The sequence below is a fragment of the Camelus ferus genome, unplaced genomic scaffold (assembly GCF_009834535.1).
Source record: "Camelus ferus isolate YT-003-E unplaced genomic scaffold, BCGSAC_Cfer_1.0 contig299, whole genome shotgun sequence".
NCBI lineage: Eukaryota > Metazoa > Chordata > Mammalia > Artiodactyla > Camelidae > Camelus > Camelus ferus.
This window is the reverse complement of record NW_022588424.1, coordinates 352,301-424,389: the sequence shown is the minus strand read 5'-3', so window position 1 is coordinate 424,389 and position 72,089 is coordinate 352,301.

The window sequence follows — 72,089 nt, the reverse complement described above, 5'->3', positions numbered from 1 at the left end:
TGGAATTGACAAACCATGGAGCCAGTTGTATGGTAAACACTGTTGTGATTTAAAAGGGTCTCAGTCTAATCAGTAGATGTTGTAAAGAGTATAGTCTCCGCTGCTCCTCAAACTTCTTGTTGTAATAAAGACAACCTAGATAACGTTGGTTGGGGTAGGAATATATTGAGAGAGATGAAAGATGGTTCAAAGATTCTGTCCAATGCTGAGTTTCTATGACTACATGCTCTCTTTGTGTGCTGTGAAGGAGTAGCAGTTAAATGCTGTAAGGGAGTAGCCGAGAAAGTACCATGGAAACCTGGAGGAAACATTGATAAACTGGCACTAAGATCACTACGAGCTATGAAATAGTATCTGAGGAAGAGGAGATTACCATGATAAGGGAAAACTTCACACAGTAGATGGCACATGGAGAATCTTTATTTTATCCATTGAATTAGAAAATCATTAAGTGGGTGAAAATCATTAAGTGGGTGCTGGTGAATCTTCCTGAGTTAAAGCAAAGCCTGTGGAATTTTAGCCGTTCCATATAGAGCAGTGCAACTTCAGGACCTGACTTACCTGTAGGAGTTAACATGTGTACAATGCCAAATGTCCCCACGTAGTCTCTGTGGAGACCTCGTGTCCACTTTAGGATATCTAGGGTCACCACTTTTTCTGCTAGAGCACACACTTCTGCTGCCTCTAGATTTCCCATATGATCCCCTCTGCCTCTCATCTCTCATGACACTGGATTTCCCAAAACTAGCAAGACAGCTCAAAGACTTCTTTGCTGATAATGACTGAGACTCTTCTAGAAGTGAATTTGAATATTTAAGAGAGCCTCACTGTGTTGTTCAGGAAGAGAGGGCAATAACGTGCTGGATAGGGACTCCTGGAGATAGAACTTGGGTAACTGCTAATTAAGTTGCTGTTTTTGAAATTTTATTGAACAACTACTGCTTCTTGGGCACAATGGTGACCAAGCCCTCAAGGAACTTAAGTCTAGTAAAAGAAAGAAAAAACTAAGAATAGTATTTTAGTCCAATGTTGTAAGCATTGCAATATAGTACTGCATATGCCTGGATTATGGTGGGAACCCAGAGAGCCCACATAACTCAACTGGTAGGTGGGTGGGCTAGGAAGGAGTCAGAAAAAGCTTCCTATATGAGACAACGCATGAGCTCAGTCAGAAGTGATGAACCAGAGTTACATGAATAGGGAAGGGAAGGATGCGCACACCAGTGAGAATAGGATGACTGAAGCCTTTGAAGTATACAATAGCAACAGATGTGTTTGAATTGTGTGTCTATGTGTGTGTCGTGTGAACAGAGTGGCTTGGTGTATTAAATAAATAAATACACAAAATACAAAATAAAATTGGAGTACCACATTAAGGGTTAATTTGGCCTTAGTGGTCTATCCTGGGGACATAACCACCCAAGATAGTCAAGTAAGTCTGGGAAAGGTATCTAATGTCCATCAAGTCAATTTATGAAGGAGATTGTGAGTGTATCAGGTGGATAAGTTGGGGCTCCCTGTGCAGCGTTATTTCCCACACATCTCCTGGCAAGGGGCCCTGGCAAATAGCAACAATAAAAGCTTCACATCTTTCAGTCAATATGTAATGGAATAATGTAATTCCGTCCGTGAATGACTTGGGAATCATACCGTCTTGCCAAAGATGGGGAGACTGATGCCCCCAGCCGAACTAAAGTCTGTGTGTCAAGGAAGGCTTGGTGACCTGCTCTTGCGGTTTTCTCTGGGTTGTGGAATTATTCCTGTTTTTCTCCCCTCTTGGTTTTAACAGGTGCCTGAGAAATACTCTGACTCTCAGGGCTTTGTAGGAAGAAAAAAAACCAAACAAATTTAATGTTATTCTAAGTCTTTAGACACATTTACACATCCTCCATCTGCTTGGGAGGGAAAAAATTCAGATTTCAATAACAAAAATTGTACAGGTCTTCCTTGAGGCAACAGAAAATGCATGTGATAAGGGAATAGCCATGAAGTGCAAAGGCGCATTTAGGTCTTAGCGCTTATTGACTGGAGCTGCGAAGAAGATGTGAAGGATGTGTGAAAAATCCCAAATAAAAGAGCTCGAGTAACATACAATATGGATAAGAAAATGTGCTTTAAAGGAAATGCAACTGTCACAAATGAACATGGTGGGGGTGGAAAAGAAGGGGGCTGAGGGAGGAGAAGAGTATGACAAGAATGAAGATAAGCAACAGTCTCTTCTAGGAAGCTTGGCTCAGAGAAACAGTATTCTGTTCTGCAATTATTGGTGTGCGTTTCATTTATTCAAAATACGATTTAAAATGCAAGCAACCTGAATTAGATCTGCTCTACCCCTCCACCTTACCATCAGTGAGGCAGATTTCAATCTTATAAGAACTGAAAGCTGTAATCAATGTGAAGGCTGATCAGAACAGCTGCGACATGCTGTCCTGAGAGGAGGCTGGGGACCACGAAACCCTGCAGTTCCCTGTCAGGCTGGGGCACGGCATGTTGCGCCACAGTCACATCCAGGGTAGAGATTTGATGAGAAGTATATTAAATGTGTGTTGCTGCTCATGAAGACCTTCTGGGATGAAGTACTGGATGTGTTTTGGCTTGGTTTACAGCCAGTCTGGTGGACTTGTGCGGCACATTGTGAAATGTCACTTTTCTATTTAAACTCTGAAAGGGCATTGGTTTCACATGTTTACCAGTTGTCAGTTTCATGCTATTCTACAGCATAAGCCCATCTGACTCGTAGCATGTACCTTGTGTACCAGCTATATATAACAGCCCTTAGAGGAGTGCCTGCCCAAGTGTCTGCAGTGATCTTAAAGACATTTTGAAGTTCCTCTCTCCCTCTTCCCGTCCACGGTATTTAAACCATAGGCCTAGAAGATGTAAGGAATGGCTGATTATGTGTTCCATCATTTTAGGGTGTGTATTTTTATGAGATTTCAGCAACTGGGATTCGTGTCAAATCAGAGAAATTTCCATCAACCTACACACTTGGCTTTGGGAAACACAGTCTGGGCAAAAGGACTATCTTGGCCAACAATAAGCCTCCACAGACATAGGCCACATCTCACCTCCTCACATGATAGACACCTTTTGATACTAGGGCTCCCTTGCTCAAGACTCCCACCTGCTCCCTGGCACCCATCCCGCTAGCACCCCCGGCATGACTCAGCCACTTTGTCACCTCCAGCACTGAGCACTGACATGGTCACTCTTCTTGTCTCTTACACAACTTGGTGATCCCACTAGCCTCAACTACAGACTTCTGTGATACTCTCTGCCTGGAATGATGTCCCCATATGGGGACACACATCTCAGTTTACTTGGAGTCTAGGAACTCCTGCAACTGGACACTGTCTACACTGGAAGCTTAGTACTACATTTCTTTCTGCTGTGTGCACAGGACTAAAGGAAGTTTCCTGACCTTGAATATATGTTCTTAGTACAGACATTAGGAGTTTTTTTAGTAGCACTTAATTCACAAATATTTATTGTACTCTTATATGCACCAGACACTGTTAGGGTTATAGACTGTAACTGAGGCATGACTGCTATTCCTGCAGTGTAGTAGAGAAGAAGAAGGGTACAATTCAAAGAGTGTTGCTGTCAGTTTACTATCCTAAGAGATAAACCTCTAAGGGAAAAGGACCATAGAAAAGGGAGCCATCATTCCCAGCAAAGAGTATCACAGAAGTCTCTAGAAGAGGCAGTTTTAAGATAGGCCTTGGAGGATGGATGGAAATTCCAGAGGAGAAACAGAAAATTGCATTAAGGTTTAAAAAATGCATTAAATGTGCATTAAGGTGGAAGAAACAGGGCAGACAAGAGCATGAATACAGGACATATTTAAGTAATAACAATTGGGATAATTTTGCTGGAGCAAGGGCTACACACGGAGGAGATGAGATAGGAAAGATAAATTTGGAACATGTGTCCTGAAACACATTGAGCCAGACAGAAACACTATCAAAGCATGAGTGCTTAACTATTAGTGGTGAAAGGATGGATCAGTGGTTCTTAACTGCTGGTGATTTTACCCCCCAGAGACATTTGTTAAGGTCTCTAGACAGCTTTGGTTGTCACAACTGGGTGGAAAGAGGGAGTAGAATCTGGTGGGTAGAGTCCAGGCTGTTGCTAAAATCCTACAGTGCCTTCTACAACAAAGAATTATCTGTCCCTGCCTGTCAATGGTGCTGAGGTTGAGGAGCGCTGAGATGAGATGAAGGGGGATTTGACTGCTGAAAGGGGAAACACGGGTTAAGGCACTATTGAAAGGAAGGAGGATCTCAACGGGGTAGTGGCAATAAAAATAGAAAAGGAGAGACAGCTGTACCAAATATTTAAAAGTAGAATCAGCAAAAAGTTGGCAACAAATTGCCTGTGGTGAGGAAGAAGGAAAGAATAAAAAGAGAATCCAAGACTTTGAACTGGTTTCTTTTTTTTTTTTTTTTTTTTTTTTGGAGAAAGTTTAGGATCTTCACAGAAATGAAGAAGTCAATGAGAACTGTCTGGTAGGAAAAAGCAATATATCCTTTTGTCTAACAACATAGAATTAGAGTGATATAAATCTCAGTTCAAATCCCAACTTTTCCATTTACTAGTCGTATGGTTTGCACACATTTCTTTAGCTCCCTGGGGCTATTTTCTCATTAATATAATAACAATACCATCTCCCTCACAGGTCACCATGAAAATAAATCAGATAATGTTCGTAGAACACACTGCCAAACTTACAGTTTTGCTCCACAGATATAGCTGTTGTTCTGCTACTGCTGCTTTTGTTAAGTATTGTCCAGCCTGGAGAGATGTCAAATGCTATTTGAGAAAAACTGTAACTACATAGCTACCTTTGATTAACACTGATTTCCAGAAAAGCCAAAGCCACTGGTTTCAGTGATTTGGAAGACATTTCAGCAGGTAACTTGGCTTACATGAAATCTACCATGTCCTTGGACTGGAGAAACAACATAGAAGTGGCCTTTAGTGGTATGTCTATGGTTTCTGATGTAACTCTTGACAACGACAGCTCTACTTGAAGAAATGAAGATCAGGGGGTGTTGTAGAGACTTTAAACTCCACTTGCATGGCCTAATGATGCCAGAAGACTCATCAGATTAGTGTATATTAAGTACCTGCTCTAAACAAACACACTGGGAGAAGCATAGCACTCACTACATTGTTTGTACCATGAATAACAAGAAGTAACAATTTAATCATAAATATTTCGTTGTGGTCAATGAGAAGCAAAGACGGCACTTAAAATCATATGAAAAGTAATTGGACTTGACTTCAGTCTTTGACAATGTGGTAGACTTGAAAGTTTTTCTTTGATGTAAAAATATTGCTATATTAAAATCATTTGTTATTTGAAATGTATAATATATACCATTTTTGGTTTTGCTAGTTGACTTATTATTTCTTAAGAAAAATGTGCTCTCATTTTCTGTCAGTCATACATACATGTGTCGCCGTGAGTTTAAGAGGAAGAGTACATCTCATGAAAGGAAACTTCTGCAATACGCCTTTGAGGGTTTTACAGTGCCCCCTCACAATGACCTGGAAATAGTGAAAGTGTTTTCAGCAGCTATAATGATCAGGGTAACATACGGACTTCTAAGAGTGTTTGGATTAGGTGGCCCTTTTTCAAAATCTGCATTTGTTTTCTTCTTTTAATGTCTTTCTTCTGCCACTGTTGCCCAAGATTTTATGCATGTGTTGGTTGTATTATAAAGTGTCTTTATATTAAGATTTTTAGGTGCTATGCAGGAAATGGATCTTTAGTATAATAAAACAGAGGAATTATCAAACCAGAAAAAAACAGAAGAGAAGAAATAGGTGGAAAAGGGTAACAAGGGGAAAAAGAAGTACTAGGTAAATGGAAAGAGTAGGTAAGAGGAAAACAAATAGCTAAGTGGTTGGGTGCAAGTGCCTTTTATCTCCAAGACAAACTAAATTGTTCTGAAGGTGTTGAGGACACGCCACAGATCCTTTCAGTTCTTCTAAGAACAGTGTTCCCTCTTCATTTTCATCATCTCTTATTAGTTATTGTGATATACGTGTGTGTGCAACTGTTTACGGGTACCCACTGCTTTCCCAAAGTTCACTTTACGGCACTTTGCTATGACCAAGGACCTACATTAGTACCTGTTTTTGCTAACCAAAAGGAATCCAAAGAGGATTTCTCTTTTATTGAAATAGGCTAAAAATGAAAAAAGCATTCAGTGTTTGTTTTGCAGCTAGTTGATATAGAGGCAGTGCGCACCCCGAGCTCCTTCCCTGGAAACTACGTTCGGCATCTCAGCCTCAAGCTGCCATAGCTTTGAACTGTGTCTGTGAGCATCTGTGCTTTATCTCAGTTTATTTGGTGCATCTGTTAGCAAGATGGATCCTCAGGTAACTGATTCTTTGCTTTACACCATTTTGGCTTATGAAAGGATTCATAAGAAAACTCTACTTTTGGATTGTAGGGGAAACCTATAATTCTTTAAGGCTTAATTGAGTACAGAGAGTACTTGGAAAGGTATGGTTTGAAATCATAACTAAATTAGGAGGAGTTTTTTCATCTTTTTCACAGTTACATAAAAATGAGTAAACAGATACTTTTTTTTCCATTAACAATCCTTAACCATGGAACTAACATTTGCCAAAGAAAACTCTTACTGAGAATTTGGGAAATATTGTTCAGCTATTTCTTCCTAAAAATCTTCTACAGAAGGTGACACATTCTTTTTGTTACAAAACATCATCTCCTTTGCAGCTCCAGTGCACTGGACATTGTGTGCAATGTGGCATGTAATAGATAGTCAATAATTTTTTTGAATAAATAAATGAATTAATTCAAAATTAGGCTTTTATACTTGTCAAGGCAGGCATCTCCCAATATTTTAAGCCCCTCATGAAAACAATTCTTGGTTGTATATTCAGACATCTGAGACTCTATATATGCATATGTATGCACATTTATGCATATGTATTCCTATAATTATATGCATGCACACATATTCTGGACTTCTTTTGAAAGCTTTATGTGTGATGATACACTGTATATAAAGTGTGTCTTTATGTTGCTACCATTCAAGGCATGTATATCAACTGTACATATGTTGCGCCATATGGCAGAACTTCAATACCCATCTCTCAGCTTTATTCTTAGAGTCACTAAGAGATGCCTCCTGAGATAAGACAGCCTTAAAATAGGTCAGAGACCTCAGGAGTCATTTTTTCAATGGTAAATCACATCGTGGGGGAAAAGGCTGAAAGTGGGAAATACCCTTGCTAATAATAAGCTAGCTTTCATAAGCAAAATTCAAGTGAGATTCTCTTCCCTGACATACTGCCTTTACAAATACCTTTCCTACAGCCTCTTACTTGTTGATATGACCCAAGGATTGATACTTTTAAATCTCCTAGAATCAGGGTGGGTGTAAATTTGAAGGGTCCACAGATCCCTAGTTTTATTAACTATGTAACATTAGGCAAATAGATTGAATATTTTGTCTTTAATACAAGCATATATAGAGGAAAGTGCATTTATGGCTATCTTAATATTACTTTAGTTCATACTTCAAGAAAACTAAGTTTAAAGAAAACCATGCTAAGTGGCCACTTACTGATTCATTTCTTAAACTAATCATTTAGCATTATAATATATTCACCACTGATAGTTTGCTGCAAGTTTTGTTTCATTCCATTTCAAAACCACCTTACTATGTAGATATTACTATTCTGATTTCACAGATGAGTAAACTAAAGTGAGGGACATTAGAAATTAACTAAGCTTACTCAGCTAGTAAGAAGCAGAGATGGTGTTCAACAAATATTTTTTAATGAGTAAATGAATTAAATAATAAGGTTGCTTGGAAAGCATCTTCCAACTTACCTTATTCTTAAGACTAATGTCTGTCTTGTACATTGTAGTGATAAAGCAAGGAAAATATGGGATTTGGGAGGAAAAGACTTCAATCTATGAGATAGGTACAGGGGGATGTCAGGATGATGCCTGTGCAACAGATGTAGAAAGAATCAAGTCCAGACTGAAGCAAGAGGATCAAAATATCTAGAAGGAATATCTTTAAGAAAACAAAAGGAACTTATCACCTGATGTAAGGCCAGGAGTCAGCAAACTATGGCCTAGGTCAAATCTGGCTCCTTACTTATTTTTTTAAATAAAGTTTTATTGGACTAGCCCCATGTCCACTCACTTAAGTTGCTACAATGTTAGAGTTGAGTAGTTGCAACAGAGACCATGTGGCCCACAAAGCCTAAACTGTTTACTCTGGCCCTTTATAGGAAAAAAATTCCCTATTGCTGTATTAGATTATTGAAAAAAGTTTTGCACTCTTGGAATGTATTAAAGATAGATATTTGGAAAACACAGAACAATTATTAACACTAGAGAAATTAAAAGTTGAACAAGAGAGATACTAACTATGATATTCATTTAAAATTGTGATATATTTATAATAAAAATTTGGTGTGTGTGTATATCTTGGAGTGGTTATGGAAAGAAGCTGATGAAATAATTATTTTCCCACAGTAGGAAATTGAAAGATAGTGTTTAAAATAGAAAAAAAAAAGGAAGTAATGACATTATTTAGAAATATAGAAGTACATTTCAGGAGAAAATGCTGAAAATGTTCCTTTAAAACCAAGAATAGGGGATAAGAATTGGTAGGTCAGCAAACAGCTGTTTTGTAATATTATTTAATTATGTAAATTACTCACCACTTTGCTTAAAATAAAAATCAAATTAAATGTATGGCAAATGGTTTTAGAGAATAATTAAAATGCACTGAACCTCAATAGTGGTGAATTATTTGAATCTTGGTATGCAGTTTGTTTTAGCAAACATTTATATTGGAAGGGCCTGTCTCATAAAAAGAAAACAAAGGACACACAAAGCATTGCTGAGGGCTTAAGGTGTGGCTGAAATGACACAATTAAGCTGAAGAATCGCCGAATTGACAGCATTCAGTCCAAGGCGAGCTCCCCATACACTTGTTCTAACATATGGTAAACTTTCAATCTCTTATCTCTCAGCACTGTTTTTCATCATCAGAGTCATCAAGGGGCTGTTTTATATAAGAAGGATCTACTAAAATGGGCCACGGATTTGGTGGCTAGGAATCAATCCATTTTTTTTTTAACATGGAAAAAGCATATGATTCAGTATTCTGTAAACAAACAAAACAAACACAGTTCCCATACTCTGAATATTTGAAACAATTATTTAAGTAACGTGTCACTTTTTATATTTTGAGAATATTACATCTGTATTTTCTTCTGTATCTTTCTGTATTTTTGGTTTATGTAGCCAATATTCTTGATCAGGGAACAGGATCATTCATTTTAGTTTATCTGGTTTTAAAAAATAAAAATGGCTAAATTAAAGCATAGTCTCATCACAGGTGAAAATTAGTCACCATTATCTGCCAGGTTTATGATTTTTCACAGTGAGCCTGGTCAAAAGGAAATCATATATAAAGAGCTGTGAATCTTCCTGTGTGAAGAATGTACATTTGGAAATAAGTGTGTGTGTGTAAATCTACATGCATGTATATACATATATATGCATATACAAGTGGACATATGGACATACACACACACACACACATATATATATACAGTGTGGGGGGATCTAAGAAAAACATTTGAATAAATGGCTTCTTTTACTGACATATGATGCCAACCTTAATTTAATATTTCTATTAAAAATGTTTTCAGCAATAAATCAATGTGGAGAAAAAAATAACAAATAAGTGAAATTGGAATTTCCTTTTCTAAACCCCACATGAAGTTGGTCTAATGTTGTAAGCTTACTGGTAGAAAAGGAATCTGAATTGGAGTCCCCAGAGGACTTTCAAAAGGTCAGAATAACACCTGACTTTTCATATGTGTTGTGCCTGGACTTTGTTACTCTGGTGAAATGTCTTTGTAGCACAACAAACTCCAGTAGTTCATCTTGAAATCTGCAGAGTGGATCACAATGCTGTTCACCAGAGTGAATGATGGTCTTGCTTCTTATCTTGCTCGACACTACCAAAGGACTCATCCAAACATTCATTTCTAGGGATGATTTGCTCCATGTTGCCTTTTTTTTTTTCTTTTCTGAAAGAGTGAACCAAAAGAGAGCCCCATATGTAATATCATATACCCACCTCCTCAGCTTGGGGAGAGTCCGCCATTCATTAATTGGACCACTGTGAGGGCCTGCATCTGTCTTCCATGCACAGATATGTATAGCAAGCTGCAAAACATTCTCTTTTTACTCACAATCAACTGCAAAGAACAGATTTTCTTTTTGGCAAAATGTCCTTACGTTTTATGCGTGCTTTGCTGTCATTGTTCAGGTGCTAAAAAGAAGTAAATGTGTCACCTAATAACTGCTTGTGTAAAGGTGTCAGGAACTCAGAAACTAGCAATGAACAGTCAGGCAGGATGGATGTTTTGCCTTGTCATAGGGAGACTAGTTCAAAAGTGGGAGGAATGTATTTGCCAATATAATCTACACTTTCAAATACCCATTGTTTACCTAAACTTTGTAGGCATATGCTCAGTGGAGGGCATAAAAAAGACATTTACAGAGCTCATTGAAAGCTGGCTTTCGGCAGCTCTTGCCACGGCAAAAGGAACATATTAATCACATTGGTGATCATAATGCTTTCTGCACAGGGACAGTGGATGGGTTTGACTGAACTCCAGGGTAAATAGCAGAAAATATTAAGCTTGCTGAAGACTTAGCTGCAAGCCTGTTCTCTGCTCCAGTGTAGAGGGAGTTTCCAAGTCCTACCCGAAGCTTTGTTTACCTGGGGTATATAATGGAAAATTCTAGTTCTATAACTTGTTGATTCAGTGAAGCAATGGACCTGACATTCTAATCAACCATTTGTTTATTGGGTATTCATAGCATGTGAGAATGGATGATTGTACAGTAGATCAAAACAGACCCCTGTTCCAACTTTTTAAGTCCTTTGTACCTTGTAGCATTCAAGGTACAAGACAATTGCCAAAATAGTAGTTGTGTCCACCCAAGGCAGGTGTTCCACCTTAACAATATATGTAGTTTTTAATTCGGAAATTTAGGAGAGCATCAAAAGGCTGCTTGGAGAATTAAACCCACATTGTGAAATGATCTAGTTACACTTTACTAACAAGAAACTTAAATGTAAATATTTGCCATAAATATCAGATTATGCACAATGTGGTTCATGTTAACTAAGCATCCTCCATGTTAAGGAGCTGGAGAAGCTCTGACACCAGGATGATGAGAGAATGTGTGATCCTGGTTCCTAACCCAGTCTGGTCTAAATCCACCTTTCAAGCCATCCTAGTTCTCCATGACTCTGCATTTAACCACTTTACCTGCTTCTGTGTCACATTCTGGACGATGTTGGATGGTAACATCAGAGAAGTTAGTAAGACACCTACTCCCTCTGTCAGCAGCTGCTTAGGGTAAAGAGCTTTTCTGCCTCATTTACACCAAGCTTCACAGTTATATTTCTGTTGCAATCACTAGTTTTGTTCCTAAGAATCCATATAAAATTGAAAGCGCAAAGGAAGAGTGACTTATGAATACCTTCAAATGCCAGGAACTCTTACTGCTCTTAGAATGAAATATTATCTATTTTCTTGTGGTATTGGGTGACTCCAGCTCGTTACACATGCTCGTTAAGTCTTCGGTCAATGAGTGAATGAATGAATGTTTCTTAGCAGATTATTCATTTCCCTTTTGGCTGTGTTCTCTTTCACTTCAGGTATTTCCAATGCTCTGTAATACTGAGATAAAAGACTTTGTACTTGTCTATTCCTCTAAGGCCTCTACTATTTATGCACTCTATGCTCACTTCCTTTTATTACACAAAAGCATTGTGCTGGATAATTTGAGGGGTATGATGAAAACATCTAAACCATGATCTTGTCAGTATTCAAGATATTTAAAATGTGTCAGGAAAGCAAACCTCATATGACAAAGGCAATGAAAATAAAATGAGAAGCGTCACTCTTCCTGATTTCAAATTGTATTACAAAGCTATAGTAATCAAAGCAGTATGGTACTCTGCAGTTCTGGCATAAAAATAGGCATATAGACTAATGGAACAGATATAAACCCATGCATATATGGTCAACTAATCTTTGACAAGAGTTTCAAAAACACATGATGGGGGAAGGATAGTCTCTTTGGTGTTAGGAAAACTGGATATCTGCATGCAAAAGAATGAAACTGGACCCCTATCTTATACCACTCGCACAAACTAACTCAAACTGGATTATGACTTAAATGTAAGACCTGAAATTGTAAAACTCCTAGAAGAAAACAGAAACATCCTTGATACTGATTGGTTGTGGCAATAATTTTTTGGATATGGCACCAAAAGCATAGGCAATAAAAGTAAAAATAAATAAGAGGGATATATCAAACTAAAAAGTGTCTGGACAACAAAAGAAACAATCAGTAAAATGAAAAAGCAACCTATGGAAAGGGAGAAGATATTTGCAAACCATGTATCTGACAAGAGGTTGGTATCTGAAATATATAAGGAAATCAATAGCAAAAAACAAGATTAAAAAACAAATGATTTTGATTAAAAAACATTTAATCTGATCAAAAAATGAACAAGGGAGCTGAACAGGCATTTTTGCAAAGAAGACATATAGATAGCCAATAGGTACATGAAAATGTACTCAACAAAGGGCTTATAATGAGATAAAAATACAGAGATTAAATTTCATGAATTCAAAGCTGGTAGTAACTTCCCATCTGTACAGAATAAAACAGAAAGGACTTACTATCAGCTGCAAGCGTTACAGAAGTCTAATACAGGCTCCTTCTCTAAACTCGCTCACTACCACTCTACCTGGTGCTCACTCCTGGATGTCTTTAGCACTCACCAGGCATCCTTCCCTCCCGGCACGTTTATATTTCTGGTTTCCTCTACCTAGAATGCTCTTCTCCCAGTTATCTGCATGGCTTGCACCTCACTTAATTCAGTACTGCTCAAGTGTCCCCTCACCAAAGAGCCTTGGTCTGACCATCCTATCTGAAATAACAGCTGCTAGCCACCTTGTTCTTTTGCCATGCGTTATGTTTTCCCCTGATTTGTCTGCTTATTGTCTGTCTCCTCTCCCTAAAATGTAACTCCTATGACAGCAGACTTAGTGCCTAGCACATAACAGGCACTCAAAAAAAAATTTACTGAATGAAAAAGTAGAATGTTAAAAAATAAGCAGAGCTAGATCTGAAAGGTGAATTCTGAAGTATGAAAGCATTTTAATGAAAAGTCGTAGTTTATAAAGGTTTGTCTTGCAGTGGCATGCAGAATGGATGGAATGGGAGATATCCAAAAAGCAGGACGGCTAATTAGGTAGCCTAGGTTGAGTGAGCCTGGCCTGGGAGAGAAGCTTTGGAGCAAAGAGGAATGTTCATTACAATCAGGCCTAGTAATCACCAGGTAACCACTAGTAGGTCTGAGTCTCTTGGCATTTTCCCTGGATATTCCGTGTCAGCTTTTTCCCTTATAAAAGATTAGTGACCTTTCAACAATCCCAGGTTATCTGAAGGTATTCCCCTCTCCTCCAATGTTTTTATGCACCATACAGCTACAGAATTGTTCCATTAAATGCCTATCTTTAATCATGAAATTTGCATGCAGAATGCACTCAGCTCATCTGGAATGAACTCCGAAGGCTAGAGTGAGCACTTAGCAAGTTAGGCAATCATAAGCTTTAAGAATTATGTTGAGTTGCACTATGCATATTTGAGTTCACTTCTGGAATACAATTTAAATCTTCACCCGCAGACTAAGATATACCCTCTTCAGACCTTGTGCCTAGCAAGCAGTCTCAGATCTGAGCTTCCCTGGATGACAATATACCAAAGTTCCTAGCAGGTAATCAGAGGATGTGGAAAGTGGTGCTGAAAATGCTCTCTTTGTATCTCCGGTACCTTGAGCTAGCTCAACATGCAGCCATTTTCACCACTAGGCCTAAAGAAGGATTGTGAGTTTGTTATACCGTAATTCCAGCTTCGCCTTATAAAATACTTTGTTTTAAGCTTGCTTGAAAGCAGCACAGTGCAAGCAGATTATTCATTTGCTATCTGTACCTCACTGAATTTTCTTTTTAACAGAGTGTTAGTTTGGCCTTCTGTGAGGTGTTTCTTTTTTCATAAATAAAAGGCACAAGGAAAGAAATATGACTACCTGACAATGTGAAAAGCACCCCAAGTGGATTCTGCAGATGAGCTAGAAATGACAGGTGAACACTGTCTTAAAGTCACCCCAGGGGATTCTCTCTCTGATGTGAAGGAAACAGCAGGGTCCATCCTTTCTGATTTAGTCTTTGACAGGCTGCTTTTCTGACAGTGGCTGCAACGTACTAAGTGCTGGATTGGGAAAAGGATAATGGCTGAAGGGCGCCATTTGCCAATGGCAAGGGAAAGAAGGGAGTCTGAGGAGCTAACAAAATGAAATATGTGAGAGGTTAAATTAGGAAAATCTCTCTAAAAGCAGACTTGCACTTACCTTTGCAACATCAGAAATTTCACCCTGGTGATAATGTTTTGGGAATGAATGAAAAGACTGAATTATCATGCATCTCTTTGTAGATATAGTTTTAGTTAAGAACTAACACCCTCTGACAGATATGAACTTTGGGGATTTAACAGTGGGAGTTAACACACCTTTAGTAGGTTGGCAAACAATAAAAACAGTTATTTACCTATGAGTGTCTTTGTTTTTAAACTTTTTAATTCTGCCTGTGGAGAAGTAAGAATATAAGAATCAAGATTTTCCCCAAATGCTCAGGAAAAATGATGTTTCACACCAAGGAAGTGTAGGAACAGAATTTAACACAGTTGTTAGAAATGCATATACACTGACTACTTACCTCAAAAACAAAAATTCTCAGGACAGAAATATAGACATCAAAGTGGCAATGGAAAGATGGCTATAATTCTAATTTGTATCTAATGTCTTTTCAAGGGCAATCTAGAGACAGCAAAAGAATAGATTTGCCCCTTTGATTATCTTAGGTCAAGATTTTGAGACACAGCTCCCATTCTATTTCTTTTCTATAGATACAAAACTCAAAGTTACCTTGATACCTTGAGTGAATTTATTTAACCCAGGGCACACAATTTATTCTTAGAAAACAATGTACTTAGGTTTCTTCAACATAGCTGTTAGTTAACTTACTATTTTATTGGTTATATCTTTTTTTACCCCATAGTTTTCCTTCAAATGAGAATCAGTGAACTAGATGATATATTTAAGTGCACAGCCAGCAGATGGTCAGGCTGAGATGAGAACATATGGTTGAATATATTGTTTGGTTCAATCTTGCATTGGCACAGAAAGCGTATTTGTCTTAATATTCCCCTTTAGCACCTGGATAAAGAGGGTAAAAGATTTCCCTTGATTCTAGGAAATATCTAGGACCATCAGTAGAAGAACTTTACTACTCCACATCTAAAAAAACACTGGCATTGGACATTTAAAAAAACTAACCACTAAGAAAGCCTAGCATAAAGACTTTCCTCTCCTTTTAAAAGTCAAATTTATTGAGGTATACATGACATGTAATAAAATTTACTAATTTTAAGTACTTCAGTTTCAAAGAATTTTGACAAATGTATAGTCATGTAACCACCTCTTAAGTCAAGATATGAAACAGTTCTATTATCCCAAGAAGTTTTTTTATTCCCCTTTTCAGTCAATTCCTTCCCATTATTTAACCTCTGTCAGCCTATGAAGTGCTTTCTGTCATTATAGTTTTGCCTTTTCTGAAATTATATATAAACAGAAATCGTACCATATGTAGTCTTTTGAATCTGGCTTCTTTCACAAAACAGAATGTTTTTGAGATCCATCCATGCTGTTATCTCTTTTTATTGCTAGATAATTTTCCATTGTATGGATATACAACAGTTTGTTTATATATTCACAAGTTGATGGACATTTGGGTTGTTTCCAGTTTTGAGCTGTAATACTGATATGAACATTCATTTACAAATATTTGTGACTAAATTTATTTTTCAGTTTCCTTGGATATATATGTAGGAGTGAACTTGGTGGGTTGCATTGAATGTCTTTCTCTTTTTGATTTTGAGGTTCTTTAAAAATTGAGGTGAAATTCACATAACACAAAATTAACCATTCTAAAATAAACAAATCATTAACATTTACTACATTTATCATGCAATTAAATGTATATATAATGCACATGTGTTATATATGTTTATATAACAACAAACTCCCTTAGCTTCATATTATTCAGCAAGAAACAAATGTTTATTATCACAAACCACCAAATTTTAGGAATGTTTGTTAAGCAGCATTATTAAAGCAAAACCTTATGCAAAGATTGGTAGTAAGAATAGGATGTAGCCATAACATCAACCTAAAATATGTGGCATTGTCTTTGGAATAAGGAAACTGTTGAAAGGAGCCTGGATATGGCAACTCATGTCGTTTGCAGGGTAAACATTTGGTAAATCTGTCTTCTAATGAACTTGTGGCATTGGGCATGGAAATTTTGAGACAGACAATTGATAGGATGAATTGATTGCTACTTGTTTTATTTGATAAGGTGCCTCAAGAAAAAGAGGAACTCAGGATAAAAATATTTGAAAGGAAATGTAGAATGCTTAGAAAATCCAGAGTTTTTAAGGTTGAAAAGTGAAACTCAAGTCTGCACCAGTTGAAGGTAAAATTAAGCAATATTTTGAGTTTAAAAGACCTTTCCTCATGGCAAAAACCAAACTGGAGGTTGGTTTTAAAGACAGCCTCACAACAAAGACGAAATAAATATGTGGCTGCAACACTTCCGGTAAAGAACTCTGAACAACTTAAGATAGGACTCAGTAGATCATTACAGTTGGACAAAATAGTCCTATAAAGGAGACTAAGTATAAATATAATCCCACTGAAGGAGGATACAGTGAAAGGACCTCTAATCTAAAGAGAGAGGGAGAGAAATACATGCCCCCAAAAGAATTATGGATGTAACATTTGGCATATAGGGCTGACTGATCAAACTCATTGATTTTAAAAAGGGGGTAGGGTGGGTTTCAGAAAGCTGTATTGACAAAAGTATATCAGCCTGGATTTTAAAATAAGCAATGAAAAAGATCATTGGGGTTACAACTTTATACAAGCTGGAAACAGGCTGAGAATGTTGTTCAAGTTCTAAAAAAGGCATATTGTCTGATGGTCTTTTCAGATGTGGTGAAGGATAATAAGAGGGTGGATCCAAGAACCATGGAGAGCAATAGACTAGGAACTTACTCCTAGGAATTGAATCTAGGGCCTAATCAGGACATATTTACTGCCTTCAGTGGGATTTTGGTAACTTCTACGTAACTCTTAGCTAACTCCTAAGAAACTGTTAGCTAACTCCTAAGAAAAGTTATTTTCTTTTCCAAATTGGGGTGTTAATTGTGATTACCCTGCCTTTTTTCATCATTGTATATGTATGTATAGAAGATGGCATGCCATTTTAATTTATAAGTCTCTAGGTCATGAGTTGCTACATTTTGGCCTGAGATAGATACTGTCATAAGATCCGGGAGTTTAACCTTGATTGAATGTGACTCTTGGGACATCAATGACTTGCATTTGGGAGGGAAACTGTGACAACAGGGAAGATTCTGTTATATTGCAGGGGTCAGAAAATTATAGCTCACAAGTTGCCTAGTACACAGCCATACCTTTTCTGATGCTCTTTAATATCTGGTGTTTTTAGAAAACATTTGCAGGCCTGTGGTGTATTGTATTATTTGTAAAAAAAAAAAAAAAATCTTTCTCTACCCCCCCCCCCCCCAGTTAACCATATGGGCAGATTTACTTCCCTGACTCACTGACTTTTAATTTGACCATGTCTTGCTTTGGCGAGTTGAACATGGGTGGGAGAGAGTGTGCACCAGTTCTAAGATGAAGCCTTAAGAACAGTTCTGTTCACATTTCTGTTCACCTCTTGTGTTTTGACCATCCACCATGACAGAACGTACACTGAGTAACTGCAGAGCCCAAAATGAGAAAATACACAGAGTGTATTTCAACCCAAACCACAAGTGGGACCAAGCTCAAATGATCCCAGCTAAGCTCAGCAGAGTTCCAATTGACCTTCAGGAAGATCCATGATATAAAGAAAATTATTTGTTCCTGTAAGCCACTATGGTAGAATAAAAAATAAACACTTGATCCTTGTCCCCAGTTTCTGGCACAGAGCTCCTAAAACTCTTGGAATTTTCTGTCTTTTGTATGCTAATTGTATGATTGATAGGGGTGCCCTGGATAGCTTCAGAGTGGGTCTGGTCACCAGAAAAACCAACCATGAGATTAGAGGATTAGAACTTTCAGCCCCAGTCCCCAACCTGTGGGGAGGAGAGAGAGGCTAGAAATAGAATTCAATTACCAATGAACAGTGATATAATCAATCATGCTGACATACAGAAACCTCCATAAAAACTATTAAACAATGAGATTTGGAAAGCTTCCAGGTTGGTGAACACATTGATGTGCTGGGAGGGTGGCACACTGCCCTGATACCTTGCCCTATGCCTCTCTTTCATTTGGCTACTCCTGAGTCGTCTCTTTTATAATAAACTGGTAATCATAAGCAAAGCACTTCCTGATTTCTGTAAGTCAGCTCACAAACCTAAGCAGGAGGAGTTATAGGAACCACCAAATTTGTAGTCTTCTGTGCAAAAGTGGGGGTAGCCTGGGCACCCCATTTGTGGCTGGTATTTGAAGTGAGGGCAGTCTTGTGGGACAGAAAGCTTAACCTGTGAGGTCTGCCGTAGCTCCAGAAGTTAATGTCCTAATTGAATTGAATTGTTGCATACCCAATTGGTATCAGAGAATTGTGGAGAAACAGAATGTATTTGGTGAGAGCAGAAAAAGAACATGCACTGAATTTGGGGGGTGCTACATGGTATTATTATAACGTAAACCTGACAAATACATAAACAATTTATCACATAGAATTTCAAAAAAAGAGCTATGTATTGAAACAAAACATTTGGCTAACTAATCATAAGTTTAGGCATAAATTTCTAGTGTTTTTAATGTGACTCCAATGTACATAGATTTATGCAAAGCTAGCTGATGCTTAGTCCAAAAAGGCAAAATTACGGGAGCTCCTAAAAAGCTTTATTTCACATAGCCAAGATTCAGTGATGGAAATGTTTTGTAGGAATAATGAAACTGAAAACAATTTTTGACATTTCTATTCTAGAATGACTAAAACTTACGACAGTCTTGTTAAGTGCTTTTATTTTTTAAGGAATGAAGGGACTTGGCAAGCACTAGATGTTAGAGCAGGTAAAGCTTACAGAATAGGGAAAAGACAAACTTTATTTCTAATTTATGCTTAAGGTATAAGACATAAGCCATGGTATTTTATATGGAACTCCACTGTATTTGGCAGATAATCATCTTAATTTTCTTTACTTTGATTTTTTTAGTTGCTTTTCTTCCTGTGAGATCAATTTTTCTGAGATATTGTAAGTTTTTCATAGACTCTTTGGGACATTTTCATAGGTAACTGCTAGTGTCCAAAGCCAGGTCTAGCAGAGTTCAAGCCTAACTGGAAGAAATCCTAACTGCAAATGACTCTGGGCTATGATTATCCAATCTCAGGTATACTGTTCTGTGGCATAGCCATTTATATCCCTGTGATAACTGGTTCAAGAGAATTTTCTGTACACAGAAATTTCCTTTAAAGTCAGTATTCTCAGCAGAAATTGAAAATTCTATGCAATTTCCAAAAATCCATTGGAAGAAACAGGAATGACAAAGTCAAGTTTATCTTTTCCAAAAATACCTCAAAACAGTTTGTTCCATACAGAATGGAATTTCCTATAAATTTGGTATGTCATGGACTCTATTTAAGGCATCATTAAATAATGAAAAATCAAAATGGCATATTAAAAAGTGGCTTTACCCAAATAATTGTGACATGTCTTAATAGCATTATTAAGTATTTGGGCTGGATATTATATGTCTTAAGAGTGAGGCTTCTGAATATTTTATGTGTTCTTTATAGGATAACATTGCATATGACACGAAATACATTTAAATATAAGGATTAGTGACAAGTAACAAGTGACTTTTGGTTTTGGAAACACATCCCACCTTACTTAGTCCATGAATAGATGTACTAAAAGGTCTGAGTGAAGATGGTTCACATCTAATCACACTTTTGTATTTCAAAATTTTGAATGGGTTGTGTATCCAAAAGCTACTTAAGACTGAATTCATGAACAATGTTTTTTACTCTTCAGATTCTATGGAAACTTCTTTGCTCCCTTAATTAGGTCTTGATCTTTTGTTTGAATGGCCTGCCAGTGGTTTTTTTAATCCCTTTTTCTGCTCTTTGAAATGGTTCTCATAATCTCATACATACTTCTTTGGCTTAGGCCAACCCCTTGTGGGTTCCTTTGGAGAATAAATTCCAGTCCCCAGTGCAGTGGCTGCTCACAATCGGAAGAGTTGGGCCTCAATTTAGACATCTGAATCCTTCTTGAGCAATATTGCTCAGTGACATCTACTGTGGGGGTGCCCCCTAGTAGCCACTCTTCTGCGACCCAAGAATTCAGTATTTGCAAGAAGTTTGTGAGAACCAAAACTGAAATTTAAATCAGTTAGGTTCATTTTCTTCTTCAGAAATCCAGAGATTTCTGCAGATTGAGTCTAAGGCACCATTGTTATTTCCTTGCCACAGTTAGTGGGCTTGGGTTGGCTTAATTCAGCCTGGGTCAACCATTCGCTCCACTGTAGTCTTACAGCCATGTCCCTAGCACCCCCCTCTAGGTTCCATGCAGGGCACTGACAACTGGCCCTCTATGCCTTTGCATGGAGGGAAATTATTGACTCTTATTTCCAGAGACATGTTGGGATTTTAGAGACCCTAAGGGTAATGGCCAAAGAGAGCCTCTTCTCCCATCTGAATCTCAATGCTGTGTATAGACCCACCTGTGTGCAAAAGGGAGGCCTGAGATCTTTATCTTGGGTCTGCCCTGACAGCAGTTTTCTCCATCTGCTGTGAGACACAGCCAGCTTATCAGAAGGGAGGCAAGACCCAGCTAGTTTTGTAGATTTTAAGCAGGTAAGAGGTGATTTTTTACCTTAAAAAAGTTTTAATTTGATAGTTTAAAGCTGGCATACAGTCTCCATGGCTAGAGGCTACTTTATTCCTCTGACATAGATGACTGAGAAGCCTTGGAACATAAATATATGCAATAAGCCAATAATTCTGCCTGCCTTTCTGCTGCTCCTACAGGGTATCTCAGTGCTGGCAAACAGAAGGGTAATGGGAATTAGAAGGAGGGGAAAAACAGCAATAAAAATATAAATCAAAGAAAGAAGGAAATCCATTTGCTCCTTGGCAGCAGAGACAGTGCTCGGCTAATCCTTGCTGAGTGCAATCCAATACTCCTTTATATAATCCTGTGCCGGTGGAAGAAAATTAAAGTTTAATGCAATAACGGCTGACACAAATCATTTTTGTTGCCCAGAAGCAGATTAAAGAATAGTTAAAATCATACAAATCTAATTTCTTTTTTGTTGTTGTTGCTTTATTCTGTAACATCTTGACGCTTTAATCCCTAGCATCAGTTTTTGATTATTAAACATATATTACCAACATAAGAAAGATTGTGGGAAAACAGACAGCCAGGAAATGATTTGTGCTCAAATGGTACATGTTAAAGCTCTTTCAAAATCCATAAATTTTTTATAGGTTCATAGAGGTCTGTGCCTTTAATCAATCTGTGTCAAGGGAATTTTAAAATAAGCATAAAGGTAATGGAATGCTATCAATCATAATTGGGACTGGAAAGAACCATCACAGTCCATCAGCTATCACTCTTGCATTGCGTGTGTGTGTGTGTGTGTGTGTGTGTGTGTGTGTGTGTGTGTGTGTGTGTGGTGCACACATGTATGTCAGAATGGTGCATTACCATTCCCTATTTTTGATTACTGCCATCAATGGGATAATTAGAGGACCTTGTAAGAGGACCACGTCTACCTATAAAGATAGACATGAATTTTAAAAGACAACTTAATTGTGGCTACAATTTCCCTCTTTCCCTGCTCCCTGTCTTTGCAGAGACAGTGACTTACTTCATCAGAACAAAAGTGTTTTTTATAAATAAAACTCCTATACCTTGTAACCTATATAAAATATCCCTTCCTAGATATAGTTGCTACAAAGGGTTTAGAATTTCCCTGCTCTACCCAAAGACCCAGGACCAACACAGTGAAAGGCAAACTCACACAGATTTCTTCAAAACAAAATTTTGATGGGATGGGGCAGAAAATTTTTTTGCCCAAACTTCTGCTGGACTTAAGTAAAACTTTTGCTTTGATGCCATGGGTTTCCAGTTAACACTCTCTGAGTGTTTTCCATAGAAAGTTCTAACATCATCTGTATTCCATTTCATGAGAACTTTGTGGTTAATAGGAATTATCTGTATTTAGCTTATAGTGTCAGCAAGAGGTTTCCAAGGAAAGAGAATTCTGGATACATGCTTCCTATTAGTAGAATTTTTTTCTCTCCCTTTGACCTGAATCTTTTTGTGTGTGTGCGTGTGTGTGTGTTTTAACTTTTATGATGGGAAGTTTCAAACACAAAATCAGAAAGTATAGTATCACTCAACTTAATTATACATTAAGTCCAATTCTGTTGTATCTATACCTTTACCCATTCTTCCTCACCCCTGATTACTATGAAATTAATCTCTGATATCATATCATTTAATCAATAAGTATTTCAGCATATATCTCTAAATATAAGGATTCCTTTCAAAATATAGCCAAAAAGCATCATAGCAACTTAGAAGTTACCAGTAATTTTAAAATATCATTAACTATTCATTGTTCAAGTTTCCATGATTATCTCATAAATGTTATTTTTTATTTGATCAAATAAGAATTGAAAGAATGTTTCCAACTGCAAATGATTGATATGCTTCAAATACTTTTCATCTATAAATTTCACCATTTATTATATTTTAACCACTCCCTCTCTCATTCTCTCTTCTTTTTAATACTTGTACAAACATCTGAATTTCACTGATTGGACCACTTGGTGTTATTTAACATGTACTTCTCCTTGGTATTTCTCATAACTTGGTTGTTAGGTCAATAGGCTTGATCTGTTCCAGAACAGATCTTCCTGGTTCAGTCCTCTTACTAGTTCAAATATTGATGAAGTTTGATGGAAGGTACTTTTGGGCCAATCCTAAGTTGGGTTTAGACGCATCATTCAATGGCCATGCCAGAAATAATTACAAACATTGGAGGCTTTGTATGGAAGGGTTTGTTTCAGAAAAGCCACACTGGGTTCCAGTACTCAGTGGTTGTCCTATATTACTCATTTCTTACTCCTCTCACCTAAGAACACTGTAAGCCCATTTTTCACTAAATTTATAGACTCTTAGAATTTTGGATCTGGATATGATAATAGAAATTCTAATCTATCCAAAAATATTTACTTTTAATAGGACACTGTGGCCAAGAGAGAACATGTAACTTGTTCAAGATTGTATGACTTTTTGACACACGCTTACTCTGAAATTCCCACCTTTACTAAATCCAGAGTTTGGCTTCAGTTCTATGAACTCTGTATCTTCTGCAGTGTATTGTATGCACTTTCATAGGGCAAAAATCTAATTCAGGGTGCCTTGCAACTTAGTGATCATTCTCCTATGGGAATATTGTTGGTATAACAGGATTCAGTATTATTCACCAATGAATTAGGTGATACAAATTGAATTTATTACTAAAGTTGAAAAACAAAACTCTATAAGCAAACATATATGGTCAAAAATTTACTTGTCCCTCCATCATCAGGGACATTTAAAAAATCAGCGGTACTATTGCATCACGTAGTTACTAACAAAGCCTTGTGATTTATCATATTTAAAACTAAAACCCCCTTTTTTTTTTTTGCCACCCATATCTAGATGGCTTGAGCTTTGAGAGTGGACCATTTCTGGTGGTAATGCTGACAATTTATGCTCAGCTGGTTCATAAACACAAGTGAAATGTGACTTCAACAAGTATAAAAAAAGAGCTTCAATTGATTAAATGCCTATTATATGCCATGCACTGTACCAGATTCTTTACACACTTGGTTTAAATTAACAGATAAAATGACTGTAAGAGGTATGTTTTTGGTGTTGTTATGATTAATATTTTATGTGTGAAGAATTGAGCCTTATAGAGTTTAGGCAGATTTGCCTGAGCTTACACAGCTAATAAATGGAAATGCTAGGATTTAACCAGAGTTGTCTAAGTCCAGATCATATGGTTTTCTGCCATGATACACTGCCTCTATGATGGTGGGACTTTGAGTCAGAAGATATAGCTCTGCCTCTAATTATCTGTGATAAAACTGAGAAAATCATTTGCTCTTTGAACCTCAGGTTTATCATTTCTGAAAATAGATTAAAGAAAGAAATTAAATTTGTCATTAGAGTCAAAGGGCTGGCATATGTGAATAACACTTTAAAGATGGTAACGTGTTATACAAATGCCCATCATTCTAATTTACCTTCTTATCTCTATCACACTCATGACAATCATTTTGCCTGGGTGAGTGATTAGAGGATTAGAAAAAAAATGAGAATCTCTGTCTCAAAATTTGGGTTGACTTCCCAAGTCAGTAACCCCTGAGAGTACTTGTGAATCTGGTGCAGAAGGTTGTATGGTTTTGCATAGAATGTGCAGTGGGTAAAGAAGCACTGATCAGATTCCCATTTAAGGAATGATTTGTTGGTCAGTTTCTGGGAGTGCTATTGACAGTCAACAGCCAGCTCTCAGCCTCTATGGGATTGTCCCAGCTGCAGAAAGCTGTGTCACCCAATAGTAAATCTTCTCCGGACCAGCCCAAATACAATGCCTTGTTGTAGCAAGGAAAGAAAGCCCAGCCATTCAGTCCATTATAGGATCCTTTTATGCATGTACAATCCAGAACTACCATGTGGTTAGACAAGGTTTTGTGGGTCTGCACACAGTTTGACTTCTCTCTTAGATCAATCCTGCTTTCTCCTCCTCCCTTCCACAGGTATGCATCCCTAGTCATACCTAATCAATATCTAGCATGCTGTACACCATTTCATTGTCACCTTCCACAGAACCTAAACTGTGACAGACATGTATTTCCATAAATATTTTCTTTTCATGTTTCATTCTAGGAACACAAAACTATAATATGCCTGCCTATTACAAACAAAGTCTTTTTCAAATGTAATTCCTTTAGACTTCTAATAAAGTGCAATGTGTTTAAAAAAATGGCAAATACTTTCCAGTTTGGGTAGGGCATTTGGGGACTACTTTCTTTGGATAACTTGAATAGAAATCAAAAAAGATTTTACTACTGTTTGCTGCAATGCCTGAATATATCAACTCGATATCATCAGTAACAATGCCCACAACACCCAGAGCACGTCATCATTCAGTTCTTCCTTTCTTGAGAAAAGAGGAAAGGGTCTTTGTTGGTAGATTTGATGTTTTACTTGAGGTTGTTTGGATTTGACTCTAAGAATTATAGTATTGTGACTGAGAACCGAGCAGTGAAGGTGATGATTTCCAAATACAGTGGAGGAAATGAAACGTAGGAAAATGATAGAATTAGAACCAGGCTAGAACCTTGTTGGTGCTCCAAAATGTGCCTAAAATCAGGTAGATGGGATTAAAGAGAAAGAAATCATTGCACAAAATAAGGAAAAGAGATTATGCTAATAAAATATGGTTGGAAAGTGTATATTCTACTTTATTTATTTCTTAAATAGACGTTTATTCATTTTTTTGTTTCTAAATACAGAAAAAAAAATTATAAGGAAGGAATGGCCTCTTATTTCACCATCACCTTTTTTCCTAGCAAAAAAATAAAAAATAAAAGTAAAAGAAAAACTTTATAGAACAGCAATTATAAAAAGCAAATTTTAAAAACTCAGAGTAAAGACAGCCATATTAAGAAAAGGAAAGCTTACCTTTCCTTTAAGCATCTGTCCCTTAAAGAAGCAACTATTAGTTCCTTAGTAATCTTTTTGGGGAAAAAAATTAGACATATATCATTGTGTATGTGCATTTATGTGTTTAGCTATCTATATTTGTATGTGTGTATGTATATATAAATATGTATATATTATTTTTTCTGATTATATTACTAAAACAAACTACCCCAAAATTTAGTGGTTTAAAACAACAATAATTTTATTATATCTTCTGATTGTGTTTATTAGGAATCTGAGCAGGGCTCAGCTAGGTAATTCTTCTGCTCCACATGGCATTGATTGGGCTTCTAGGAAATCTTCAGTTGGTGGCTGATCTGGTCTGATGTGCTCTCTTACTTGGCAGCCCAGGGATTTCAGTGATCAGGACAGAAGGCAGAATTGGAATAGGGTTACTCTGTGTTCTCTATTGGTTAGCACAGTCACAGCTAGCCCAAATTGAAGGGGAGGGAAATAAGATCTCACTTATTGATGGCTGAGTGTTAAAATTGCCATGTGAATTTATTTTAACTGAGTATTATAAATATTATGTACCTATTATATACCTATGTATATGTACATTGTGTATTCATTGATGCATTTATTTATATTCCACAAAAAATGCATACAAAAAGATCAGGCATTCAGTATTCATACAACCAAAGAGTATGTATGATGTAGGATAAAGTATCAGAAGTAAAATTCCTCTCGATTTTATAAGATATCATAGAACTATAACTTCTTATTTTAGAGTATAAGCCTCAATTATTCTTCATGAAATTAAAGGAACATACACTTCAGGACTTGAGATTGAAGTCTGCCTAAATGTGGAAGCATTTTCTGCCTGAAACTATAGAAGATGCCTATTAAACTACTCATCTTATTATTCTGGATGTATTGATCATTAACACAAAGCAAACAATAGAACACGAATAAAGAAAAGTCTCATTATTGATTTTAAGGATTCTTTTCTGTTCCATTTGCTTTTCATTTCTTTGGCATGCTGTTACATGATACTCCTACAGTTTGGCTCTAGGGAAACTGTGATAAATCACAAACAGTAAGTCTCAAGTCAGTATTTACTAATTTAGGCAGTAAGTTGGCGTGTCTTAGCTAGCTGTGAGGGAATTATCGGAGGTGAGAGTATAAGAGAATAAATTCCGTGTAAAAGTGAATTGAGTTTTTCCTCCCTCTCTTACAAATCTACTCTAAGTCTTAAGTACTGCCCCTCCTCTTCACTCCCTCAGGTCATTCTAAATGGTAACTGAGCTGTACAGGACTAATGGGACTGCCTGATGACAATTTAGAGAACTGTCTCTTCCTTATTGTGACCTTTCTTCCCCATCCTTATCATCAGAGAGGGGGTTGTGTGTACTCAAAACTTCTCTACTTGTCTCTAACCTCAATGGCTCACTCCCTGAATCACACACAGACAATACATATAGTTTTGTCCATCCTCTTCCTCTTTCATTCCTTCTCACTGTCTTAGTTCCATTTGTTCATAAACACAGCAGATATACAGAGAGCTTTCCATATTTGTATGAAAGACAATGCACACATTTTAAAGGAAAATCATTTATATTCAAAGAAAGCACTGTTTTTAAACTCTGATGAACCATATAGAAATACAGTATTTCTAAGCTCTATTTCACAGACTTCATGGCTTTATCAGATAAATGGACTACTACCATGATTTAATAATAAAATGTATGCTACTACCAATGTACTTGAAAAGTAATGAGGCCACCCTCACTCATTCATCAGCAGATATTTATATGAATGCCTCTTACACACTGGCTACTGTTTTAGGAACTTGGGGGTATAACACTGAAGAAGCAGACATAGTTCTCAAAAAACTTATATTCTATTGTTTATGTGCATGTAGTTGGCTAGTCAAGGAGAGCGTTAAGCTTCTTTCTTAATCTCTGTCCAGGGCATTTAGGTTCTAATCACAATGGCCAGCCAGCATTCACAAGGCCTCAAATGTCATCATTTGGTCTAATCATGGCCTGGGATTCTGAGGTACAACCCACATGCCTCTGTATTGTCTTTTGCTTCTGAAAACATTTCAGATTTTATATTTTTCTAAACAATATTTGGTGGACAACTTTGCATGTGTCTCTTGTGTTTCTGCACATCTTATGAGTGAGGCATTTCCTGCCCTTTGTTTCAGATTGTCTCTTCAAGGATATTTATATAGAGAAGAACCTTAGTCAATAGGGATCCAGTGTCTCCCTCAGTAGCAGAGGACAGGCATGCTTCCTGTCCAGTATAATAAAGATGATGTCTCCCTCTGGAGTAAAGGGCAGGCATGCTTATTGCTCATTATAAAAGATTCAAGTTCCCTAAGTTCAGGGTTCCTTTCTCATAATGCAACCCTCTGTGTGTGCAGGTGTCTTCTGGCTTTCTTCATATTCCCCTATGAGAATTTGGCTTCATGGAATTGCTGCAGAAATGCTCTAGGCAAGAATACTCTAGCTACTGCAATTGCTGTGAGTTATAAGCTGTCCTTCATCTATGACCCAGGAGTCTTATATCTCCTGCCATCATCCATGAAATTTGGCAGGATAACTTGTTAGCTTGAAAATAGGTAAAAATCTCAGACCCTTCACAGTTCTTGAAGGCAACTTTGCCAAAGAAACAATATTGAAATGAATGCTATTCCAAAGGTGTTACCAGTAAATGATTAGTCACTACTCCAGAGTTTAATAGAGAATGAAGCAGGGAGAAGTAGGGGTGATGTTCCCTACCTTCCAGTTCTTGAGAAGTATTCCCATATGTATGCTCCACACTCAGAGAGGAGAGTGGAGTCATAGCTCTGAGGACTAAAGTAAAATGTTGATATAGTTCCTTTGGCACTAATCTTTTTTGGATTGACTATCACCATGTACATTTTAATAAAATAGGTTCTCTAGTTTGATGCCTTCTTGAACACAAGTTATTCAACATGATTACAGCTTTCTGCAGGATGCAAGCCCCTCATTACTAACATAACTTACTACATTAAATGAGTGCTGTACTCTTGCTGCATTTCAGATGCCTCGGGAGCTGACAGTGAACTCTGCTGTCTCCTTCCGAGGTGTTGAGGGGCCACTTCACCAGAATGTGGTCTTATTCTTTTGCTACTTCCAACCTACAGACCCAGGTTTTTAGATCAATCAACTGAATTTCATACAAACCCTGGGCCTCATTCTAACATAAAGAGGAGGGTGGCCTCTCCACATAGTAAATTGCACTAGCTTTGTGTCTGTTTGGCATCTCCCCGGGACTTTCACACTTTGGGCTGTATCCCACAGAGAGACGCGGTGGGTGTGATGTGGTACTCTCTTCATTTTCTAGATGCCTGACTCTCTTTTCCAAGTTTTACAAATGGTCTTGTGTATCATTTTTTATTAACCATAGAGTGAATCGCTTTTCTGTGTATGCTCTGTTGTCTGTTTGGCAATGGGTATACCAATCATGTACTAATTACTAACTGATTTATTTTCTAAATGATCAGACTACTGATTTCTTCAGATTGTGTTTATTTTATTTCATTATTTATTTTACTAATAGCAATTATATAAATTATATTAGTGCATTATATTAATTATATTTTATATAATATATATTATATATTTTATGAAATATTCATTTATTATTTATATAACATATACAAAATAAAATGACATATATAAAATAACATTTTTACCATACATACAACATATAACTAAAGATAATATGTATATATTTATATAAATTCAGATCACAAATATCTATATATAAAATAATTATACATGAACATTTGCCTAGATAGATAGCAAGATGGATAGGAAGGTAGGTTTTGTTGTAGTGACAAGTTTACTTCCAAATCTCACTGACTTAAATCACAAATAGTTGTTTATTATTCACACTCTGTGTCTAAAATGATTGATGAGGGATCCTCTTCTGCAGTTTCTTGGGTTTCTAGGTTGAGCCATCTTGTGATTCTGCCGTATCCACGTATGGCTTTCCGGGTGGGCAGTTAAAGAGAAGAAAGTCTGGAGAACTTGCATCTTCTCTTAATTGCCTCTGACCGGCATGGCACATGGAATTTCCACTCAAACTTTTGGCCAAATCTAATTATGTGGCCCTCTGTCAACTGCAGAAGGAACTAGGAAATATAGGGAAGCACATGAGATATTTGGTGGACATTACTGCATCTGCCACAGTAATAACTACCAGAGCTGGCTGAGCAGTATAGCAGTCTGCACGCCTATCTTTGGTATGGCGAGGATGTGTATTTCCTATGGCATTGCAGTAAGTAGCTCAGCTTGAGTCTTTTTCCTATAAATCCCAGGAGGGATGCTCACCAGACAAGGTGACCCCAGAAGCAAGAAGGCCATGCAATACTGCTAGGAGTGGGAGCTAAGGGGAGTGAAAATAGAATCATGAAATGGGAATTTGTTAGTTCCTAGAACTAACAAATCTGCCTCATGAGAGTCAGCATTTCGACACCTACCACATGGATGACATTGAAGCCAGGCAGTGTCTGCCAGAGAAGCAGGGGCAAACGGCAAGAAAGAACTGCAATCCCATGTCCAATTAATTGACAGGCCCATGTCCTTTGCTCCCTTATTCCTTCTCCTGACACCTGACATGAGTGGAGTAGGGCTTTGTAAATAAGAGAACAAATGACCCCAGACCAAACCCATTTCCCAACCAATCCTGACTCCAAGATGCAGGTAGAGGAGATGAGCAGAAAAGCACATATGTGATGCGCGTGCATGCACACACGCATACACACAAACACACACACACACACACACACACACACACACACTTTAGTGTTCTAAAGCTAAAGCCTCCTTGGCCATGGGGAAAGGAACACTTTAAATCAGATAAAGTATAGAATTTTAAACTAGACAGAACTCTTATTATGGTTGCCTAAATAGGCAGATGGACCTCCCACCAAAAATTTAGTTGTGATTTTGAGTGATGACACCAAACAAAAACACACACCAAGAAGGTGTGAAAAGATTTATTACTTACATAATTGAGGTCCCTGAAGGGAACAGGGCAGGTGCCTCAAACAGGTTCAAAATGTCCAGAGAACCAGGAAGGGAGACGGGCCTGGGTTTTTATTGTGGCTAGGGACTGTTGTTGGGTGAGAGTTCGCCCACATATGTGCAGGTAGGGGCTGGTGTGATTTGAATCTCCCTCCCAGGTGCCACAGCAGAAAGCGCCCAGGCTTTCTTATCCACTTGCCCAGATGTGGGACACAAAGGGAAGAGTGAAGGTAAGCTTAAAATCTGTCACCAGCATCAAACATCAACAAATGGAGTCAGAATCCTCACTGCTACTCAGTAACTGAAAGGGATGGGGTATTGTGGAATCTCCCTGAGGCATTCATTGGTTGAGGGTCAGAGGAAAGGTGATATTTTGCAGCTGAAGAAAGGAAAGATGAGAATGCACATGTCAAGTCCCCTCTGTGGCAGAATGACCCCTGAAATAGGTTGAGACACAAAAGGCTGGCTGCCAGTTCTCATTGCAGACTTAGTCTATAGGTCAGTGCATGCCCTTGTTCCTATTGCTACTTAAGTGAGTTCACAAAGTTGAAGAGATCCTAAAAACTACTGTGTTCTTATTAAAGTGGAGCATCACCATATCAGCACCTGTCTGACCAAACCAGGACAAGAATGACCAGTGCGTAGGACTTGGGTATAAGGTCTCCATTGACCAGCCTCAAGGTGATGCCCTCCCACTAAAGTGTCAGATGTGATGTAGTCCTGGGGTTCATGGAAAGCTGGCACATTAGGCCAGTGGCTGAGAAGTGAAAGGCATCAGGGTATCTGCAAGCACGTTATGAACCAATGGCACATTTCTTCATAAGCGTTAGTGTCATCCTCAAATAAATTATTTAATTTAACATTTAATTAGCCATGTAGAATAGTTAAAAGGCTCACAGTGGAATTATTTTTAAAAGAAAACCTAGGTTAGAAGAGAGGAGATACTTCGGAAGGGGAAAAAGCCTGTATTATAAAATAAAGTGTCTTCTTTTTTCCAAAGCTTTCGAAGGTTATTCCCCATAACCTTAACTTAAAACCTTCAGGTTTTTGGATTAAAGTGACGTTTTATAAAAGCACTGTATTAAAGCAGGGATTCTTCCGCACCACTTTTTTTGTGATATATGTATATATATACGTATATATATATATCAGTGGTTTTGAGAACATACGAACTGGCCATAAGAATTCGTCTGGGTTTTGTTCCACTAAGTTGATTCTACTTTGGACCTGCTGTGAAGAGGGCATAATTTGTTGGTTAATACTCAGCTCATTGTGGTTGTTTGGTGAAACTGCCGGTGTCCTTTCCTCTTTGTCTAACAGCACCCTGTTTATACCACCATTAACGCACAATTCACATGCTATTGCCCCTTCAGAAATACATCTTCCCCCAACCAAGACTGAGCTTCTAGGAGGCAGAGAGCAAATGTTTTCTAAGGTTGAATTTCACCAATTAGGACAGGGATTATTTGCTGAATAAATGTAAGAATTAATGAGTGAATGAATGCATAGATACATAAATGCATGAATGTGATAATTACATAAAGGAGTTCAAAATAATTATGAAACAGGCAGAGGACCAAAGTCAGTCAGTAGTTCTTTTTCAAAGAGAGCTTATATGACCATTATTCCCAAAGAGTTACTAACACATCCAACACCATAAAAATCTGAGCAGTAAAACTTACATATAATGAAGGGGCCGTAAAAACCTCTGAAGATCTTCAGTGAAAAGCAGCTGCTAAACATTCTTAACAGAGAGAACATCCTAAGAGAGAAGTGGTAAAGCATGCCATATATATAACCAAAAAACACATATGTGTCATATGAGAAAGCTTTTCAAGTAGAAACTTGTTAAACATTTGTACTATACTTTTTACTCATTTATTAACTTGGATTCCTGCCTAACACGGCCGTATTTCTCTTCTCTGAAGAATTTTATGCTTGTCTATCTATTTATATGAATATCTATGTTCATACCACGTTTGTTTTTTGTTTTCTGGGCTGTTTTTTTTTTAACTCTGTATAGTGTCTCCTCTACCACATCACACACATTGGTACTTAATAAAGATTATTTGAGCATGAAGATTTGATTACTGGCAAATGGCAGTTGAATATTTAATAGAAGATGACATCTTTGCATTTAGATGTACATTTGTTTCTAAAATGCTAACCAGAAATAGTTGGGGGGGAAAACCTTAAAGAATGAGCTATCATGTTTCTAGGTTATGTCGGCAATAATTCTCTACTATATTAGTTCCTTCAAAGGTGAATGATTTTTGATTATGATATAACCTTAACTTGCCATCTGTTATGAAACGGTGTATGAAGCTTAAACTTAGGATTTTCAGCTTCACAAATTCTCTAACAATTATGAACTCTTACTGACTCCATAATTAAGTCTAGACAAGGTTAACAATCACCTGTCATTCTGTTCATGTAATTGTTCATCTGTGAACCTCACAAATTCTTGTAATTGTGATATTTGCTTTGAAAAACAAACATTCTTATAACCTTTCAGGGAGTGATAAATCCTGTGACAAATCAGGAAGACTTTTGGGGCTTTCCAAACCATCTAATTCAACTCTCTGACCACTTCCTGGAACAGAACCCCAAGTTGAAAAACATAAAGATTAAGGAACTTTTTCAAGATCAACTCTGTCTGGGGTAGATTTGGGGTTAGAACTCATGTATTTATAATCCATAATTCTTGGCAGTGTCCCACACAGGTGGAATAGGAAGATATTTTATAAACAAAGATGAAATTTACCCATGGTAAAGCATTCAAGGGCTATGATTATATGAAGCAATATTCTTGTGATTATGCTGTTATATGACTTTTACACAGTCAGATAATTTACAGAAACTTGCTGCTGTGGGCAGCAACTGCCATTGCTATATATGATTTGCTGAGTGTTTTTCTTAGTAAAATATATACTTTGATTACCAGATAAATTGTCAGTATCTTATGAATTATATGCTCATATATAGTTCTTATGAACTGTAACTTATTTTCCACATAGTGCTCAGTAGTGACCAGGAATGTAATAATAGTCACAGGTGTTTGCCTCTGATATGAGGAGCTTTTACTTTTGGAAATGTTAGACCTACTGCCATTAATAAGGAAGCCCTTCTTAGTTCAGCCCAGCTCAGCTCAGGATCTCTCTCTCTCTGTGTCTCTCTCTCTTCCCTTCCCTCCTCCCCTCCCTCCCTCTCTTTTAGTAGAGGCTCAACTAGTGGCAGGTGGAAAGAAATTCTAATACAGAAATGTTTGACCCCAAACTCTGTGCTCTTAGCCAGTTTTCTGTACTGCCATCCACATGACCTGCTCTGTCAGCCTCACTTGGCCAGCCTGAGCTAACAGCCACCTCCAGTAGCCTGGTGCATACAACTCAGGATCCTTGCTCAAATGCATCACAACCTAGGACTCTCTCTGATCCTGTCCCCATCATGCAGAGTGGGAGACAGAAAGCTTCTTGTCATGAGTGTTCAACATTTCCTTGATCTTCAAGATTATTTTCCCCCTGAATGAAAGCCTTCTGGAATCAAATTTTCAGAGTCACCAGCAACTCTGGTTCTCTAAAATATGTTCTTTCATGATGAAAAGCCCCCTTTACCACTGAGACCTTCCCTTCCCACATATACTAAATACAATCCAGTTTAATGAGAACAGGTCTCGCCAATCACAGGTCATAAGTGAATAAGTCTTTACACTGGGTGCATCTGACATATTAGAAATTACTCTCAGAGGAGGGTTATCAATTTAAAATGTACAATTTGGGGAGATATACCACTGGTTCTACTGCTGAGCTGTTCTTTCTGACACAGTCAAATGTATCTTTCCAAAGAACAGGGCTTCACACTGCAGTCAGGGCATGGATATGCGAGGTCTGAGAATAATCAAAAAGCCGCCCCGTGGTGCAGCCTTTCATTCTCTCATTTGGTCATTGTCTTCCCCTTTCAGCCTTTCAGAAGAAGAAAAATATTATTCCTCATATCAGTGTCTAAAAGAATTACATTGGGCCCATTTAGACAGGTATTCCAGCAGTTCAGAGTTTTCTTGCCACTATATATTTTTAAAATACTATTTTTATTCTGGAATTCCTTCCTACCTATCCCCTTTTCCTCACCCCCTTTTCTTTCATTGTTTATTCCTCTTCTCCTTTGTTTCCTCACTCGTTTCTTCCTTTTGCAAACTTGTACTGTGTTATCTCCTATATTCTAATCCCTAAGGAGATGCTGGCTTACCCCTGCCTTCACGTGGGACTGCGTATGGGTAACACATGGTGTCACAGGAAGAAAGGGAGAGAATGGGGAGGCTTCAGAGCAGTGGTTCCCAATCACAGCTCCAATTAGAATCACTTGGGAACTTAAAAAACAAATTGCTAGGGATAAACCCCAACGTCAAATCAGAATTTCTGCAAAATGGTGGCTGGGTGTTTTCTCAGGATTCAGAATCACTGCGTTCAATGGAGAATGGGAAAGGAAAGAGGAGTTCGAGAAACAGGGTAAGAGAACCTTCTGGTGTTTCCTACTTGCCTGTATTTCCTGCAGGTGGCCTAATAGACTTTTAGATCAGGAGAAACTAGCAACACAGATATCAGTTGGCTTTCCTAAAATTAACAAGGCAAAATATCTTTAATTCTTCTACCAATTTACACTGTGGTGATTACAAAGCAATCTATTGTCCTGTGGGAATGCGGGTTACAGGGTCCCTGAGCTGGCTGACCTCTGCTATGGTGATTGTCCTCTAGATGAGTAAGCAAGGCTCACCTGACATCTCTTAACCCAGGCAGCCCATTTGCTTTCTGGAATGGTAACTTTTGTTTCATGAATTTCAAGTTGTAAGGACTAAGCTTCATAGGGAAAAGCAAGTGTTGGAGACTTGAAGGGAAAGCAGTTTTCCCTTAAATGGGTAACAGAACTCCAGGTATCAGTCAGAAAATATTTGCACAATAAAGAGTGTCTAGCCCATTTTATGGAGGAAATTAAGGCAGCGTTTAAGTGACCCCCCCAAACCATTCTGTCTAAGGCTTCCTAAGACTCAGATCTCCACTTCTCATGTCTCTGTTTTGGTGCCATGATGCCTAGTTATGGAACAAACCATGTTTTTAATACACTACAAGTATCAACCATGAGAATGGAGAAGGCAGTCTCCATTAACAGGAAAAAATATATTTATTTAACCCGTATATATTGGAACACAGAGACCATTAAGCTTAAGTCAGAGTATAACTAGGAGGGCAAAAGGCATGATTTTGAACTTGAGGAAGCAAAGTAATTGCTTGGCTCCAAGGAAGGAATGGAAGGAAGGAAGGAACGAAAAGAAAGGAAAAAAAGCAGTAGTAGGTAGTTTTGTGGACTGGCAACAACCCCAAGGTGTTTTGTGGATCTACATTGATATGAAAATGACCACAGTTCTCAAATCATAGAGTGGGTAGTGCCAGCACAGTAGAGCCATGGTTGCAAATGAAACACAAGTAGAGGCAAACAGACACATTCCTTAAGGGGATACACGAGGTATTACCTCAGAAGCTATGTGCTTCATTCGATAATGGAAATTATTGGGTATGGCTGAGTTAGAGTCGAGACTATGAAATGCCCTTGCTATTTTCAGGCAGGGTACAGGATGTAGGAGAGAAGGGGAAGGGAAGAGATGTGACAAAGAGTGGCTAATGTGCAGATCTCTTGGCTGTAATAAATTCATAGTGCTAGTTTCTGTGGAATTGGTTTTGTTCTTGGTTGAGCAGATAATACAGATGACATAGGTAAGCACTAGAGGAAGATGATTGCAGATGTGATTTTTATGTCCTGCTTGGGGAGCCGATTGTTTAAAGGTCTTGGCTCTTTCCAGCCTGAATTGGGTTGCTCTGATGATGTTCAAGGTCAAGTAATCCAGAACATATTGATGTTGACCTTCATTGGTCTCTGTAAATGTCTTACTGGGGCTATAAGGCAAGATCACACTTCAATTGGCACACGTGAAGTTTTCCATTATGGAAGTGGGTATTCCTATTGTCAGTAAACTGGGAATAGATAATTACTAGGGCAGGAACTTGGCTTGAAATAAATCATTGATCTTGAAAAAGAAAGATACTCCTTCTTTTTCTGGACTCTGCCATGGATGGTCTTAGACTACAAAGCCTAAGTACTCAAAATATTCCTTTGAAATGGGTGAACTGATCTCAACTGGGTGGAAAGAATGTATAGGCTAGAAAGCAAGTGATTTTTTGGGTGAACCAGAACATTTTCTTTTCGTAATACTTGCTGTTTAATTAAATCATTTAAAATCTTACAATCTGGTCTTAAAACTACTGTGGAGCATTAAGGAAAGAGCGTGCTTAATGCATGGAACTGTGACGACAAATGGAGATGTGCGATCCCCCCTCTAAAGACAGAGTGGTGATAGCAGAAACAGACATTTTGTACAGGATGTCCATACCCAGCAGAAGGTTGGTCTTGTCACAAGGGAACAGTGAGAGCAGAAATAGAGGACATGAGCCAAGAGATATGAGGGCCCTGAATCTGAACAACAAGGAAGCAGCAGTGGGAACTCTCCAAAAGAACTGGTAGGCAGTGTGCAAGCAATGGCTATGAGTAATTATAAATTGGAGTATGCATGGAAATATAACTCAATTAGAGCCAAACCCGTGAAGTTTCTACTCTGATTGGCAAATATCCTTATGAGATGATCCAGGAACCAAGCAAGTACTCTGAATACACTGCCAAACATTGTCATCTGCTGTCCTTACAAGCCAGGCCTGGTAATAAAAACTGCTAACAAACCTGTATTACATGCTTTTTATGTGCCACATAGAGTGCTAACACTTTAAAATTCTTATGATAACATTTTAAGTTTTAAATCATGAGCCTTTTTTTGTCAGTGAGGAACCCGAGGCTTTAAAAGATTAAAAAAATTGCCCAAGATCAACAGCTGGTAAGTGGTGGAGCTGGGAATCAGAGATCACTTGTTCTAAAGCCTGAGCTCTTGACCACCATGCTATGCTGTCTATTAAGGCACGAGGGTAGCGGGGAGGGGAGGAGAAAGATGGATGGAACTAATACAATACAATGCCACAATTTTAGGACATATCATCATTGTAATCACATTTTAGGGCAAAGAAAGAAATAAAATTTAAAGTGTTTCAATTACAAGATACCCCCTGCTTTCTGAAATATTAAAGTGAGAAAAATTAATTTCATCGAATGTGGGACATATGGTATATTAAGTGCTTCCCATATTTCAAAGCCTTTGCATGTTATTTAATTTTCATAATGATTCTCAAAGAAGTAAATGACTCACTCAAAGTTGTATAACTGGTCAGTGATAGCAACAGAATTTAAACCCATATCTGAGTATTAACTTAATATTTAGAAGGTACAGAGCCTCCATTCATATTTTTTTCTCCTTTGAAAGAATCCCATGGCTCCACACTTGAAAAAAATGTTCTTAGCCATGGTTTCTGTAATTGCTGCTCCTGAAAGCAATGTAGGTGAGGGTTCTACAGTCACCTTCAGACATTTTGGATGCATTAGAGAAAATGATAATAGCTTCTGCAATTTACCTAGTAACCACCACTTTTAGGAGCTTTCCTTTAGAGACAAGTTACTTATGCGATTTTCAGCCAGTTTACTTTGGAAACTAACACTGAGGTTGTTCAAGGGATCATACATGAAGAGTTATTATTACTTACCTAGAGAAGATATACATATATTTCAATGTGCCAGTTTGCTTCAATGTGCAATACTCTTGCTGGAGTATATAGACATAGGAAACTCAATAAATGCTTTTGGAAAAAATAATTTAACTTAAATTGGTATTTATTACCCTTATGGTTAAAAGAGTTAAATGTAACTTCTTAGAAGTTTCTTGCTTGTAATGACTGCATTATCTTAAATACAAGGAGTCTTGTCACATGGAGTAACAGAATTCTGGAAAATTTAATTGCCACGGAAGAGTACTTATTATAGAAAGTCCAAATGGATTGTTGAAAACTGACTACATCATATATGTATGTATATATATGTATGTATGTGTGTATGTATGTATATACACACACATGCACATGTATCTACATGTATATAGATACAAACACATACCCACAAATACATATACACACAGAGGAAACATTTGAACTCCAAAAAAGGTAGTGGATATAAAAGTCTCCCTAGATAAATACATGCATACCATATCACAGTCATAAACACATGCACTCATATGTATACACATGCATATACATGCACACCCCCATCAAAAAATAGTCCTGAAAAATTGACTGTAAATTAAAATTTTTTTTAAATTGATTTTAATTAATTTGATGAGCCAATATTTAATTGAATGACTTCTCATTTTAAATTTTTCTTGCCCTCCCTTCTGTTTTAGTTTTTAAATTTTTCAAAATTTTATTTGAAATATTTTAATTGAGATATAATGGACAAAATGACTTCTTTTTTAAAATGTTAAAATTCTTTGGGCAATTTATATGATTTACAAATAGAAGTGTATGTTTAGTCTTCTCAGAGCAAGGAATCCGTATTTTAAATATATACATGTATTACATTTGTTCCATCAATGTCAGTCACTCATGAATATTTATTTATTCCTATGTACCGACCACTCCGCCAGGTATTGGAGGAGCTTTGAGTGTGTGTGTGTGTGTATATATATGTATATATATATACACACACACATAGAATTAAGGTATGAATTTGTAATGAGAAACTTATTGAAATAATAAAAATTCTTTCGTCTCCCAGCAGTCTAGTGGTCCTTGGGAAGCTATTAACTACATATGGAACTGAACTCTCCTGGGCACTGTTAGCCCAATCTGTCCTTAATCTCAGTCCTTTAGTCTAGCCCAGACATTTATACTTGATTCCCACGTTTAAATTCAATTCCATAGCTAGATAGTCCAATATATTTGCTTTAAAGTCCACCCTGCAACTTCAAAGTCAAGACAGATTGAGAACATTATTCCAAGCAGAAAAATACATGTTTGAATCTTTAAATTTTTTATTGCTACTTGTGACTGCATAGGAAATTTAAGGATAGGTGAACTAAAGACACCTGATGAAGAATGCTTCAGTGCAATTTAGCCATCACTTCTCTGTGTGTCCCAGATTGTATGCTTTTGAAAATCCTTCAACAGTTAAGTAATACCAAGAAATTGGCCCCCTCAAGCAATAAATTACTTTGATATTCACCACAACACAACAACAAACTGGCTGTCAAGTTTGGCAACCATTTGAAAAGAGGCGGGCCTCTTCTCTGAACTCTGAATGGAAACATTATTTTTCCTCCACTAGAAGCCATCATCACTCTTTCACCATAAGGAAGGTCACACCATCTTTCACAGAAGATTTGCCTGCTTGTAATTACTGCCTGCAGCGTACAGACAAATGCAATCTTTTAAAATGCTAACTGTGTTATACTTATACCCAAGGGATCCTGGGTACAAATGTAACGCGGCCTCACCAGTTTGTCTTAGCGAGACCTTACAGTGCTGATTGAAAACAGCTGAACTAAATCAACAGTTACCTTGAGCCAGGGGCCTTTGGAGAGCAATTAGAGTCAAGGCTTGGGTTTTGAACCCAATATGCTCTGTCAGTCTCAATGATTTGTGTTTGTTGTACTCAGTCTCATTTCCTGCATGAAATATGAGGCTGTATAAAGAGGAAAAATTCCCAAGATTAAAAAATATTTGACCTCAGTGCATTTGTGAGCATAGAAGTACACATGTCTAAATGACCATTTGGGTTTGTAGTACAAAGTTCTATTGATGTTGGCAGCCCGAGCTTCCCAGTCTCAAAGCCACATGAATGGTTTCGAGTTTCAGCCAAAAAATGTTTTCCACATGCTTTAGTGTGGGCCAATTTACACAGTAGATTTTGTGGAGACTGTGGCCAAGCGCTTCATAAAGGGCTGCCTTCTCTGGGATCAGGGAAACCACAACAGACACATTGCTAATGCAATCTAATTATCTGCTTGAATATTTTTCCAGATGTATCCAATGTCTAAAAATACTGCAATAAAAAAGGTATTATTTGGCTCTCTCAACTGAAACAGTGGCATAAAGAACCTGTTTGTCTAGAGGGAAAGTTATGACATTCTACTTCAATGACTGCATTTAAATCAGTCGAACAAAACAGTACCCACAGGGTGGGCCTTGCTTTCTGTTTGAATGAGGCTTCTAAACTGAGACCTTAGTATAAGAGCTCATTCTTTTATATAAAGGGGTGACCCTCTCACTTATAAGTTAATTCCTCTCATTTGTGGTTTCCTAATTTGATTGAGGTTGGTTAGTGTAATTCATGACAAAGATATCCCATGCTTTTTCTACTCAGCTCGTGGTAAGCCTCACCCGACAGGACAGCAGACCGTTTCCTTCCTGTCAGAGGAAAAAAATCATTTGACTAATAAGTTGAGATTTTTACCCTGTCCCCTTACAAAAACTGGCTGCTCTGAAGGTCTTAATGTTTCCCTTTTGTTTTCCTTTGGCAGAATTTATTTTGGTATAGCAAGCCCCATACTTCAGCCTCGTTTCCTTTGTGTCATTTGGATCTCAGCTAGTCCAGCAGATACATGATGTTATGCCAGGTTATTGTTCAAGTTGTTGGCAACAATGCTCATTCCTAACACATCCAGCGGCCTGGGAGAACACAAGCACATTCAGTAGGAGTTTGTTGAACTAAATTGAGAGGTCAGTTGCACCAACCCATGTCAGTACATACCCTTGTTTTAACAAAAACTTTAAAATGAACTCTAACATTTGGAATAAATAACCAAGGCTAAACAAAACACACACACACATTTTTCCAAGAAACTGAAAAAGTTACGAAAAAATTTTATCTGGCGTTTTTTTCAAGCCTCCTTCTAGCAACAAGGGCTGGAGGGGCGATGCATTCTGCATTACACCTTTCAGGAAGTAATAAATCAGAGGCAAGACATACCTTCATGGCTTTAAATGGTCTCAATCACAACCACAAAACCACTTTGCCAGCTTCTCTCATTCCCATACTGCACCAATGCGTGGGCAGAGATACCCAACACCGAGATATCTTTAAATAGTTACACACTGAAGTTGTGGCTGAAACTAAAGAAGAAGAAAGCAGGGTGCCAAGAACTTCTGTGAGCTAATGGTGAGCAAGCGAGTCTCCCCAGGCTGGTTCATTCCATTTTCCTTAATTGAGCTCTTCTCCTTGCAATAAAAGTTTTCACTGATTGATTTATCTCTGTTGTTTCTTGAGAAATCTTGAAACCGTATCTTCATTCACTCCATTGTTGTTGTTTTTTATTTTTCTTTCCCCCTCAGCTGGGATATGGTTTCAAATTCTGTTCATAGTTCCCTAAAAGATGTCCTTAGGGAATGAGGTCACTTGGGTTTTCCAATTAGAAAAAATAAACGGTTTCATTCCTCTGGCAATCCTTTTTTGTTATATGAACCCTCCCCCCACAGCAATATATGATTATCTTATTTCCGTGTATCATCAGAATGTTCTCAGGGAAGTTGGAGGCAGGCAAGAGATGGAATGAGAGGCTACTCACTTTGGTAAATAGAGAACATTTGATTTAAAAGTGGAGTTTGTTTCAAATGTTTATTTATAATTCAGTTGTTTGAAATTCAGTTTGTGAATTCTTATAGAAGGAATGTTATAAACAGGCGATAGGTTCTCACGAAGATTTTTTTAACCCATAACGAAGCCTGTAATATATTCAAACTATTGTATTAGGATAAAAGGTCTTTGGTTTATGAAAAAATAATTAAAGAAGACACTTTAGATGATACAAACTTTATGTAACACTTCATGAAGTGGACAGTCTCCTTTCAGAGAACTGCAAAATGGGGTGGAAGGCAGGAAGCTTTTATAGGATAAAGAATAAGGAAAAGAGAGACAAATAGAAAATATCTGATTGGCTGGGGCCACATCGTCAACCTTATTTGGGATGAGAAGGCCCAGAGCCGGCTTGGGATTTGGGGATTGGCTGTCTGGATATACTGCATTTCTGAGCAAGAGGCAGATTTACAGAGACACAGACATTATCTAACTTCCATTTGCTAATGTGGCACTCCAGGCAGGAGCAGCTCCATCTCTGGACTGGAAAGTTATTTCAACAGTTTCAAGATGCAAACCTGTGTCCCATTTATATAGGAGTCTTGGGGCATGAGACCAAAGAATAAGGGAATAAGAAGGGAAAAAAAGTTTCTTCTGGCATTCCTGGTTGGGTTATCCCAGGCAACATTTTGGAAGAGACAAAGCTGACTTGGCACCCTTTTCCAAAAACTCATTGATAATTTTTCTTACTTTTTCACAATCATTTTTCAGGTCTTAGTTGTTTCATGTTCTCTTAGACTTTTTTTTTTTTAAATTGTGAAACCCTCCTTTCCTGTTGTCTTAAGTGTAGAGCCAGTTATGTACAGTTTTTCACTTACCTTGATCCAAACAGTTTGGTTTCATCAGAAGGAATGCCTAGTGACCAAAATAATTTGTGCTAGAAAGGAAAGGATCAAGATGGTAGAGTAAGAGGACATGGAGCTTATCTTCCTCCATGAACACATCAAAAATACATCTATATGTGGAACAATTCTCACTAGAAACTAACTGGAAACTGGCAGAAGGACTCTGATACAACCAAGGCTTTAATAAACATACACATAATCGTGTAGGAAGGGAAGAAAAATGATCAGATAGGGATCGCTGGGAGGGGAATCATAGGAAAAGGGAGTATACAAGGGGAGTGAGCAGTGAAAACCACAGGTTGAGTGCCACAGTCCTGGGGTCCTGCTTGGGGGAGATGAGCCCCCTTGGCTGGTTGGAGGACTTGCTGGGCTAACGGGTGGACTATGGGAAGCCTGGACTCCACTCGTGAAGAGCACATGCATGCTGACCTGCCCCCGGGGCAAAACAGCAGAATCACAGATATAGAAAATACACTGGTGGTTAACAGTGGGCAGACAGAAGGCAGGAGGGGCAAGATAGGGGTAAGGGATTAAGAAATATAAACTACTATGTACAAAATAGTATATATTTTAGAGCACAGGGAATTGTAGGCATTATCCTGTAATAACTTTTAATGGAGTATAATTTGTAAAAATATTGAATCACTATGCCTGCTGTACACCTGAAACTAATATACTATTGTAACCGAGCAGGATCCTATAGAACCTTCCTGGGACTCCTCCCCCATCTCCTTTGCTGTAGCTCCTCTCTAAAGCACCCAGATAATAGTATCTCATGCATATTCCCTGAGTTTTTCAAATGCTAAAAACCACCACCAAATGGAAGAAATTAACTGCTTTAGGATCATGAGCACGTAGCCCGCAGACATTCTGGCACCTAAAGATTGATCACAATTAACCAATCTGAGAATTGTGCACAGCTGATCACATACCCTGGTACGCCCCTCCCCCACTCGGCCTTTAAAAATGCTCACCTGAAACATTTCTCTGAGTTCTGGGTCTTTTGGGCCCAGGAGCGATCCGTTCCCATCGCGCAGCCCTGCAATAAAACTTCCGCTGCTCCGGACTCGTAGTTTTCAGTACCATTTGGGCTCACTGTGCTTCAGACACAGGAACTTGTGCTCGATAACAAAATTGTAAATCAACTGTACTTTAATATATAAAACCGTACTGAGGTAGGAATAACTTCTTAATCATCTCATGCGATTTGTGTTTTTAGGAAGTGTGCAAATTAATCCCAAATAATCTTTAATTTGTTCATTTCAGGCAATGAGATAAAAGTGAAAAAATGCAACAACTTCGGAAAAATAAGATTTGGTGTCTGGATCCCAACTCAGTCGGGGCCGGCCCAGCTTGCAGCTTTGCTCTTGAGGTAAGCGTTCCGACTTTTCACATATGAATCTCTCCCTAAAGTTATGCATTGCCAAGAAGGGAGTTTTTTAGGGAAGCTGTTCCCATCTCTGAGTTCCTTTATCTGCTGTGTTATTAGTACATAGGGCAACTGTGAGCCCAAGACTGACTATAGCAGAAAGTAAGGTGGAGCTCTGAGATCTAAATTTCAGTTTTAGAAAATGCTGTCCATAACCTTCATCATTGTTTTGGGCAGAGCCATAATATATATATATTTTTTATTAATTTGTCATAGAACAAGCTAAGAAATAAAGCACTTTGAACTGAATTGCTAGGAACTAGACTTCCATGGGTCCTAAAATTGGCTATTTTGGTTTTGAAAGTTTTGGTTTTGGTTTTCATGGTTTTAAAGATCGTAACGTGATATAAAGCAATGCCTCCCAAAGTGTAATCCATAAATCATTTGTGTCCTCCGATGGATTTTCATCAAATTGTTTAGAAATTTCAGAAGAAAGAGTTTTTTTTTTAAAAACTTTGCTTACAGATATTTAACAAATTTAAAATGCAAGATTAAATTTAATTCTCACTGAGGTCTGCTATGTTCTTAGTAGTCATTAGTAACCTGAAGGTAGCCCACAGGTTGCAAGGATTTTGATAATGAGGACTTAGCCTCCAATCAGTAAATTGGCTGCAGTGCGTTCAGGTTAATTTATTTTCACATAATTAGCATGTTACTGTTCACATTTGTTATATTTGCCTCTTTTTAAATTGTTACTATTGGGGTTTATTAGATTTCTAATTTTATTAAAGAAATAATAACATAAAAGTTTATGCAAATATGAAGATAGTTGTAAAAGTAGAGACAGAAATACAACACCACCATTACCATCTTTAGTGACCAGGTTTCAGAGTGAATGCAGAATGTGATTACATATGTGCTGAGACAAGGGAAAAGCAGCTAGAGGCAGCCAGATATAAAAAGTGAAAAAAGGAAATCCAAAACTAAACAATGGAAAATTTTATTTAAAAAGACTAGCAATCATTTAATCCTGGTGTATAGTAAATTGACTTTTATAAAAAAACTTGGTTAAATAGTGGCATGAAGCCATCAAATCTTTTCATATAAGTATTATGTACCTCTCTGGTTTTAAAAGTGATTTTTTCCTATAGAAATATTTTCCAGTTTTAAGTTGCTAGATTTTATTGCTAAAGAAAATGGGGATATCAAAACTACAGAGGCGTAATTCAGAAGTTGCATTCCTTGTGGCAAAAACAGGTATAGGTGCAAGTCATATTTTTTCAAGACAGCTGGTAAAACTAGCTAAAAGTTAGTAACAAATAACGAGTTCAAATAGAAAGCATAAGTACTGGCAAAATTTCCCTATCCTATGACACTTGTTCATCATGGAACATTAATGGCATATACTGTTTGTGGTCTGGGAGATAATTTTGCTTTTTAAGATGGCAAAACTACCAGTGAACAAAGTATGAATCAGGTCTTTGTGAATGTGTGACATGTACATAGAAAAGTGCTTGATGGTGTTTTTTGTTCTGTTAATCATTCAAATCTATACTTAGAGGACATTATTATTCTGTCATTGATGTTTTTCTGAAGCATGATGTACATGGGGAAAAGAGTATTGGTGCTGTTACTAATAAGGCATCATGGCTGATGATCAACAATATGCCTCCTTATCTTGGTTTTGTGTTGAAGGAAATACAGAAATTGTGGGTATAATCAGATGGTGTATGTCTTTTTAGCTTAGTCTGAAAAATGAGATTATTCTTTTCCATACTGAAGTATATATGCTGAGTCCCAAGAGGAAATTCTCATAACTTTTAAAATGCTGAAATACAAATAGAGAAAGGCGCATAGCACATAAATGTACAATATAATGAGTCATTAGAAAGTGAACACCCTTCTAACCACCATCTAAGTAAAGAAACAGAATCTTGCTGACACTGAAGAAGCACATCCCTGCCCCTGGGTATCCCTTCTCAATCACATTTCCTTATGCCTTTTAGATTAAAAAACACTATCTTGATATGTATGATAATTCTTTCCTTGATATTCCTTAACTTCTATTGCTTTTGTATATAGCCTTAAATAAAATGGCTAATACTGACTGGTTTTAAACTTTATATAAGTGCATTATTTAAAAAATTTTTTTCATTAAACAATATCTTTAAGATTCAATCCATTTGTTGTACAGAGCTCTAGTTTAGTTGTGGTACAAAATTCCACAATTAAACTAGAGCTCTGTACAACTTTACTTGTGGTACCAATTTACATTATATTAACAACCACAGTTTATTTACCCATCCTAACATCCTTACTTCCTGATGGTTGTTTTCAGCTATTGCAAAAATTGCTGTCATGAACTTTCTTTTACGTGTTTCCTGACACACATGTGAATGTATTTCTCTAGGTATGTGCCCAGGAATGTAATGTTTGGTATTGTTTGGTCATAAGATACTGTTTTGTCAATATGGGTGTATGGGTAAGGACAATACTTTGTGAAAGTGGTTGAACCAGTTTTTATTCATATCAGCTCTGTGAGAATTTCTTGTTCTGTATCTTCAGCAACACTTGGCATTGTCAGACTTTTAAATTTGCCCAAGCTCATAGATGTGTAGAAGGACATCATTGTGGTGTTAATTTGCATTTCAAGATGGAAATTATCAAGACAAATCCTTGAAATAATAAGTAAAATTTTAAATGTCTTCATAAAATTGATAATACCAGTAAAAATCTTTTCTGTTTGAAATGGTTCATTCAAGTGACATAACTCAATATATTCTCTAGTAGATTGAAACTATTATTTTAAAGTTGAAATGTCATCACTTTTAATGTTAACTATAACAGTGATATTTATCACAAAATTGATTTATGTTACAAAGGTAATATCTGTTATTTTGATACTTTCTCAACACTTGATATTTTGCTTCATTTGTTAGAGAAATAAATTAATGATTAATTTACTTCTTTTGAAAATGACATTCAAATAACAGAATATAAACACTTTCCAGATGTTGATATAGCTAAAAGATAGTGATAATAATCCTTTTACTTATGTTGCAGTTTGAAACTTTGAAGCCTCCAGTTTGTGTTCTGCTCACTGACCTCATTGGTAAAAGAGGGCTGAAAATTGTATTCAGAGAATTCTTTCCATAGTTTTTGGTTCAATGTGTAATAGAAATATCTCAAATTCTCTGACAGAATCTTCAAACAAATGCTAGCATTCTCAATGATGCAAAGGGTAGTCTAGCATAGTTAATATAAATACTAAAAAAAGAAAACTAGGTACAGAACTTATGGTTTGAAGTAAGAGTAATGTTTCTCTTTGTGGAGGATGCCAAACAAAACCATCCCAATCTTTGATAAGAAATGATATATTAATGATAATTATATCTTACATACCATGCTTTATATTTGTTTAAATTATTAAGATGACTTTTCAGAAAAATCAATTATAATTATTCAGAAACATGATTAATTGGTCTATCGATGATTAAAATTTGATAAACACTGGTATGAAATAAAGTACCAGTGACTAATAGCTGATGACAAGGATTCTAGGACTGACTTGCAGTTCAGCTTACTGACAATCTAGGGGAATCAATGCTTCTAAATTTCCATTTCTTGATCTGGAAAGTAGATATCGCTACAGCTGCCCTAAATTCCTCATACTGTTTTGTCTAAATGAGATAATATGAAATTATATGTTAAGGACCATTCTGCTGCCAATTATGATGGAATACCTGGCATCTGAATAATTGTCCTATAAGAAAACTTTGAAAGTTGGATACAAGTGAAACAATAAAAACAATTTTTAAAAAATTTTGAAGGCATTGGAGAACAAGCAAAATAGCCAGGACATGAATGCTAAGATTCTAGAGAGAAGAGAATCATAGAAAAATGAGACCTACATTTTGTAGGCAACTTCCCCTCAAGGCATTTTGTGACCATTAATCAATACTTGAACAGGGCAAGATACTGAGAAATAGGTATAAAGTAACTACTAAGCTAATGAGAGATTATCACAGCTTCAGTATTTCCTAAAGAGGAGGAGCTCTAATAAACACCCTAGGATTTTAGCAGAGAACCCTGAAAGCCTGCTCCCTAGGAATAATAGGAAACCAGAAATAGACTAGCCTTTACTTAATCACGGCAGTATACCTCTGTTCCGTGTGCCTGAGAGATGAAACCTAAACCCTCTCTGGAGGAGGTAGCATCACCCAGCAAAACTATGTAATTCATACACATCATTTAGCATTCACTCAGAAATTACCAAACATGCCTAGAAACATAACCAAACCTACAAAAATCAAAAGAAAATAGAAACAATTGCAAAAATTATCCAGTTGTTTAAACTGACAGATATGAACTTTAAAATTATGACTGTTCAAGAAAAAGGGGGTGGGGATGGTAGATAATTTCACAGTAAATTAAGAAGCTATAAAAATAAATATAAATCTTTATAATTAATGCATTTAACAGCAGATTAGACAAATATAAAAAGAATTAATAAACTAGAAGATAGGTTAGTAGAAAATATCTAGATTGAAGCAAAGAGAGAGAGAAGAAAAGATACTTTAAAAACCATAGGAGATATATAGGACACAGTGAAAAGACTGAACTTCTGTGTAGTTGGTATCCAGAAAGAAAAGTGATACAGAATGGGAGGGAAGTTTCTTTAAAAAGATCATGGTCTAGAACTATCCAAAATTATTGGAAGGCCCACTGGCCCACTGAATCAAGAATATCTATAAATCAAAAACAAGGCAAAATCAGAGAACATCATAGTAAATCTGCTGAAAGACAAAGATAAAAAGTAAATCCTAAAAGCATCCATAGGATAAAAAGATACATTACCTTCAAAGGAACATTAAACTGATGGCTGAATTTTCAATAATATGATTTCTTAAGTGTTTGTAAGAATTCACCAAAGAATCTCCCAAGGCATGAAATATTCTTTGTGAAAAAGGTTTAAATTTATAGTAAATTTATCACAAATATAAGAAAAATTAGATTTTCTGTTCCTTCTGTCAATTTTGATAGTTAATTTTTAAAAAGGAATTTGTTCATTTCTTCTAAATTTTAAAATTATTAGCACAGTATTTAAAATCATATAATGTAGAAATAAAACTGCCATTTGTAGATAGCATGATTGTGCTCATAGAAAATTATCAAAATGATCTATATATAAAGCACTGGAATTAATAAATTTAGTAAGGTAATTGGCTACAAGATCAATATATAAAAATCTATTATACTAACAACAAAAAAATTTTAATGAAATTTTTAAATGACATTATTTACTCTGAGAGCAAAACAAATTATCTAGGAAAAATATATGAAGAAAGCTGTATAAGACCTCTAAAAATAAAAACCTTAGAAAACATTGCTATGAGAAATTAAAGCCTAAACAAATGGTGGCTATATCGTGTTCATGGATTGGAAGATTCAAAATTGAAGAATGTTGATGTTGTAGACTCAATAAATTATAGTCTATGGAGGGAGTGGTATAAACTGGTATACTTATTTTTGAACAAGTTTTGCAGAATAAGGACAAAATGAGAGTACTTATATTTCCAAATACCAAACCTTATTATAAAATTAAAGTAACTAACTTACTGGTGTTGTATTGGTGTGGGAAAAGACACAAATAGAATATAGTAGAGGAACCAGAGAGGGAACCTACGTTTAAAGTCACCTAATTCATCATTGCAATGTAGTGGGGAAAGATTGCTCTTTCCGGTAAATGGTGTTGGATCAGTTGAATATCCGTAGAGATTTTTAAAAAGAACTTTTACTTCATATTTCACACTGTACATAAAACCATTTTCCAGTGGATCAAAGACATAAATGTGAAGCATAGAATAATAAAATTTCAAAAGATAAGAGATGTTGGGGTGTGCAAACAATGTTTTAAAGACACAGAGACTCTAGGTGAAATAAACAGGATTGATAAATTCTTCATTAAATGTAAGAACAGATACCACTAAAAAAGTGAAAATACAAGCTACAGAGTAGCATTACAGTCACAACAATAGAGGAAGGTTTACAAACTAACAAGAAAAAAAATCAGAAAACTTAATTTTAAAATGACAAAAGACTTGGACTGACATTTCATAAACAGATAATAAGCATATGAAAGGGTGATCAGCATCATTAGTTATCAGGATAAAGCAAATTATAGATCAAAGGTCATGGTAGGGCAAAGAAGGAGCACTCAAAGTTCAGCTAAAGGAGAAAACAGTGGAATCGCTGAATGGCATAACCTACAGAGGGGGATGTCTCTCACACTGCATTGCATGACCTTCAATGGCAGTGACAGTAACTTACTCATCTCGGCACACCCATGTGTGTAGCATAGCTGCTGGCACGCAGTAATAATTTAAGCTGATATGTATTCAGGGCTTACTCTAAGCCAGGCTCTGTACTAGATTTCTTACATGTATAATCTCAGTTAATTCTCATAAAAACTTGTGAGGTAGCTATGATTCTGTCCCCATTTTAAAGTTGATAAAATTGAAGTTCACAGAAACTACCTAACTTAACAGTCACCCATTTTGTGAGTGGCGGACTTTAGATGCAAGTCCCAGCCATTGTGAATCTTGAGCATGCCCACAACCATTGTATCATACTTCTAAGAAAGATGTTGGGTATATGAGTCAGGAGTCTATCTCTGTGCTATAGAATTGAAAACTATTTATTAAATTTAAATTCTGGAATTCCTTTTCTCTAGGCTATGAGCTCCCTGAGACAAGGATACTATTTTATTCATTTATGGGTCTCCATTGTCTAGCAAAGTGCCTGGCTCATAAATAATGATAATTTTAATAAAGGTTTGTTCAGTGGGGTAGCTTGATTTGCCATGGTTGTAGGTTTACTGTAGGATTCATCCATTTCTTCACAGTCATTTGTAAGTGAAATAGAAGTTGCCTCTACACTGTATAGCACAGGCAACTATATTCAATATCTTGTAGTAACCTATAATGAAAAATAATACAAAAAGGAATATATATGTGTATGTATGACCGAAACAAGCTGTACGCCAGAGATCGACACAACATTGTAAACTGACTATGCTTCAATAATAAAAAATTACCTCTAATAGTAAACTTCATAAAGTAGTAAGAATTTTCATGAAGACTTCTGATGCAAATTATGGAAACTCGGTGATATTTGCTAGATCAGAAATTAACAACTGGTTCAGAAAAAAACAAACTGGAAAGAAGTGTCCTAGTGATTACTCGAGAACATAATTAAAGATATTTTTATACAGTCTGTGGAGTAACAGCAAACTCTAGGATTCTGAACAAAATTCCTCCATTCTATTACCACATTTTCCACTTTCTCATTGGAGTAATGGTTTCTTAATCCACTGTTTTTGTGTTTCCTGGACACTCTCCTTGTGTTCTGAAGATAAGCTGTCAACACAATCCCAGAGTCCTTTGGAAAGGAAAGAACGCTCAGGGATACTACCTCTGCCTAGAGCTCTGCCAGGAGACACGTGCCCAAAAAATGTCCCCTTTTCCACCAAAGCTTTGTACTTGGAGAAGAACTAATTTTCCTTGCGTTTGGAATGCATAAGATATACAGAGATGCCTGGATGAGGAACCTAACGTATCATCCCAGGAATACTTAGTCTTTGGTTTGGTAAAACATCATCACTGGAGGTGGTAACAGCTGTGTAACAATTTATGGGTGTGGCATGGGGGTCTGGCAGCTGCTTTTATTTTTTCCCCTTCTGGAGGCTTGTTTCCTTTGAGTCACATTTTGATTGTCATGGATTTATTTTCTGTTGTATATTCATTTCAAAGATGTTGGGTAATATTTTTTTCAAGATTCATGGAAACAAAGATTCATAGTTCTGGTGGAAAAGGATGTTTAACATCTGTCAGAACCTATGTTGCTGCACATTTTTATGGCACATATTTGACTTTCTAAAAAGTTATGTAATGTCCATGGTAATGCATAGAAATCTCTAAATTATCAGTGCTCAATGGCTGGACCATTGATGAGTAAAATTTAAATGTACTAGAAGATTCCAGTTACCCTTCACCCTATCAGTATGATCATTTTCAATGAAACCTATGTCATTTATTTAAGATGAGACTGTTGCAAAAAGAGGAAAATATAACCTGAAGGAAGAATTGGTAGTTTTCTAATATTAACAGATATGGAGCATGATTTCAGGTGACATTCTAGACTTTCATCTCAGGCAGCCAGTAGGATCTCAGAATAGGATTTGTCCTGTCCACTTCTAGCTGTGGAGTTACTGTAGGAGAATCATATATTTTTTAAAATAATACTTGCTTATAAGTAGCTTACTGAATTGTTTTCTGAAATTCTGTACAAAAATTCAAAATATTTTTTACCTTAGTAGTCCTGTTTATTAGTAACAATTTATAAGAATAATAAATTCATGGAATTTCTTTTTTTCATGATAAATGTAGGCTTAGTGTGAGAAAGGGACTAGGAAAACCTAGCTAACAACCCCTCACCACCACCACCACATTGTGAGTTAGGTCAAGTTCACTTTGGGCATCCTTTCATTCTTTCTTTGAGTTACTCATTAACAGTTAAGATTTTTTGGTTGCAAGCAATAGAAAAGACCCTAATAAATTAAAAAGAACTGATTAGGATATACACATAAGGGATAACACAAGGAAGTGATAATAAAAAATCCCCTTAGATGAATATGAGGAACCAGCGAAGCATGAGAAAACTTTGGTGAACCACCAAGGAAAGAGCAAGTACCAGGGAAGCGCAAATGGTCTGTGTATCAGCAACTAAGGAAGAATGTTTAGGAAACAGTTGATTGCTGAGGCTGAGGCAGTTCCAACTCTTCATCAGTGGTTTGTGATCTGTGAGAAGAGATCTGGACAGGATCACCTGTCACCCATTGACTAGGGGAAGGCAGGAAATCTTGACTGACCTACTGAATCAATCAGCTATTGCAGCGTAGCAAACCATTCTGAAACTCAGTGGCTTGAAATCATACTTCCTCAGGCATCTGCAGACGGGCTAGGGATCAGCTGATCTAAGCTGGGTTCATCTCTGTGGCTCTGCTTAAAGATGTGGGTCAGGTGGTGAAGGTGTGCTCCATACTTGTTCTTTTGGGGCTCAGATGAGGGGCAGCAGCTGCATAGGGGTGCTCTTCCCGTAGCCAAGTACAAGAGTGTGAGCTCCACTGTACAGGCGAAGATGAAGTCTCTACTTACATCACTTCTATTAATATTGCATTGGCCAAAACAAATCATGTGGTCAAGCCCAAGTTCAAGCAGTAAGAAAGTACCCCTGTGGAAGTGATGGCAGAATTAACTAACAACAGGAACAGCTAGAGGAAGGGATGAAGAAAGGGAACCAGTAATTAAACTGGGGTAATTATCTAAGAATTAAAGAGATAATTATCATAAAATAAATCAGTGTTTTTATAAAAAAAAAAAGACTCTTGGTAGCAAAAAGGAAATGAGCCCAACAGATACCTAATTCCTGAACTGCCTTGCTGTCACCTGGCTCTTGTGAACTGCAGCTTTACGCGGCTCCTCTCATTGCACCTTCATACACAAATAAGACTCTGATAATCAACAAAATAATCTTACAGCAGGAATCTGACCAGTACCTTAAGATTCAAGCAGAAGTGGTCAGATAATAGCTAAATAACGCACCTATTTTTAGGAACGACCTTGCAAGTGAGTGTAATTTTAATACATTAAGACAGTAAATCACCTAGGAGAAGGAATTATTGCCTGTTACTTGTACTCAGACCTGTGAGCAACCAAGCAGCTGATAAACTAATCCAAAGCAACAAGTTCAGCTCTTCTGGCTCTTTCTGTGGCCCAGGTCAGCACTAGCTCCTTCTGAAGCTCATTCGTGGACAGCAGTGGGTGTTACTATTCTATGCTTTACATTATCTGGGAAGTGCTAATGGAACTTGAGCATAAGACTTTAATGAATCAAATGGTCCCCTAATGCTGGTCCTCAGATCTAGGCTGGGATAGCTACATTAAATCATATATTCAGATTCTAGGGCTCTAGTCTTCAGGCTAATTAAGTATATCAGTTTTGAAACCCTAGACCAAAGTATTTTTCTTCTGACACTCCAAAATTCTCTAAGTGATTCCAAGATTTAACAAGGTTTAGAATCTACATAGTCTAGTGCTTTAAGTATGGAAAAAACTGATACCCAGAGTGGATGATAGTATGATTTTATGTCCAGTGTCATACAGCTTGTTTGTCTATATGTCAGAACTTGAACCATTATTTGATCTACTCTACAATCTTCTAGCCGGTGTTTTTTTCCCTCTATACTCTTCTGCATTTCTGGAGAGTGAATACCATCCCTTCTCCATCCCCAGGCTCATTAATTCTTTCACCCTGAAGCACATGTTTTCATTTTTATGTAGACTTAGACTTAATTGCTTATGGGTTGACCTATTCAATTAGTCTTTAGTTACTAGAAAAGTGCACTAAGACCATTTTTAACTGAAACCTCTGAATCCCTTTGCCATATAGACACAAAGTACGAGCCTTGGGGTCACTGTGATAAGGGAGACAGCAGCAGGTCTGTGGAAAAGACCTCCAGAGCAAAATCATCAACCCTCAGTGGAATGTGAATTGAAAGCCAAGAACTGTTAATAAAAAGAAAAAGATGAAAAGTAGAGGGAAGTGGGGAGTGAGCATAAGGTGAGAATGCAGAGGGCTTGACATCGGCCGGGCAACCGGTCTCTCGGCAGGTCAGCACACACAGACTGGCATGCAGGATAAGATAGAGGTGAGAGACAGTCACCCAAAAGGAAGAAAGATGGTCTTCGGGAAGGGAAGATACGCTTAAAATTAAACACAGGGGAGGAAAAGGGTGTTTACAGTTTTCTGAGATGAGATTCAAGGCTGAAGTCATAGTTTGGCAGCCAAACCAACAAAATTTGGTTTCCCTCTGAAAGATTTATGTCTTCTAAAGTTGAGAAATATGTCTGGCTGCCAATATTTCATAAAGCAACAGAGAAAGAAATACTACCTACTTTAGTGTTTGGCTTGGGACTTTTCACCTTTGTTTGGGAAGATATTTTTCATTTTGAAAGAGAGAACAGTTCATGTCAGCTTCCTATGAAGATTTCAAAGGTCTTTGCCTAAATTATCTGGTGGTTCATAAATGTTTTACTTACACATATACAAATATTTTAAGTGGTGAGTTAAACTTGTTGATGTACATTAAACGAACCTATAAAATTCATAACCTTTCTGTTCCAAAAGTCTTTGAGATAACATCGTCTTTAAAGAGAAAGAAAAGAAATGTAATCAGACCCTTTGGGAATTTCACGGAGTGGTGGGAGCAACAAATCTCAAAGCCAGCTCTGCTATTTGCTATTTGTGTGACCTTGAGAAGTCACTCAACCCCACTGTGCCACAGATTGATTCCTTATCTGTGAACTGGAGATAATAAAAGAATCTACTTCATAGGACTGTCGAGAGGATTAAATTACTTAAGCCCTTAGAACAATGCTTGGCACTCAAAAAGGATTATTATTATTACATACTGTGGAATTTTTCTGAGCTATCCCCATTTCAAATATTCTCTCTTACTGCAATTCTTTATCATGAACAATCCTAAAAATGCCAACAAGCTACATTTCAGATTATTCTTCCCCCTTGAAAGTGGCAGAAAATTCCTTTATCAGATTGAGTGTCTTTATTTGAGGTTCAGAAAACATGGTCATGTGGAGAAGGCACACAGGTTTTGAAACAATGGGGAGAGGAACATTTCCTGCAACCCTCTCCAGCTGCAAACGATGTCAGCCCCACTATTGTAACCCTTGAACTACCAACTCTTTGTATATACCCATTTAGGGTTTTATGTCCCTGTTTATTCATTTACTGGGACATTTCACCTGGCATGGTCATCCGCATGCTCTAGCCACAATTTCCCCCACAGCCTGTCTGCAATTTATCTTTCCTTCTCCTGCCTTTCACTTCTTTCTTCTCCCATTACTTCTCCAGATTCTTCTTTTCTTCTTTCTTTCCCATCTTTTCTTCCTCCCTCCTTTCCTTACTTCCAAAAGTCTCTGGGTCCCTGCTGTCCTCCAGGCACTGCCATTTTCTTTCCAGTTCCTCAATGTTAACCTCTATTCAGGTATGATCAGACAGATGTCAAGTTCTCTGCTTCACCTTCTCTTTAAATCTTTTATGCTCTCAGTGTCCTTATCATCCAACTCTTCTGCTACGTTCTGCCTCTAGTTCTTTCTCAACAGTCTTCACTATTACAGAGGCCACACAGACAAGTAATGGAGTTGATAGATGGGACTTGAACAAAAGCTACGCAATCTAAGTTCTCCTGGTTCTTTCATTTGCCATCCGAGTGACCTTGGGCAAGGCACTTAGCAGCTGAGCTTCAGTCTCCACATATGTGCACTCTGCTATCAGGCTCATATGAGGCTCAAGCAGTATGTTCAAGTGCCATGTTTTGCTGTTTATTTAATGTCACAATTGCCCCATCATTCCTGGCAGTCCAGATATCCTACTCACTTTCAACGTACAGAGTTGGTGATTTCCACTCACAACCCTATAATTATTCTTGTTCATAATTATTATACCTCTGACTCCCTTTCCCCCAACCTCAACTTCTCTTTCTTCCCTCACATACTGTTTATAACAGTCATTTCATATCACAGTTTGCCACACATGACAATCTGCTTCTTAGTCCATGACCCCTCATGTGCTGTTCTTGCTGCTTTCCCTGTCTGGTGATTATTTATAACACTTCAAAACCCAGCACAGATAACTTTTCTTATGTGAAATCCTCTCTGTGAGTGACATACATCTGTTGCTGTATGTGTCATTTCAGTTAGACATTGTTTGTGTTTATATTTGTCACACCCGCTAAACTTTGAGCTTCTTGGCAGAGGCCTTGGTATCCTCAGGTCCTAGCAGTGTCTGGCACGTTATATATCTCAGAGACTTTTGTTGAATTGAAATGTAAGTTCAAGATACTTTTTTCTGATCATGTGTGTACAGACTTACACTGGTTTTGGAGTTCTACAGCTTGGATATTGGCTGATCAGCTATAGATATTGGCTGTTTAACCTCCAAGACAGCCAGTTTTCTTATGTGTAAATGGGGGACAGCGACAACTCCTATTTATTGAATGTTCAGTCTTTGCCGGAACTCTGTATTTGCTCAATTCTCTTTTCTCATTTAATTCTTAAAATTATCTGTGATGTACCTATTATTACCATTTAATAAATGAGAAAGCTAAGGCTGGATAACTAAAATAATCTCATAACTAGAATCTTTGCTTCCACTCTCACTGTCCTTCTGTCCTCTTTGTTAGAGTATCAAGAGTAATCTTTTGAAATTATCAAACATATAATGTTATGTTATTTGCAAAAGTAGCTCTAGTGGTTTGATTGCATTTAGGAAAAAATCTAAATGTCTTCTCATACTTGTAAGTCTCACACATGATCCAGTCTCTAATTACCTCCCTGATTTCATCATGCAGTACTTTCCCCCTCTTTCACAACACTCAGATACTGGCTAATGCTTTGGCTGGAACAGGTAAGCTCTTCCCACCACAGGGCCTTTGCATGCTTTTCTTCTTCTGGAAGCACTCTTCCAGCAGTTCTTTACATAGCTGACTCCTCATTCATCTTAGCTCAAATGTCACTTCCTTAAAATAGTTTTACCTGAAACCCAAACCCATTTAGCCCCAGTCCCATTACTTTACATTTAATTACACTATTTTATCTTCCTCAGAGCACTTACCACAATCTAAAATCGTCTGCTCTATTACTTGTCTCCCAAGCTCTTAGTGCTTAGCAAAGCAGTTTCAGTACACATTTGTTATAAGAATGGATGGTCCAAAGTCAACTAACCAAGAGGGATGGGACTGAGATTTGAACCCAGACTGCCTGACTCTAAAACCTATATACTTAACCACTATATTCTTTCCCTTCCTCGGCCATAGGGTTATTGGGAAGAAACATTGGCCAATATGGGAGACATGCTTTGTAAACTCCAAGAGTTAGGTCAATATGAAGTAGCAGAGTTATGGCATTCTGTCTTTCATTGTCCTCTGCTGGCGTCACACACATTCAGACTGTTTAGTCTCAAGAGATACTGTCATCACCAGTGTTAGGGATGAAAGGCCATTGGCTATAAAGAGTCTTGCTGATTCTCCTTTGAGAATTGTTGATGACATCCGTGAGAAATGTTCTCCTCTTTCACTTCTACTCTTGGCCATCCCCTTGCTAATGCTATCCTTATCTTCTACACTGTTGACCTTACCTTCTTTGTTGCCATTAAGGGAAAATTTACTTAAAATCTTCCATTTGTTTTTCATTAATCAATTTAATACATTCTATTTCCACGGAGATTTTAGGCCTCTGTTCAATCCCCAACAAGCCACATTCCTACAGAGAGCTTAACAAAAATCCAAACTAGAGCTAGAATGAACCGTGCAGAGTCCTAACCTTAAGGCTTCCTCTTCCATTACAGATGAGAAAGAAAATAGAAGCATATAGATTAGTTCCCTGAAATCAACAAACTAATCACACAGCTAGTTAATGGCAAAGCCAGAATAAAAACCTGGTCCCCAAGTGCTTCCTTTCTAAAACCTGTTGGGTTTATTTGTTTATAGTTTTGGTTAGAATATCATTATATAAATTTCCAGTAAGATTGTGATGTAATGAAGAAAACAATTTTTACATCCACCCAAAGTAAGTGGTTATTCTATGGTACACAAATAAAGTAACAACCCATATAGTTTATTTTTGTAAAAACTCCCAAATTTCAAAAGCAAGTAATTAGTTTTGATATCAGTGACATAAATTAATGTCCCTTCACTATATTCTTTTGAACTCTTGTTATAATCAATATCATTTTAGGATTTTCTAAGGTCAAAAGTCTCTAGAACAATCTAGTCTTAGATACTTGAATAATTCTGCTGTTTCCAAAGCAGAATATGGAATATTCCTTTAAAACCTATAAATTGCAAAAGTTAAATACTTATTTTTAAGTTGTGAGTATTTTTAGAAATACATAGATTCTTCATGCTTTGAAACTTTAGGCTCTGGGCTACTGGTTTCTTGTCTTACAAGGATGAAAAACTTAAATGAAGACAATAATAGTCAAAGCACAGAATATTACTCTTTAGAAATACAATTGTTTATCAATTAGATCATATAAAATAAAAACAAGATTTGTTAAGTTTTTCTTATCTGAGAGTCTAAATCATCTTTCTCTTATTCAAAGAAAACAAATGGTAGAGACTGAAAAGGAAGAAGACAAAATTCTCTGGCCTTCCAAGGTGTTCTTTCTGGTACAGGTATAACATCTTAGCTTACGCACACCTACCATGCTTTCCATAAATGCTCAAGAAAGTTTTGAACTTTACCAAGTTCTTTCTTTAAAATTTTTCTTTTTACTTTTTCCTATAAATTTTAGTAAATGAAGCTAGTTTCTCCTCTCTTTAGGAAATAGATTATTATGTTTGAGTCATAGATCATTGCTATTACTTTCTGTTTGGAGCATACTCATGCCCTAGAAATTTTCCAAGTTTACAGTGTCTACTTGAATTTTTCCAGAGAACATTTGTCATTTCATTCAAGAGCAGGCCTATGGGTAATCATTTAATCAAAACTACTGCAGTGATTGTTACTTGTACAGAAAATTATAAAGCTGCAGCAGGAGTAAAACCATGATTGCCAAGTCTAAATGGGCACTGCCTCTTAAGTCTTGGGTAATAATGAGTCCACATTCTTAAATTTGGTGGAAATTGAAGATAATCATTCTTTGGTCAGAACCACATTTCCTAACTTTCGTTTCCTCTATTTTATCTACACAAAAATACGTAATAAAAATTAATAGTAGGCACATAAAGAGAACATCTAGGGGAAGGGTATAGCTCAAGTGGTAGAGGGCATGCTTAGCATGCACAAGGTCCTGGGTTCAATTCCCAGCACCTCGTCTAAAAACAAATTAGTAAATAAACTTAATTACCACCCCCCCCCAAAAAAAAAGAAATAAAAAAAAAACATCTAATTATGATTCAAACATTTAAAGAAAAGTCTCATTCTAACTTTGGGGCCTCTGATTTTTTTATATATATATATACACATATATATATATATGTGTATATATATATATGTATACACATACATACACATACATATAAATCACAAGGCCAAAAAAAATTAAAAAACATTAAATAGTATTTTTTACACTTCATCATGATTTCGTACACATCAACCGTCAAGTGAAAAAACATACTGTGATGATAGTTTTTGAGATATTCAATCTTACTATGTGAACAAGAGCTTATTGGGAGGCAGATTAGTATGGAAAAAACTGCTCTTCTGGAAAGAAGCTTTGTTTTGAGTTTGAAACTCTATAAATTATGCTTTTGTATACATAATTGTCTTACTTTCGTCGTCTCTAATGGACTTAAGGTTTAGTACATTGCTAACTATAGAGATGACCCCTCTGGGAATAGTTGGATATGTAACTGGAGAAAGTAAACACAGTTCCTTAAAGGGGAATACAGGGAGGTCATACTCTGCAAAAAGATTGTAAGAAAGACAGTTTTGGCCTACTATTTATTTTCTTTTCCAGTAGCATTCTTTTAAAAATGAACTCAACTTTTAGGTTAGAAGTTGACTTTCTCAAATGCTGATATAAAAAGCAGGCCCAAATTGGTACCACAAAAGAGAAATTCAGCTCTCGTTTATGGTTAATTAAATGGTGGGTGACACAGGATTGAAGGTGGATCTTGTAGCAGCCGAATATATTTTCTGTTTGGAAGTAAAGCATATAAGATTCTGCTGCTATCTCACACTGGCAATAAAGACAGAAAGCTTTAAATCTGTGGCCTCTCTTTAAGAGAGGTGAAAGATGACATGAGTGGGTAGCTTTTGGAGGGGCTAACTCACCCTGAGATGATCCAAGTGTGTTGACAGAATCTCACTAACTCACTGCCCTGAGACCAGCAATAAACAAGGCTTCCCATAGACCATGTTTAACCACCGTAAGAAAGGATTTGTTTCTTGACAGGAAATCGCCCTAAAAAGTTTCTTGTCCAAGTTTAAATATGGTTCTTCAGATTTTAAGGACAAACTGCTAAAATTTGTTTGCTATGAATTTCCTTACAGCAGTAAGGAGGCTGTCTATATCCGCCATATCCAGGATGGGAATGCCTTTATTTGATCTGTGGAGTTAAAAGCTGGAGAAACAGACTAAAACTTACCCTGAACTTGGGCAGCAGGGGAACCAAGCCGATTAGAGGGCAGGGACCTGCAGTTCAGCTAAGTTGAAGACCTATTTGAAGACCTATTTGTCAGGAATATAATTCACTCAGACCAGAAAATTATATCTGGGGAGAACAGCTAAATCAGGAAGGGACAGGTAAGGACTGTAGAGCTAGACATTAAAATCAGACATGAAATCATCAAAAAGAGAAAAGGAAATGGAAGTACCATAGCGCAGTAGTTGAGAGTCAAACAGCACGATTCAGACCCCAGCTTTGCCTCTTTTCTGCCTGTAAGACTTTGGACAACTATGGTTATATTATTTGCTTAAAATATTAGAAACCCCTGTCTACTGGGTCCTTCCTTCAGAGCCTTCTCTGCAGGAGTCCCTCATGTACCCACTAATACCAGAGTTGCTTGGACGATAAAATATGAGCAGAAATAATGAAAATCGTGTCTAAATAGAGGATTAAAGTTTCAATGCATGATTTTTTCTTTATTCTTTTCCCTCTGCTATGAGAAGGACAAGTTGCAGATCGGGTCTGCTCCTTCAGTCTGGATCCCAGAATAAAGACTTGTAGGAGGAGCCACAGCCAAATCACAGACCTACACCTGACATTTATCACGAGTCTGTACTGTTAGTCATTAAAATTCGGGGTAGTTTGTCATGACAGCATAACCTGGCGAAAACTGACTTATAAGGCAAATTGTGTCTCTCTGTACCTCAGATTCCTCATCTGTAAAATCAGGATAAGGTTATCTTAAAGAGAAAATGGGATGATATTTGAATATTTAGTGTTTTCTTAGCAGTAACTAGCAAGTAGTGGCCATTGTTACAATTCCAGAGTCCTGGGCTTGGAATCTGTGAAATAAAGGATCAGGAATCCAGAAGAAGGACTAGGCAGGAATTGATGAAAACCACAGGGTCAAAGGCTGCACAATTAAATGTTGGAATGTAGCTGGAGGCATGCATAACAGACTGCAGGGTATAGAGTAGAGGAGCAGCAAGGGTGACACTTGGTGATGAGCCAGCTGTCCTCTACGGCACATGTTTTGTAGCAACTCTTGATGAAGACCAAGGTCATCTGAGAGCATAGGCAGATGCAGGCTATGTGGTGGGACAAACATGTACATGGCATAGTGGGAAGTTAGTGACATGAGGTTTACATGAGGCAAATTCTTTCAAAATAGACTTTATTTGTTCTCAAACAGGTTTTTTTCAGTCTTATTTGAATACATTATGGTTATGTGTAAAATTCCACTATGACATTTTCTCCTTGTGGATAATTAGTTTTTATACAAGCTACATCACTTGCGTGTCTAAAATTGATTTTAAAAGAGAAAATGGACTAGCAGTTCTGAACAAATTTTTAATGTTAATACTGAAACATACTTACACTGATGAATTTGGCTGGTTTGGACAGTAGTGATGAAAAAGCATCATGTTTGCTGCTGATGCTGCATCAGGTGTGTGGGTTTCTTCCCACAGATGTTTAGAGGAGGAAACTGATCAACTACTTTCCCTGATGCTGGACAACTGATATAGGACAACGAGCAAGTCTCACTGGATCTAACATGTTTTAGTGGGGGGATTACCACTAGAATGGGCTTATGGAGCCAGAGGGCAAAAGCCATGAGTCCAAACCTATCATTCATTGAAAGTGTTTCAGTGGTTTTCAATACTAGCCTTACATTAGAATCACACTACTTCCAATTAAAAAAAAAAAAAAAAAACTCTGGGTGGGGACTAGAAATCACCAATAGGAAGCAAACGAAACTCCTCAGGTGGTTCTAGTGTGCATCCAGAGTTTTTTGAGCAGGAATTTATTTTCTTTATTATATTGTTCAAAATAATGGTTTTAGTCTCTGTTCTTACATGTTTAGTCATCAGGCATCATCACAGCCTTTTTTTTTTCTCTGTTTGCTTTTGTTCTGTTTGTTAATTGAGGTATAGTTGATTTACAATGTTGTGTTAGTTTCTGATACACAGCATAGTGATTCAGTGATACATACATATATTCTTTTTCATATTCTTTTTCATTATAGGTTGTTAAAATATATTGAATATAGTTCTCTATGCTGTATAGTAGGATCTTGTTGTTTATCTGTTTTATATATAGTAGGGTATATCTGTTAGCTCCAAACTCCTAATTTATCTCTCCCTGCTCTGTCCCCTTTGATAACCATGTCTGTTTTCTATGTCAGTTTCTGTTTTGTAAATAAGTTTATTTGTGTCATGTTTTAGATTCCACATACAAGTGATATCATTGATAGTTGTCTTTCTCTGACTTACTCCACTTAGTATGATAATCTCTAGGTCCATCCATGTTGCTGCAAACAGCATAATTTCATTCTTTATGCAGAGCCATTTTCTTGATAACACAGGTATGACTTTGGAAATATGACTTTACCCAGTAATTTAGCAAGCCAATTACAATATTTGGTTTAGGAGAATTTACCTGGTCTTGATCAAATTAATGCAACAAAATAGATCACAAAGTCATAAAGTACTTATTAAGACGGTAATTTCTGCTCATATAAACATTCAATTGGACTATTTGTTTTAGCTTTAGTTCCTTACTACAATATATACCACACCAAAAAACCACACAATTATACAGTTTCTCCAACTCCCTTATCTTTACCTCCTGCTATAATCTGAATGCTTGTGTCTCCTTAAAATTTGTATATTGAAATCCTAATGCCCAGTGGGAAGATCATAAAGGTAGAGACCTTATGAGTGGGATTAGTGTTCTTAGAAAAAAGATCCCATGGAAATTCCTTGCCTCTTCTACCAGGTAAGGACACAGCAAGAGATTTGCAGTCTATAAGCCAGAAGAGGGCCTTTACTAGAAGCAGATCATGCAGCCAGTCTGATCTAGGGCTTCCAGCTTCCAGAACTGTAAGAAGTTAATTTCTGTTGTTTCTAACCCACCAAGTTTGTGATGTTTTTGTTAGCAGTCTGAATGAACTAAGGCGCTTCCAAAGATTTGTTCCACATCATCAGAACTGTACCTGAAGTTACTTTGACAAGTGACTCTTCCAGGCTTCCCTGCCCCGCCCTGCATTCCCTCAGCTGATGGTGATAGAGATGTAGATTAACAAAACGGAAAGATTTTCTCTTAGGGATCCCTGGGGTCTTAACATGTCTGAACATTTCAGGCAGGCCTCTGAGGTAGAACCACCAGGTCCATTTACTTGAGTCAACTTGCCTGAGGATGTTGTTGGTAGGAGTAGGAGAGCTGGAGTCAGGGTGTTTACTATCATTACTGTAACACATTACCATTAAATGTAGTGGCTTAAAAACAACACAGATTTATTATGCCATAGTTGTGGAAGTCAGAAGTTTAAAATGGGGGTCAGTGGGCTAAAACTAAGGTATTGGCAAAACTGCATTCCTTTCAGAGGCTCTAGGAGAGAATCCATTTCTTAATCTTTTCCAGCTTTTTATTTTTTCCTTTTAAAAAATCAGGATTTAATCACGATTATCATGATAATGACAAAATAAGGTTAAGTTGAAATATGGCGTGACAGACCTTTTGAACAAATCTAGCTACTGTTTGTATATTTAGTGCATTTTAAGGTACCTACCATACATAAATATTCTCTTGCCTACCTTTCTTCATTTTACGAGAAGCTGTCCAGTGTTAGGAAGCTTAGTCCTTTGCAATCTCAAAGGGTCTTTTTCTATAACTCAAAAGTCTCTCACTCTCTTCAGTTTCATGGTATTGAAATTTGGCCTCTAAATTTTCCAGCTTCTAGAGGCTGCCAATATTCCTTGGCTCGTGGAGCTCTTCTATATCCGAAGCCAGCAATTATATCACTCCAATGTCTGCTTTCAACTTTGCATCGCCTTATCTAATTCTGATTCTCCTGCCTCCTTTTTCCATGTGTAATAGCCTATCCAGATAATCATGGATCATCTCCCTATTTTAAGGTCAATTCATTAGCAACCTTAATTCTTTCGTGCCACACAATATAACATATTCACATGTTCTAGGGTTACAACGTAGACATTTTGGGGGCCCATTATTTTGCCTACAGCATAGAGATAGAGAAAAGATGAGAGAAGACAAGAATTGATCTTAGAGCTTATTCCTTTTTTAAGTCATATGAGTCACCCCTCAGTGGTTGTAAATGATAGTAGGAAGAAAGGAAAGACAAAGCACTGCACTCTGAGATGCATGGATTCAAAAGTAATACTGCTTTCATTCCAGTCATGTTGAGGGAGGGGCACAGAGTGGGGAAATATGTTTCTGCTTCTTCAGGGAATGTAGTTAGAAACCTGAAGACCTCCACAGGCTGGACTGCCATCTCTGATTCATGGATCATCGATACCCTGTAGGGGCAGTGGACCAGCAGGGGCTGCACAGTAGTGGAATAGTGGGCCCCTGAATCAGTGACAAGATACTTAACTGGTTTTTACAAGCACTGGGGCAGCTTAGCCCTAGACCACACCAGGAAGCACTAGGAAATAAAGCAAGAACATGAACTATATTTCTTTACAAAACACTTCTGGAACTGTCCAGAAATAACTACAAGACCATTTCCGGGGGCTCAAAGACAAAAACAAAACAAAAAATAGGCAGAGCTAAAGCTGTAAAACAGGATTTATTATGTTAATATGGTCCCATTTTTCACAGCATACTTCGGCATCCAGAAGAAACAGATTATGTTCAGGAGGTGGGGCCTTAAATAGACGGCTGGAGAAAAGAAATAGCTTTCATTTCAGTAGAATAATGCCAGTTTGTGAATCAAGGGCTACCTCTGGTAATCTGCACCTCTGATTTTGATTTCATTTTAATTTAATGTTAATTCACAATTTAACTCTCACCTCACTGACCAGATGATCGATTTACTGACATATATCAATCTTATGGGTTTCAATTTGGCAGTAATTTCTTGACTTTTTTTTTTTTTTTTTTTTTTTCAGAATTAAGGTCTTATACCTATGGTTCTGTGCCTGGGGCATTTCAAGGAGTTTGAATGTCCTGGTGGGTGCTGTGGTGGCCTGCCCAAATGCCCTCTTTAGGACCAGCTTCTATGTTAGTATTTGCTGCTTCACCTTGCACTTTTATGTTAGACAATTTCTTTACTTAAACCTTATGAACTAACCTCTGTCAGCTTCAGACTTTTCTGCTGCAGCTTCTTCACCTCTCTCAGCCTTCACAGAACTGAAAAGAGTTAGGACCTTGCTCTGAATTAGGCTTTGGTTTAAGGGAATGTTGTGGCTGGTTTGATCTTCTAGCCAGACCACTAAAACTATCTCCATATCAGCAATAAAGCTGTTGTGCCTTCTTACTATTTGTGTGTTCAGTGGAGTTACACTTTGAATTTCCTTCAAGAACTTTTTCTTTGCATTCACAACTTGGCTAATTCTTTGGCTCAAGAGGTCTAGATTTCGGCCTATCATGGCTTTATATATGCCTTCCTCATTAAGCTTAATTTCTAGCTTTTGATTTAAAGTGAGAGATGTATGACTCTTCCTTTCACTTGAATACTTAGAGGCCACTGTAGGGTTATTAACTGGCCTAATTGCAATATTGTTGTGTCTCAGGGAATGGGGAGGCCTGAGGAGAGGGACAGAGACAGAGGAATGGCCTGTCGGCCAAACAGTTGGAACACAAGCAACATATATCATATGCTGGAACTCTTTCTTCATTGGAAAGGATAAATTATTACATCGTGTACTAGTAACATGGAAGCAAAATCTCTGGTAGACCTCTTCTGGTTCTGGAAGCAGAATATTTTACATTTTGCAATATGGCTTTGACTCATATAGTGGGTGACATGAAGTACTGCCAATTTTGAGTGGGACTCAGAGTAGGAAAGGGCTTTGCAGTCAGTCCATCTGGATACCAGCAGCCCTGCCTCTTAGGCCACAGGATCTGGTAAATCCTTTGGAATTAGAAGTATTTATGGTAGAAAAAGAAGCTATGTAGAGTTTATGGCTAGTCTCAGTGGAAGAATCATAACATAGACAGCTAGGGGTCTGGAACAAGGCCACGTCACATGCAGCTGAGAATCATGCCTAATTCGAAACACACCTTTTAGTGTGCAGTAGAAATGGAGCCTCTGACCAAGTGAAATTGTGGCTAAAACTGCTCATCATGAGCTAAATTTTATCAGACTAATAAATGTATAGTACTAGGCATGACCAGCAGCAAATCTTTGTAAAACAATATTGTTGTACCTGGGACTGGGTAGCAGTAGGGCTGAAGGGCCTAAGTAAGCCACGTGAGTAGGTGCTTTATAATCCTATGTAATACGCCAGTTTTATTACTGCCTCTCTGTCAGCTCACGTCTATGACCACATTAGGGGAGGGTCTCTTCTGTTATAGTTGGTTGAAGAGGAAAATAGTCAAATTTGGTTCTCAGATGTGTGGTTTTACCTAATGAAAATGAACAACTGCTGCACTCTAGCCCCATTCAGGAGTGACCCTGAAAGACAGTGGTGAGAGAAAATCCTCCCACGGCTAGAGCTTTGGGTGATTTCCTGGGTTACCCACTTGGTATTTCCTGTTTAATTGATTTACAGTCTTCATTAATTTTTTCTGTTTGCTTACTTTTAATTTAATTTCCTCATCTTTTTTATGTTTCTCAAAATGGAAGCTTTTATTATTGACTTGAAAACTTCCTTTTTTTTTTTAAACTAATATAAACACTTAATGTTATAACTGTCCCTTTAGGCACTACTTTAGCTGCATCTTATAAATTTTGATATATATGTTTTCATTCTCATTCAGTTCAAAATCCTTTTAAACTTCCCTTTTGATTTTTTTCATGACCCATGACTTACAGAAAACTATATTTAGTTTCCAAATATTTTGGGGTTTTCCAAATGTCTTTCTGTTGTTGATTTCTATAATTTACTGTAGACAGATAATATACATTGTATGACTTCAATTCTCTTAAATTTATTGAGACTTATTTTATGACTCACAATCAACTTGATTAGTTGGTTCCATGGGTACTCTGCTGTTAATGAAGTGTTCAATAAATGTTTCATTAAGTCAAGTTGCTTACACAGTTCTTCAAGTCTTCCATACTAATTTTATGTCTCCTTGTTCTATCAGTTATGTGAGAGGAGCATTGACATCTCCAGCTATTATTGTGGGTTTGTATATTTATCCTTTCAATTCTCATCTTTTGCTTCATGTATTTTGAGAAATTATTAGGTTCTCTTGATGAATTTATCCTTCCATATTTATGCAGTATTCCTATAAATCTAGTCATTTTCCTTGCTCTAAAGTGTTCTTTGATATTAATATATATAAAAGTCACTTAATCTTTCTTTCAATTAGTGTTTGCATGAAATATCTTTTCCCATCCTATCTCTTTGAACCTATCTGTCTTTATATTTAAAGTGGGTATCTTTTAGATAGCATGTAGTGGTATTGTGTTTTATTCAATATGACAGTTTTTGTCTTCTAATGAAGTTTTAAGCTATTTAATTATTGATATGGATTGATATAATACTACCTTTTTTCTTTTTGTCTTCTATTCTTAACTGGTCTTTATTCCTTTTGATCTTTTTGACTCATTTTGGATTAGTTGATATTTTTCATTAATGATTCCATTTTATCTCTACTCTTGAGTTATATCTCTTTGGGTTTTATTGTTGCTATTATTTTTAATTTTGTTTTGTTTTTAGTATGGGTTGTTTTAGGGTTTAAAATACCCATCTTTAATTTATCATAACTTACCTTCAAACTACTTCACATATAATGTCAGAAACCTGTAACAATAAACTTTCAATCCCTCCACCATTTGTGTTATGAGTATATACTTTATGTCTACATGTATTCTAAACCCCACAATCCAGTGTTATTATTCTTGATTTAAACAACTATTAACTTTTAAAGATAGTAAAATGAGAACAAATTTCACTTACACTTATTCACAAATTTACCATATGGGGCACTTTATTTCTTTATGTAGATCTAAATTCTGATATGATACAATTTTCTTCTGTCTAAAAAAAATTAACATTTTTTGTACTGTAGATAGAATGATGAATTCTTTCAGATTTATCTGAAACAGTTGTATTTTGACCTCAATTCTGAAGATGTTTTCACTGGGTAAAGAATTTTAGATTGACTGTTTTTTCCTTCAGTGTTTAGATGTCACTGTACTGTCTTTTGGCTTACATGATTTCTAATAAGAATCTGCTGTTATTCTTATTTTTGTTCGTCTGTGTGAATGTCTTTTTTCAGCTACTTTTTAAAATTAACTTTTTAAAAACTCACTTTGGATTTACAGAATAGTTACAAAGATAGTACAGAGTTCTTCTTGTGCATCTTACACCTAGTTTTGCTTTACTGTTAACATTACTATGGTACATTTGTCACACTAATGAACCCAAATTGATTCATAACTATTAACTAAACTTTATACTTATTCAGGTTTCATTAGTTTTCCCCTAATGTCTTATTTTCCATAATCTATCCACAATAGTACCTTATGTGTAGTCATCATGACTTGTTAGCTTCCTCTGGATTATAGCAATTTCTTAAACTTTCCTTGTTTTTAGTTACCTTAAGTAGTACTTACTGGTCAGGATCTTTTGTGGAATGTTCCTCAATTTGGGTTTGTCTGATGAGTTTATTATTACAGTTATGGGGCTACAGTTTTTTGAGGGGAAGACAAATGCCACTGTTATCACATCATACCCAAGGTACCTGCTGTGAACATGACTTATCCCTGATGATGTTAACCTGGATCACCCCACTGAAGTAATATTTGCCTGATTTCTCTACTATGAAATTACTCCTTTCTCTCTTTTCCAAACTGTACTCTTTAGAAGCAAGTCACTAAGCATAGCCAATACTTAAGGGGTGGATAATTAAATGCCACCCCCTGGAGGGGGCAGCAGCTACATAGATTATTTGGAATTCTTCTGTACAAGATATTTGCTATTCTGTTACATTTATTTATCCAATCATGTATTTATATAAATATGGATTCATGGATATTTAATTTAGTTTGGGTTATAATTCAAAACTACAACATTCATTTTGTAACTCAAATCATTCCAGCTCTTGCTATTGGGAGCCTTTTCAGATTGACTCCTGTGTCCCTTTAGCATACACCAGTTATTTTTTTTTAATACTTATGACAGCCCTCAGCATTTTTTTTTTATTCTTTCTTCTCCTTGGAGTTCACTGAGATTCTAGGGTCTTTGGGTATATTAGTTTCCTAGGGCTACCTTAACAAATCACCACAATGCACATGGCTTAAAACTGCAGAAATTTAGTCTTTCACAGTTATGGAGCCTAGAAGTCCAACATCAAGGTGTTGGCAGGGCCATACTCCCTTCAAAGGCTACAGAAGATTCCTTTCTTGGCTCTTCTAGGTTCTGGTGGTTACTAGAAAGCTTTAATGTTTCTCACCTTAGATAACCACTGGAGTCTCTGCCTCCATCTTCACGTAGCCGTCACACCTGCATCTGTGTGCAAACTTCCCCCTTTGTATAAGGACATAGTCAAGGATTAGGATACATCCTAAAACAGTATGACTTCATCTTAATTTGTTTACATCTGTCAAGACCGTATTTCCAAATTAGGTCACATTCACAGGTTCTGGGTGGACATGAATTTGAAGGAGGGGACACTTGAAAAAGTTTGGCCATTATTTTTTCAGTATTTTTTCTGCCTCTCTCCTCCTTCTGATACTCCAATTATATAAATGTTAGACTACTTGATACTCTCTCAGGTCACTAATACTCTTCTTTTTTCTTTTTTGCACTTTTTTTGTAATTCATTTCATTTTTATATCTTTAAGTTCACGATCTTTTACTTTACAATGTCCAATCTACTTTTAACCCCATCCAGTGGATTTTTTTCCCCAAATGTCAAGTATTTTCTATTTCACAATGCTCATTTTTTTCATCTATTTTCTTAAACACATTGAATGTATTTATTATAACTATTTTAATGTCTTTGACTTCTACTTACTTCCTTTTTAATGTTTGTTTCTATTGTTTGATTTTTTTTGTCTCCTGGTTTTGTATTAATT